Source organism: Lycium barbarum, chromosome 6, assembly GCF_019175385.1.
Source record: "Lycium barbarum isolate Lr01 chromosome 6, ASM1917538v2, whole genome shotgun sequence".
Taxonomy (NCBI): domain Eukaryota; kingdom Viridiplantae; phylum Streptophyta; class Magnoliopsida; order Solanales; family Solanaceae; genus Lycium; species Lycium barbarum.
The window spans coordinates 25868439-25940527 of NC_083342.1; the positions used below are offsets into that span (position 1 = coordinate 25868439).

Here is a 72089-nt window from a genome sequence, read left to right on the forward strand (position 1 = left end):
ACAAAAATCATCCCATTTCATCCACGAATCGATACTTAACTGAAGGATTTACCATTTCTCCCCTTTGGAGCTCAAAACCCCAATTTCTACAACCCAAACTTAGATAAAATCGATAACCAATGAAAGTAATCATAGGGAAACACAAAACTAAAGGTTAGATACTTACCCCATTATGAAACAAGAAGAACACCGTGAAAATCACCTCAAACTAAGCTCTATAATTCCAAATATGTTGAAAATACCAAATGGACAAAGTCTGGAATTTTGACTCAGCCGGTTTCCGCTTTCGCGGGCTGCCACGTGTCATTTCCGCTTCTGCTTTCGCAGCTTCGCTTCTACGGCCCTTTTTTCGCTTTTGTGACACGCCAGACACAACAATTTTCTCCGACACTAAAATGGGCATAACTCTCTCATACAACTTCAAAATTCGACGATTCTTGTTGCTATGGTTCTGAAATCACGATACGGATCTTCAATCGAAGCACAAATTAGAGCTCCTTTGCTCAAGTAACCTTTATGCCCAAAGAACGACGTCGAAACTTCTTCATTTTCTCGAGTTGTGACTCTGCATTCTAATTTCAGCCTTCATAGAGATTATATTAAATGTTTAAATATAATACGCAGGCAGCGTGATGTATCTCGAGTTTTTAACAGGTCATATCTGCTCCTTACCAAGCTGACAATTAGCTTTAATTACAATGAACGTCTTTATTTTTTATTCATTTATTTAGCCAAGACTCCCTTTCAATTGAATGTGTGAGATTGATTTGGGTAGTTGCTTAATTTCCTTTGCTACGAAAGCCTTTTGAGGGGACTGATTTTGTTTTGCTGTGACACATGCCCTGGATCTCATCAGCTTTCGTCCTTTTTTTTTTTTTTTTTTTGAGAAGGTAACAGACGTCTTTGTTTTGTCTTTCGTCTTTGAAGCATGATACTAAAAGACATTGTGAAAAACCCAGCCTTGCCAAAGGGGAAAAACAGCAACTCCAGTTAGCGCAAGCTATATGTTAAAGTTCGCTATTTGCAAAGAACGTCTCTTGTTCATTTGCCCACTGACACCAAACTCTCCTCATTATCTACTCAACAACCAAGAATTTTAGGTCTTCATTGGCTCTTTTAGTGAAATTATAAGTAAAGATGTGGTAACATAGACTGCTACATGACAAGCATGCGTAGAGAACAATTTTTTTTTTTTTGATTTGCAAACCAGTTCAACTCTGCCACATTGTTATGATATTATATGGGAGTAGAAATACCTCTCTGTACCTGTAGGGGTGGCTCAGTTGGTTGAGTATAGGGCTTTCATATTGAAGGTGTCAGGTTCGAAACCTCTTGCCTACGACATCAGGGGATTTGCCTTGTGAATCGAGCTCGTCGCACGGGACTTGCCTAGTGCGGTTTATCTCTCCTGTGTGATTTGCGAGCTATTGCACAAGAACTAGGTTTACCTTGTGCGCACCGAAGAGTAGCGATTGCGAGTTCCCATGTCATAAAAAAAGAAATACCTCTCTGTGAGAATTATTAGTTGACAAATATAACTCTCTATTCGAGCATGGCTTCAACTAAGTTTAGTATGAGATTTAACTTCACTTATGGATGAGTGAATTCTCTCTCTCTCTCTCTCTCTCTCAGCTTTAAATATCTGATAAAAATTGAATCAATGGCCAGTATGTACTCTTTTTGTCCTTGTTTTAAAAATATTATTTTCGAAACTCCAACTCTCTCTTCAAGTTTGACTTCAACTCTGTTCAGAATGAGATTTCATTTCCACTTCTCTTTCAGACTGATTGAAATTTGTGTCTTCTTTTCCTATCCGGTAGAAGTTGAATCGATGTCAGCATGTAGTCTTCTTATAGATGTCACTGCCTCTTTTGAATGGTAAATTTCAAGTTAGGACATAGAGTTTGAGACTACTGAAAAGGATTTTGAGGAGTTATTTTTAAGTACTGGACTTTTATCTTTAGGTGCTGATTCTGAGTGCTGTTTATATTTTGAAGAACTGAACTTTTATCTTCACTGATGTTTGCTTATTTGTACTGCTACACCAGATTTATCTTTCTACTAGCTTTGTCATCTTTAATCTTGTTAACCGATACATGGCTCTCATTTACATGAAAAAACATAGTATTAATATTAACCTCTTCCTTTTTTTTTTTTTAGGTCTACTATCTTTCTTCTCTTCTTTATTTGAGATATAAGTACTAACAATTTCTCATTACTTCTTAATCGTGCAGGTATTTTTTTTGTCAAATAACTGCTAACAAGAAGGCTACAAAGAAGACTACCAAGACGGAAAAATGCACCACTGTATCCCATATGTAAATAGTATAGGCTGTAATAGTTTTCCTCTTTGTGATGTAAATAACGCAACCTTGAATGTAAACAATGTAAAACTTGCCAACCATACAATCCATGAATGAATACTTTGATCCCAAATGTGTCTGAATAATATCTACCAACTAGCTAACATGTAATGTTGTCTAACATATACTAGCTAAAACAACCTGCTCTAATGAAAGGTTATTAGAATTTAGTCTATCAATAAATATATACATTAATTGATTGTGCATAGACTTCATCCGAGACTAATAGACCTTACTGTTCTGACAAAAAAGTATATTAATCTCCAACTTTCACATGATTAGGCCCGTGCTGGCGGGCCATTTCTGTCTAGTATAACTAATAATTGCAGGGGAGTTTCTTCACCCTTTTGAATAGCTTGCTTTGTTGTTATTATGGCAATGATTCCTTGTACAGGACTTTTTTTCTTGAGTACCTTCTTGCACCTTAGAAAGTTTAATTATGTACTTGCATGATGCACTAGGGCCTAAACTAGGTTAATTATCAAGTCCCATTAGTCATCCAAATAATAAATAATGACAGCTTAAAGTTGTTTAATAACATTGCTTTTACACTAAATCATCCAATTCATCACAATTATGATGAGTAGATTCAAAAGTAATTATACTAATCAGTGGTCATTTATTTTAAACATTTAACATACTATTGGAACGGTAATAAAATGATGAAGTTTCTTAACGAAATAACGAAGCTTTTTATTTTTTGGTGACAAGCTGAATTATTTCATAAAAATTAGACACTCTTAAAATCGACTATTATCTATAATTTCACCTCCACAATGTAAGGATGGAAAAAATGTTTCTACAAAGTGGTGGTTAGACCAACTATGTTGTATGGGCTGGGGTGATGGTCAGTCAAAAATTCTCATGTTCAGAAGAGGAAAGTTGCGGAAATGAGGATGTTGCGATGGATGTGTGGGCATACTAGGAGTGATATAATCAGCAATGAAGATATCCGGGACAAGCTGATAGTTGCTTCTGTGTAGGATAAGATGCGGGAAGCGAGGCTGAGTTGCTTCGGGCATGTGCAGAGGAGATGCACGGATGCCCCAATGCGGAGGTGTGTGAGAGAGGTTGGTTATGGACGGTTTTAGGAGTGGCATAGGTAGGTCGAAGATGTATTGGGGAGAGGTGATCACACAGAACATACACTACTAAAAAACAGGCGAAAATCGACGCAACACAGTTTTTTTTTTTAAATAAAATAATGAAATGTAGCAACTTGGAATCAAACCCGGGTATGTTCCTTGGCATTAACAGGCTCTACCACTAGAACACACATGTTCTTTGTTCAAATACTTACATTAATTTAATTTATACTGTTTTTTGGCTCTAAAAACCGACGGGACGGTTTATTTTAGAAAACAATATAAAAAATAATTATATTTTTCGCGCATTTTTACCCAAAAAATAACCGACGCAGTCTGTCGATTTTCTTAAAAAAAAAGGATTTAAAAATATTATCGGAAAACCGACAGAATCCGCCGGTTTTTCCCAGTCGGTTTTTACCAGTTTTTTAGTAGTGATAGTGCATGTCCAACTTACCGAGGACATGACTTTAAATAGGAGGTTATGGAGGACACGGATTAGGGAAGAAGGTTAGAAAATAGTTGAGTGTTGTCTTATTTGTCCTTTCATAATAGTAGTCCTAGTATTATTCTTGTAGTTCCTTGTATTTCAATTTCTGTTACTATTGTGTACTTCGATTATCTATTATTTTATGGTAGTTACGGCTTCTTTTTGTTCAGTCAGTTTTATCCTGCTTTCTATAGTATCTTTCCATGCATTTTATACAGCTTTGAATTCCTTGTTCTTGTGCCGAGGGTCTACCGGAAACAATCTCTCTACCTCCCAAGGTAAGGGTAAGGTCTGTGTACACTCTACCCTCCCAGACTCCACTTTGTGAGATTTCACTTGGTATGTTGTTATTGTTGTTTCTTGTGTTTAAGCTAAACTTGTGCAGTACGATTGTGAGGTACCCATCCCAATTCATAGTTTACTCGCGATGTCAGGCCTCTATTTTATATTGTTCATGCTTCATATGTACATTCCTAAATGTGCAAGGGGGTGTTGACTTCCCACATTGTGTGGGAATGGGAAACTGGTCTATTTATATGGCCTTGAAAAATTCTCACCTCTTGATTTAGTTTTAGGATTGAGTTAGTCCCAAGGTTCATTATCATGTTATCAAAACAGGCAAAAGGCTCTGGGTTCGAGGGTCACTACCACCCATAATAAAAAAAGGTTCCGCATGTTTAGGCTTGGAAAATGAAGCAGTTGTGCACGTGAGAAGACGTGTTAAGATATATGATATTAAGTCCGTGATGGAAAGCATGCTGATTGGGGGGGGGGGGGGGGGGTGCGGGTCTCAAGGAGAGGCTGACAGGATTCTAGGCAGGTAACTAAGTGGGCATTTGGCCATAAAAATTATTCACTTTTTTTCGGAATTTTTTTTCACTTTTTTTACTTTTAGCGTTTGGCCATAAAAATTATTCACTTTTTTCCGGAGTTGTATTCCGGAATACCAAAAATAAGAAAAACTTGTTTTTAAAAAAAAAAATCACTTTTTTCACTTTTTTACATTACATTTCACCAAAAACTACAATTTCAAAAACTATGGTCAAACACAACTCCTACTCCAACTCCAACTTCAAAAATTCCAAAAAAAGTGAAAAAGTTTTTGGTATTTATGGTCAAACAGCACCTAATTTTCGACGAAGGGTTCATATAGCACCTTAAGAAAATTCTATATTGAAGAAAGAAAAAAAAAAAGGAAAATGCTACTGTATTTAAAATATAACATTAGTTGACATGATATCCACGTTCTGACCAAGTTCAAAAGACATTTGTTAGATCAGTTGAGTTAAAGCGAATAATATATGTTATGGAAATCAAAGAATTCTTGGAAGTGTCATCCGAGGATAATACTTGAGACTTTCATGTTTCATTTTCATATAGAGAAAGGAAAAGGTGAAGGTGAAATGATGGATCTTTATTACGATTAGGGCATTCAATGATTTCACTAAGTTAGTGCCTCCAATTATACCACACCGGCTATTATACCAACATAAATAATGGATAAACCTTATCTACTATTGTAGCTATAAATTTCATTAGTGTATCCATCTTTGAGAAGGACACATGTTTGCTTCAATAAAACCTAATCTAGTAGTGTAGCTATAAATTTTTGGACCTTCTAGCTTTTATATGATACATAGAGCATAGTCCAAAGCTCCCCCGCCTGTCAGTGTCAACAGCAATGGCAACTAGCAAGTAGAAAATTATTGCACATTAAACTTTGATTTAAAAGCAACTGAATTGAAGAAAATGGTACTATGTTTATTCTTTTAGATTTTTCTTTCTTTTAAGATAAAATTGAAAGCTAAACGTTTCCATGAAAGGATTTTTATTTTTGGTATAGGGTTATAGACGAAACAGGAAAATTCATTAAGGATTAATTGAAAACTCAGTTTACTAATGCTTGAACTAGGGCAACTCATAATCTAAGAACGCTGCAAAGTATGTATGATGATTAAGATAGACTAATTATTTGTAACATATACTCCTTCCAATTTATGTGATGCATTTTGACTTATCATGAAATTTAAGAAAAAATTGTAAAGAAATACTTTTGAAACTTGGGGTCTAAATTAAGTTATATATAATTGTGTGGTTATAAATTATTTCATTAAAGGTAAAATGTGAAATAAAATCAAATTATTTTTAAATATAAAAAAGTATTATTCCTTTTTAAACATATTAACGAGGAAAGTGAATCACGTAAATTGAAATAGAATTAGTAATTCTTAACTTCGTTCTTCGAGAAGTTAAAATGATTTTTTTTAAACAACCAAAAGATACTAAATTGACAAATATTCATTAAAAAAAAATAGGCTGCTCGAAAGTAAAATAAAAAACAAACTTTTCTTTCTAGACGTAAACCATCCGAAATCAAATTCAAATATTACAAGCTCATTAAATATAATTGATTAATGTTTTCGATAATGGGCTTCCGTGGTGAACAAGATGAGGGAGGCGGGGCTGAGATGGTTCAGGCATGTGAAGAGGAGATGTGCAGATGTCCTAGTGCGGAGGATTGAGTGGTTGGCTATGATGATTATGAGAAGAGGTAGCCTGAAGAAATATTTGGGAAAGGTGATTTGACTGGACATGACAGCTGCAACTTACCGATGACACGACCCTAGATATATATGAAGATATGAAGGTCGAGGATTATGACATAAAAGGTTAGTAGGTAGTCGAGCGTTATCTAGTTTCTCTTATCAATAATGTTATTACTCTCCTACTATCTTACTCTTAGATTTTATTATTACTTGTTGTTTCTTTTACTTTGGTTATTGTATTATTTGTTGGTGCTATTGTTCTCTTCTTCATTATTTTCAGCATAACTTCTTCACTACTGTATTTCCTTTCCATATTTGATTTTGATATGTTTTACTTGAGCCGAGGGTCTGTCGGAAACAAACTCTCTACCATCACAAGGTACGGGTAAGGCTACATACACACCACCCTCCATAAATCCTATTTGTGGGATTATACTTAATATATTATTATTGTTGTTATAGTTGTCGTCGTTTCCGATAATGAGGCTAATTATAATTTAATCACATATATAAAAACACACTAAACATAAACTTCAGATTTCTGTTTCATAATTACTCCCTCCGTCTCATAATAAGTGTCACCTTAGGCAAAAAAATTTGTCCTATAATAAGTGTCACCTTAGGAAACCAAGACATAATTTGGCTAGTTTTTTTCAATTCTATCCTTAGACAAAAAATGACAAGTTAAAGTAACATCTAAATGATAATTGGAAAAGTCACATAGTAACTTGGTATTGTTGGATTTTCAATGTCAAAAGGATTGCTACTTGTGCATTCTCTAATCAAGAAGAAAAAGTAATTTATATTATTATATAGGAGTAATTTACTAAATTTTATATTATATTATTAATTTTTTAATATACGTATTTTTTATTAAGATGACATTTATTATGAGACTCACAGAGTAGTTTATTACTTTGTGAAGGGATGTGAATATATCTGATTCATGAGAAGGGAAGTAATAAGTAAAATCCAACTATGATTGGGCCCAACTGGAATTATGCCATGAAATCATGGCAAATGGATCCAATGGACCATGCTTAATAATGATATCCCTCTGAATTTAGCACATTGTAGTGCTATCAAGTTGTGATTAAACAAAGCAGTTGTACATAATTAATTACTTAGGAAGAATATATAGATAATAATCATCATTCATGAATACACCCCATACTGATAAAGTTCCCCTCTCTTCTCAAATCCCCATACATTTTGGATGGATACAACAGAAACTGGCTGATGTGTAAGGGCAATAGTCAATGGTCGGTGATTATTTATTTATAGTAGTAACTAGTAAGTAAAAGAACACAAAGACTAATGCAAAATTCTGTACCCATGTGACAGACATATCTAACTTTTTGTCCCTCAAATGCTCAACTATTCCTTTGCATGGTTAAGAATCAAGATTCGTTTCTAACTCTCCCCACTAAAAAATGTTCAAATTTTCACTTATTTCTGGTTTTTTTGCAGATCAATTTGAGTGGATTTTGAGTATTTTATCAAACATTCATCACCTATCAGCATCAATAACAAACCGGCCACTGTAATTTCGCTGGTGGATTCTGAAGATGATAGAGTATACGTAGATTTTATTCATGTCTCGTAGAGATAAGAAGACTGTTTCTGATAGATTCTAGACTTACGTAAAGCATTTCAAAACAGTTTACATAAATGAAAGAACTAACAACAAAATAATGCAAAATGAATGCAAATATTCATTCCTATCACAAGTATAAATATCAAATTACCATCCATAAAAACTTAAGTAGGTAAGAATTTACTTAACATTTTTTATTTTAGATGAAATAAGCCCTCTATTTTATTATTTTCATCAATTTTATAGATTGTTTAGTCACATCAATCGGTTTCACTATTTCACTTCTTATCAAGACAGAGTTTGTTTTAACGAAAAGGGAGAATTCTTTTATTAGAACAACCATCCTTTGCTTTTCGAAACAGTGATTAATCTGATAATGTACAGATAAATACAAGTTAGAAAAAGAAGCCCTCATTAGTCAATTAAATCGACAACCAAATCATAGAACAAATACATGTAGAGATCCTTTCCTTCGTATTTGTCACCGCTAGATAGATACAAACAAATGAAAAAGAGGTAATAGTCAGACATGTTTGGCTAATTCTAAAATTACTTTGATTAAACTATTTACCTGTTGACAAAGTGAAGATAATCTATCAAAGACACAATAAGAAAAAGTAGAAAAATGTAATAAAAGGGATATTGGTGTGATAAGAGTTTAGTTCAGGGACCCTAGTGAAATTCACTGTAAATTGAAAGAGTTAAGAGTTAAGTTGACGCCTCTAAAAATTTCCTAATAGAATTTAAAATTTAACATAATTGGTACTCTATAATCTTCCCTACCATTTAACAAATCATGGATATCGAGTTTAAGACATGTCTTAATTGTTATATTACACATGCATTGGGCAAAATTCACACGATACAGCTAGACCAATGCCATAAAGACACGTGGCATAAGAGATAATTCACAAGTGAGTCAGCGTGGTTACCACCGGTTGTAATACAATTGTACCGGAGGTAGCCAGGCCCGGTAGGTCGTTAGAACAGCTCCGGAGGAGTGCCTAGCGGTCTACCGTTACGGACTGAATCAGGCGTTACTTATACGGTGTAAATGGGCTTAATGATCTAATTTATTGCTCATTATTGCTATGGATTTAAGGCTCATTATGGGTAGGGGCACGATTCATATAATGTTTTATGTGTAAATAGGGATTGTCATTCCCATTATAAAGGACATCATATACAAGATAATATACACTGCTCTTACATTTATTTCTTGCTTGATTTTTATACTATTGTCATCTTCATATTAGTTCCGGAGCACTGGTCTGACTGGAACGACGAAGTCTAAGTCAGGGAATTGGCATCTGAAGCCCAGGCTACTTCTTGTTATTTGCTTTATTCACATATATTTACATAAGCTTAATTCAAGTTTCCTAATCTTATTAGACACTTTGATCTACGTGTCCTTGACCACGTCTATAAATTCAACTGAACCATTTTATGGGTAAACAGTTTAGCCCCCACCGTGGGGCCAGGACAGTTGCGGTTGTCACTGTGACCATTGTTTGTCTTACTAATCTTTCTTAAGTTCCGTGCTTGCCTAAGTGTCCATTCCAGGTATGACAGGAGCAAACGACAACACGAACATTGCAAGCCAGTCAAGCCATGTCTCGTTGGGACCGGACGGTCAGCCCCTCCAAGTACCTATAACAGGTTTGCAACCACCAAACGCGGGAAATGAAACAACAGAAGAGAGACATAACCTCAACACCGATGCAGACGGCGTCCCCACCGATGAACCTACTACGGAGTCGGTGCAGATCTTGAGGGAGCAAAATCACTCAATGATAGCTGAAGTGGAGTGGTTAAAGCAGATATTTCCAGCTACCTGACGATTCAGATGCTACCAAATCCACAGCTGAGGAGCTTGAGCAGATTGCACTGCATCCGGATCTGCCGGAACGAAAGGTATACCTGGGCACGGGGTTAACCTCGGAGTTCAGGGAAATAATCTTAACTATTTAAGGGATAACAATGACTGCTTTGCTTGGTCCCATAAGGATATGATAGGTATTCCCTCGGATGTGGCAACCCACAAGCTCGGGCTAGACCTCAGCATCCTACCGGTGCGCCAGAAGAAGCGGCCCATAGCTGAAGTCTGAAATAGGTTTGTCAAGGAAGAGGTAACTCGTTTGTTAAATATCGGATCCATACGAGAAGTCAGATATCCGGAATGGCTCACAAACATAGTTGTAGTGCCCAAAAAGGGAAATAAATTTAGGATGTGCAGAGTGATAAATAGCTGAATAAAGCGTGTTCGGAGGATTCATTTCCGCTTCCGAGCATCGATCATCACGGTCGGTCATGAGGTAATGAGTTTTCTAAATGCTTACTCTGGGTATAACCATATAAGGATGCACCCGGAGGATTAAGAGAAAACTTCCTTCATAACTAATTTTGGTACGTATTATTATAACGTAATGCCTTTCGGTTTAAACAATGTTGGAGCCACTTATCAAAGGCTCGAAAATAAAAAGTTTGAACAACAAATAGGAAAAATCATGGAAGTCTATATAGATGACATGTTAGTTAAGAGTCTCCGTACTGGGGACCATATAAGTCATTTGCAGGAAATATTTGTAATCCTGAGACAGTACAACATGAAGCTAAACCCAGAGAAATGTGCATTCGGAGTCGGATCCTGAAAGTTCTTGGGTTCCTATTCTCTCAAAGGGGTATTGAAATAAACCCAGAGAAGATAAAAGGCTATCGAGGATATTCCAGATATGCCTGAGGATGTAAAAGCGGTACAGTGGTTAACTGGTCCCATAGCAGGTTTATATCCAGGTCTTCGAAGAAGTTCCACAAATTCTTTTCTTTGCTCAAAAAGAAGAATGATTTCAAGTGGACTCAAAGCATAATTGTCCTCCCCTACGCTCATGTCCAAGCCAAAAGACAGAGAGCTTTTGTTGGTTTATCTGGCTGTCTCAGAGGTAGCGGTAAGTGTTGTTCTTATACGAGAAGATCAAGGTACGCAATTTTCTATTTATTATGTAAGTCGAGTTATGTCTGGGGCCAAAAATCAGTACCCTCTCTTGGAAAGGCTGGCTTTCGCCTTAGTAATGGCATCCCGAAAGCTCCGGCCTTATTTTCAATGCCACCCGATTGCAGTTATAACCATATTCCCTTTAATGAACGTGCTCCGTAAGCCTGAATTGTCAGGGGGATTGGCAAAATGGGTGGTTGAATTAAGTGATTTGATATTAAATACAGGCCCCGTACTGTTATCAAATCCCAGGTCCCAGCAGACTTTTTGGCAGATTTCAGCCCGGATGTGGCCCCCCAAGCTCAGAAAGAAGCTTTATTAGTTCAAGGGGTTGCATCCGTAGTTTGGATGCTTTGCAGGGATAAGGCATCCAACGTGAAAGGAACGGGGTTGAGGGTGGTGCTCCATACCCCGACAAGAGATATCTTGAGGTAAGCAATCAATAGCGTGCCTCTAACTAACAATGAAGCGGAGTATGAAGCTTTGATTGCAGGTCTCGAGCTAGCCCGAGGACTAGGTGCGGAAGTCATCGAGGCGAAGTGTGACTCCCTAATGGTGGTAAATCAAGTGCACAGAGTGTTTGAGGCCAAAGAGGAGCGCATGTTGAAATACCTGGCGAAACTGTTAAAATTGCTTGCCCGATTTTAGGAATGGAAGGTGGTGCACATACCCAGAGAAGAAGATGTAGAAGTCGATGCATTAATCAACTTAGGCTCTTCCACGGAGTCAACGAGACCGAACTCAAGAGTCGTTGGTCCAGCTCCTACACTCGGAGTTAGATCAGTCTGGTTATGACGAAATCAATTCCACAAGCCTGATTTGGGACTGGCGGAACGAATTCCTGGACTTCCACAATTAAGGGAAATTACCAGAAGATTCAAAGGTTTCTCGGGCTTTATGAAATAAAGCGACTCGATACTGTGTTGTTGATGGCCTACTTAACCGTAAGTGTTTCTTCGGCCCGATTTAAAGTTGTATAGGGCATGAAGAGTCAGACTATGTCATGCGAGAGCCACCAAACAGGTGAAGAGCTACATTCGATTATCTCGCCTTGGCCATTCATGAAATGGGGGATGGACATAGTTGGACCATTTCCGGCAGGACCTGGTCAGGTATGGTTCATGCTAATGATAACAGACTATTTTTCTAAATGGGTCGAGCAAGCAGCGTATAAGAAGGTCCGAGAAAAGGAAGTGATCGACTTCATTTGGCATCATATAATCTGCTGGTTCAGGATCCCAAGAGAGATCACTTGTGACAATGGCCCTCAGTTTTTTGGATCCGAGGTCATGAAGTTCCTCGAGGATTTGAACATTAATATAATCACCTCATCTCCATATCATCCTAGTGGCAATGGTCAGGCGGAATCAACGAACAAGACGGTTATCCAAAATTTGAAGAAGAAACTGGAGGATGCCAAAGGAGCATGGCCATCAAAATTATCGGAGGTGCTGTGGGCTTATAGAACCACAGTGAAACTCCTTTATCTTTCGTAGACGGGTAGAGGCGTTGATCCCGGTTGAAGTCAGAGCTCCCAGTTCAAGGTACGATCGGGCGCAAGAAAAATCGAACACCGAAGCAATGCTGGTACAATTGGATTTATTAGAGGAACATAGAGACCTCGCGTATGTTCGGATGGTCGCACAAAAGCAACGGATGAAGCGTTACTACAATAGTCGCGCCGACCTCCGGCATTTTAAATTCGGGGACTTGGTAATGCAGAAGGTGACGCAAAGTTCTAGAGACGCAAATATCGGTAAGCTAGGACCGAATTGGCAAGGCCCGTACAAAGTAATTGGCATTGCCGGTAAATGGTCTTACCAACTGGAGGACAAGGATGGTAATCAGGTCCCGAGTAACTAGAATGTTAGCTTCCTCAAAAGGTATTATGCTTAGCTAGGAAACTATGGCCGGTGGCACTGCACTCTTTTTCCCTTCGATCGATTTTTGTCCCAATTGGGTTTTTCCGGCAAGGTGTTCAACTAGGCAGCGCTGCTCGGTTGTTACAAGGGGGTATTACACAGTGTTTAGAACTTAATTGTTTACTTCCTAACACTGGCGGCTATACATATATATATGTGCTTAAGAAAGTATGTCGTGGCTATGGCCAGAAAGGCCAAAAAGGCAGAAAGCAATCACATACATGTAACCGGACTATCACGACCCAACCGGAGGGCCATGATGGGCACTCGGTGCTAGCCTACCGAGTACCTCAAAACGTACATCTCATAGTCATATCTGAGTGGCCTATGAAATTAACTCATAAATATCATAACTGAAAGGGGCACATGCCCAAAAGATACATATATACATATACATCATCAACTATGCCCATACATAAGCCGACAAGGCTATCAAATGATATATCAAAATATAGTCTGCAGAGGTCATAAGACATCTAACTGTACACATCTGTCCATGAGCCTCTACATGGAGTACATAACATGATAAGGACCGGACAGGACCCCGCCATACCCATGTATACACAAAAGGATCATACCAATTGAACTGCAGCTCCAGGACAAGTGGAGTACTCTTGTACAACGATGAGAAAGCAGCCTAAAGGTCTGATCCGTCTCCCTGTCTACCTGCGGACATGAACGCAGCATCCACAATAAAAGGACGTCAGTACGAATAATGTACTGAGTATGTGAGGCATAAGTAACCATATAATAAGGATATGAAAGTAACAAAATATAAGAGAGGTAACCTGTACACCTAAATGCCTCTTAAGGCAGAAGTCATGCATGCTTAGCTTTTTAAAAAAAAAAAAAAATCATACATACATATACATAATACCGTACCCAGCCATATAGGCTCGGTGTTATCCGTACCCAACAGCAGTGGTGTGCACAATAGGTGTTGTACCCGGCCGACTATAGCGCGGCTCGGTGTGAGAAAATATATACATATATACAGAGCATGCATGAGAGCCCAAATAAAAGCTATAAATCTATCGGAGTGATGTAAGGTCGGTAAGCCTCCGATTTTCATTATGGGACTATCATCATCACCATATCTCACCTTGAAGGAACAATAACCATGAGATGAGATCAACATCAATGAATAAAATCAATATCCATATGATAAATATCAATAATCATGAGACAAATATTAATAATATCATAAGAACAATCAAGAACCATGAGCTTTTAGTATTTTCTAGGAATAGGGACATTATGGATAGCATTTGCGTGGATTTGTATCAATAAGATCATGCCATAAGAAATAAAGGGACAGCCTTAACATACCTTGTCGTCTCCTTAACTACTTAATGCCTATTCTATCGAGCTCTCAAATCTACATTCAAAATCATTCATACAAAGATTAAGCCGTTGAAACGCTTATAAGATCAAACTAATCTATTAGGTAAGCTAACGAAATTTGGGCAGTATTTCCCCTGTATCACCTACTTCCATCAAACTCCAAAACAACTTCTAAGCATCATTAACAACATCCATAATACCATAGCCAAGAGATTATGTTCAAACTAGACCCAAATTCATCCAAAACTTCTTTACAAATTCAACCCATAGCCAATAATTTCAACATAACATCTTATAACCTTTCTACCATGATTCTTTTCATCTTTAGGGTTTGCTAAATCCTCAAATCAACTCAACATAAGAAACAAGATGAAGAACATACCTTAAATTTAAAGAACTTCAACTTTCACAACTTGTTTTAAGACCAAATTCTCCACAACTCCATGTAGAGCCAAGAACAATCACTTTCTAGGAATTAGTTAAGGACTTTTATGGCTTGATTTCTTCTTGATTTGATTTGAGATGTTTATGGGTGCTTTGAGACGTTTGAGAGAGATTAGAAGGCCACTAGGGTTTTGTTTTTATGAAAAAACATGACCCTAAGTCGTGGGAAAATCATTTTACAGGCCCAAACAAAAATGTCCATCGACTTAAAAGTTTCTAGAATTTTCGGGCAAAGTAGGAGCAAAAAGAGCGGGCCGTACTTTCAGCCCATACTTGGGAGGGTCAAAATCCACATTTTGGAAATTTTGGGTGAAGTAGGGGACGCACTTCAAAGAACGGCCTGTACTTTTCAAAATCACGATTTTTCAGTTGCATTGGAAAGAAGACTCGTTGAACTTGAATTTACATAGGTTATGGATTCCATAACTCATATTCTAGGAAATATGCCTCTCTCAAGTTGGATAAAAAATCTTGTCCAAAATTCTGCCAAGTTTTCCCAAATTTTCGACATACTTAATTTCTTTGATTCACTTGATCTTGAAACCTTTAGACACTTGTTTAGCACTTGTTAGAAGTCCTCCTTAACCTTATAAGGGTTCCATGACCTCTCCGGTCTTATGTTAGTTTACTTACGACGTAACAACGCGAAAATATTTGAGGTGTAACACGGACTGACCACACTAGATAGCAGTCGTATTCCTATAACTCAAGTCAAAGTTAAGGGGATCAGTAAAGTTTTCCCCTATTTTGTAACTCAAATGAAAGTTAAGGGAATAAATGAAAGTTTCCTTTCATGAATAATCTTTCCAATGGTAAGCAAATACATTAACCGGATGTGCTTTACAACATATCAAATAATCTTGTGCCAAAGCGAACCGGAGACATCCTTTTCTAAGCACCGAGAAATAAGGGCCCTCTTTTATAACAATAAAAATTCTTTTAAAGAAGATTAAGTTCAAAAATCGTAGCAACCGAACGAGAACTATTCTAGCATGGTAATTGGAATTGTTAAAGTCTATGACTTATAGGGGACTAAAGTTAAAAAGTCAAGTGATTTACAACCTAAAGACTCGAGGGAAAAACAACATGTGAGCCTGGTCTTCAAGGTTTTGGAATTACGAATATACACTTCTAATATAACTAAAAGAGTGAAAAATTTAAAGCAAAAGGTAAGCTTATATAAGGTCTCCGTCCACAGGACCCGGAGGCTAAAGTTAGTGACGAGACTCACGAAGGAAGTTGTAAAAGCGAGACTTCACAGAGGTCTGGTACAACATAAAAACATTCAAAATAGTTGTTCATAAGAAAAATTAAAGCAAGGGCATGCAAGCCTAAAGATAAATAGAGCATGGGCGCGCAGGCCCGCCAAGATACTGGAACTAATAGCTAAGGAGAAGACGTACCACCCTCGATAGGAGAGGGTGCCCCCGGGTCTTCGCCTTTAGAGCTGCAGTCCTTGGACGATCGAAAGTTCGCCATAGCAGACTTGGCGGCCATAAAATCTACGTCGGCATATAGAAGGGCTTCGGACAGATCTAGTTTCTTATCCAAAGCTTCCTGGAAGGCATCCCGCCAGGACTTCAAAATGGCAAGATCGCATGATAGGCTAGCCTTATGCTCTTGGGCAGCTCTGGTCACTGTAAACCTTCCCACCGTGCCCAGAGATGGGCCCGGGAGGTCTTCAAACACCTTAATTGACCCCGAGCGGCATCCAGTTCGCTTGTCAAGCGGCGGACTCACGCTTGTAGGTTTTAGAGATCGGAGCTCTTGGCTTGAAGGGACTCTTCTCTTTCATCTAGCTGTTGTTTTGCTTCATCATATCTTAGCCGTAGCGAGTGCTTCAAGGATTTTGATTTACGACACTATAGTCGGAGCGTTTCAACCTCCCAGCATAGTTGGAGGTTTTCACTGCCCACCGAATCCGCCTTCGGTATTTTCCCTGCCTCGGCTATGGCGGTGGTGGTAGAGGCATGACATGCAAGGATTTGATTGCAAGTAGGTACAACTTGAACTTCAAGTTCTGACCAAGGGGCCCGGGCTAAGAAGAATTCCTACCGATTTCGTTGGTCCTGAAGTGCAACGGTAAGGGACCAGGGTTGGCTTGCTCTGAAGGGTCCGCCGGTCCTACCTACTCAGGGATAGGAGGTTTTCCTCCCTACTGTCAAGGTTTATTAAGCCATGGCTATTCTGTACCTCTTTTCACACATCAAAAAGGCGGTGTCGGGATTGTATTCGAGATTCTATCCAATCAGTGGAGGTTCTGGCAAGTTGTAAGGGACTCCTAACCCTGTGTTTCCGACCGCCCGAGTGTTGACTAGTGGCGAACATGATGTTGGAAAGGGAGATAGCGCTTGAAGGGATTCTCCGGGCCGACGATCTTTTGGAAGGGATTCTTGCATGCAATCGAAAGTTTTCATCAGGAAAAATGGAGAAGAGCGGGGGGGGGGGGGTATTTCTAGCAATAGGTTCATAGTCTCACCGTGGTTCATTCCTCTCCACCATTCCGCAGTCAAACTTTTTCGAGTTTTGGTCACTCCCGTAGTGGCTCTCAGCATGTCTAGTACCCAGTCAAACATCCCCAGCACGAAGTCTGGAGCCGTGGGGGTGGCTGTAGAATATAATTAGTTTATGCAGTCGTGCTCGTAAAAAAGGAAAAAAGGAGTTTGGACTTACGCGTGTCATTCCACATCTCCGGAAAAGGCTTCAGGGAGGCATGATGGAGAAGATCTGTTCGTGTCATTATGAATCGTCCACACCAGCCCCGATCAAAATCATCTTCAACACTGGTAATCAGTCCAAGAGAGTAGCGGGGGAATAGGTGGACCATTCCACCCCAAAACAGGCGCGGGGAGTAAAGTTGCATCAAGTGATCAATAGAGAAGGTGAGCCCAGCGCGGTCAGCAAGTCCTGGATTCAGTGAGCAGTTTTCCAAAGTTGTGGAACAAGTTGGCCTAGGCAGACTCAGTACCGTAGGCAGAAGGTCTCGATCGAACAAGGGACCGGCAGTGAGAACCCGATGGTGAAGGGGTAAGTGTGGATCATAGAATACCCCTCGACATGGAGAGTCATCCTGACTTTGGGACTAACGGCAAGGGCCGTGACCTGAGGACCCCAGTTGCAGTCCACATATACTTAGGGTAGGTCTTCATCAGTTATCAGTGAATTGATCTCTCCCAATGATTCACGGCGGGTATCTATGCAGAAGTCTCCTCGTTATACACAGTTAAGGGGCAGAATTTCTGTGGCAAGAGACCCAAGGTTGATTTCATTGGTGATGGATGCTTCAGGGGCTTTCCCTTGCCCTAAAGTTGGAGAGCTTTCAGAGGAACGATGGGGAAGAAGGGACTGAACTCGCAGGGCTTTGTGGAGTTAAGGCCATGGTGGAAATTGAGGTTGATTTTCTCGAAAGAAAGGTCTGAGTCCTTTATAAAAGAAATCTAAATTTCATGCAAGGAAAGGAATTTTAGCTTGAGTGAAGGAAAATTGGGGAAAGATTTTCAATTTATATAAGGGAGAAAAATCTTTGAAATCCCATGAATTGAGGCGTCAGCGGGTATGGCGAAGTGTCAATCGTCACCCCCTTCATTGCTTTATGGAGTTTCGGGTGATTGGCGCGTCGATTGAGGTGTTTTAACGCTCCATTATCCCGTATAATTGGACCAAATTTGAATCTCTTTCACTTCCCGGGAAACTGTTCAAGTCCCGAGAAGTGGAGGGACTATCTGTATTGGGCTAAATTCATATGATACACCTGGACCAATGCCATAAAGATATGTGGCATAAGAGATAATTCATAAATTAGTCAGCGTGGTTACCACCGTTTGTAATACAATTGTACCGGAGGTAGCGCCAGGCCCGGTAGGTCGTTAGAACAGCTCCGGAGGTGAGCCTAACAGTCTACCGTTACGGACTAAATCAGGCGTTACTTATACGGTGTAAATGGGCTTAATGATACTCTTTATTGATCATTATTGCTATGGATTTAAGGCTCATTATGGGTAGGGGTAAGATTCATGAAACGTGTACCCTCCCTTTTATGTATAAATAGGTATTGGCATTCCCATTGTAAAGGACACCATATACAAAATAATATACACAGCTCTTACATTTATTTCTTGCTTGATTTTTATACTATTGTCATCTTCATATTAGTTCTGGAGCACCGGTCTGACCGGAACGATGAAGTCTAAGTCAGGGAATCGGCATCTAAAGCCCAGGTTACTTCTTGTTATTTGCTTATTCACATATATTTACAAAGCTTAATACAAGTTTCCTAATCTTATTGGTCACTTTGATCCGCATGTCCTTGACCACGTCTATAAATTCAGCTGAACTCTTTTACGGGTAAATAACACTAATAATATTGCTTTTTTTTTTTGTAAAAAGTAATATTGATAGAAAAACTTCAAACCAAAATTTAAACTTTAGACAAATTTTTTTATCCTCTCCCAAGAGCTCCCCTTTTTTGCTCCATTGGTAACTTGAACCCACAACCTTCTAGTTAGTGGGGGAGGATGCTTATCATCTAAGCAACCCTCTACTGTCAAATTTAGACAATTGAATGAATTAAATATTTGGATAAGGCGTAAATACGTTCTGAACTAAGACTGTATTTCAGTCACACGCTCTATTTTTATAAAGGGCCTATTACCTCTTTGAACTTTTTTGAAGTGAAATAAATTTACGGATATAATGGTAATTAAGAAAGGCCTTGTCTGTCCTATGAGCAAAAGCTTATGCTTGTTCAGACTATTACTAATCAGGATATTGTTACTTCCATAAAATAAATGCCCCATAAGATAGCTCCAGGTGTGGATGGTTTCCCTATTGAATTCTTCTCTCAACACTGGGATATAGTGAAGGTGGATGTCCTCAAAGCTGTGAAGAGTTCTTCTCTACTGGTAAGCTACTTAAATCTTATAGTTGCACTGTTGTTACACAGGTGCCAAAGACTAATTCTCCTACTATGGTAAAGACTATAGGCCTGTAGCCTTTTGTACTTCAATCTACAAGATCATCACAAAGGTCCTAACTCATAGGATCAAGAGTGTAATCAGCACCATAGTCAGCCATTCCCAGACAGCATTCATAGAGGGAAGAAGTATTATTGACAACATTTTATTCAGTCATGAGTTGCTAAAATGGTATACTAGGAAAGGATTATCCCCTCGGTGTGTTATAAAGGTTGACTTGAGGAAGGCATATGACTCAATTGAGTGGTGCTTCCTAAGAAGTATGTTGGCTGATCTTGGTTTCCCCTACAAGTTCATACAATGGGTCATAGAATGTGTCATTTTTGTTTCATACTCTTTGGAGATGAATGGGGGGGGGGGGGGGGGGTTAACAGAGCCTTTCTAAGGAAAGAGGGAGATTAGGCAGGGTGAAACCAACGTCACCTTACCTATTTGTTATTGCTATGTAATATCTAAAAAGGGAACTCAACCTACTATCTACAAACAAAGGTTTTCAGTTTCACCCCAGATGCAAGAAATTGGGTGTGATGCATATCTATTTTGCTGATGATCTATTAATGTTCTGTAAGGCTGATGTTCCCTTTATTAAACTACTCCAAGAGGCCTTCCAAAGATTTTCAGCTGCTTCAGGCCTTCAGGCTAACATCAACAAGAGCTCCATTTACATGACTGAAGTCAAGCCTGAACTTTAGCAGGAAATATTGACTAGATTGGGTTTCTGTGAAGGCTCACTGCCTTTCAAGTACCTTAGAGTACCCCTTTCATCAAAAAATTGACAATTGCACAATGTATTCCACTAGTGGAAAAAGTCACAGCAAGGATTAAATGTTGGTCTTCAAAACTGCTCTCTTATGCTGGGAGACTGCAGCTTATCAAGTCTGTAATTTTTGGAGTTCAAACATATTGGGCTCAAATTTTTATCCTTCCTAAAAGAATCATGAAGCTTATTGACAGTGTATGTAGATTCTTTTTATGGACATGTGAAACAACTATCTCCAACAAAGCTCTGGTCTCTTGGGCTAAGATTGTCTACCTAAAGCTGTTGGAGGACAAAATGTAATTGACATATGTCTATGGAATAGAGCTGCAGTACTTAAGCAACTGTGGACAGTAGCTAAAAAGAAAGACTGCCTATGGATAAAATGGATCCACATATACTATATGAAGAACTGCTATGTGGATACTTACACAATTCCAAGTTCAGCCACATAGGTGGTAAGAAAGATTCTGGAAGCTAGGAAATATATCATGCAAGCACTATCACTTCAAGGGGACATACAAACTAGATTTGCTTCAGTGGTGAAACATTCAAAGTTCTCAATCAAGAGAATGTATGTGTCCATGATCCCTACCCATCCTAAGGTCCCCTGGAAAGGCATCATATTACACTATAGAGTCCATCCCAGATATAGATTTGTTATATGGTTGGCACTGATGAGAAGGCTTGCTACTGTGGATAGGCTGCTGAAGATTGATATTAGTGTACCACCAACTTGTGTAATTTGTTCTGCTGCTAATAAAACTCTCACCCAAATGTTCTTTGACTGTGTCATTATTAAAACTTTGTGGCAAAGGCTGCTACTTTGGGTAGGGATTCAAAGAACAGTGGGCACATGATCAGAAGAGGTGCAATGAATCTCAAATTGGGCTAAGAGAAGATCTGGGCAAGGGGAAATCATAACCTGCATCTTTGCTATGTTGGTTTACACTATTTGGAGGGAAAGAAACCTGATGAGATTTCAATTTGGACACTTTCAAGTTGATAGGATTTGCAAAGAGATAGCAATATACATCCACTCAAGAGGCAGGAACATGAAGAATTGGCAACCTTGGCTGAATCAGATCAACTCCTACCCCTAAACATGATTCCCCTGTCTGCTGGTTTTCTGTTAATACTAAAGTTGCTTCATCTAAAGTTTTAAGGCTGTTATTTCTGCAGTAGCTGATAGTCTATATTTGCTTTTACTGCTTATGATTGTAGTATGTAGTTTGGCTCCTTGTAAGTTGAGTCAAGCTTTTATTTGCTGAGAAACAGGAGGTCAGGCCTGTTTGGCTTTGTATTTGACACTTTGGTTTAAATAAAATCATTTATTTACAAAACAAAAAAAAAAAAAGGAAAATTGTCATATTTTTTTCTCTACTATGGAAAATATGCTATATTAGCCTTCCGTTATACTTTTTCTTACGCGTCACTCATTAAAACTAGCTATATTTACCTCCCACCCGTTAAGATTTCTGTTACACCTCGGAAAAGTCCCCGTACATGTACAATGAATAGACCAACAAAGGGTATGAGTGTGCGATGTTTCACTAAGTAGGGAATGACGATTCATGAATTTTTGGAAACAAGAAAGTTGTAGAATTTCAATTCATCCAGTGGTCGTAAAACAGAATACGGCCCGTAAAGTGATTTACGGACCGTATACTACCATCGTCCTCAAACGTTCCAAAAATTTCGACTTTCTGTCCAAAGTTTAAATGGTATAATATGACCCAGTTTACGGACCGTAAACTGAAATATGGCCCGTAAACTGTGGTCGTAAACCATCATGACCTCCAGCAAACCTTTATGTTTTTGATATGCTTAAATACGACCACGTTATACGGCCCGTAAACTGGTATACGGTCCGTAAATTGTGGTTTACGACCACTGTACACCCCGACGACTGTTCATTAAAAATCATATTTTGTGATTATTATAAGTGACCTTCTCAGTCATTTCCATTCATATTTCATCCACAACCTTCAAGAACTCTCTAGAAAAGTCTTCAAACACCTCCACCACAAAATACCAAGGAAATCAATGATCAACAACACCAAATTTGTGAAACAAAGTGTATGAAACCTAATTGAAAGTCATCTTCTTCAAGAAATTTCAAAAGAAGAGAGATAGGGTTTTGGTGAAAGAGGAAGAACTCCACTCTAGACTTGTTCCACCATCATCTAAGGTAAGTATTCATGACTTCATCATGTTGTTTAAGGCATTAGAAGACTAAGAAGCTTGAATTGTAGAATGACATGGAAAATAGGTCTTGAATGAGTGAGTAGTGGCACCATTGAATGGGATCATGAAAGTTGATATGTTATGATTATGAATACGTTATAAATGACGTATTGAACATGGAATAGGTGTGAAGTAAGCAAAATTATGACGATGAGCTAAAACCATTAAATGTGGAAAAATTGGAGAAAAATGATGAATTTTGCTAAGTGTAAATAAGTGAGAAATGTTGATACTATATTGTGAGTGTTGTTGTAAATGTTTGGGAGTTGAAATAGAACACGGGAAAAGTAGCAGGAACAAAAGAGATGCTGCCCAATTTTCCCTAGAAATAACGATGCGTTCTTATGGTCGATTGACTAACTATAATGCGTATTCTCTCGTGAAGGTAGCAACGTGATACTGAAGGATAACGAGTGAACGATAGCTTAACTAAGCGACAAAGGTATGTGAGGCTAGTCCCTTTTTCTTTCTATGGCATGAATCCCTGATATGATTCTTTTCCCTTTCCATGATTCTCCTATATCCCGGAAAGCCAAGAGCCTAAGATCATGAATAGCTATATGAGTCAAGAGATATGATATGACGTTCTTATAAAGTAAATGATGTTGTACCTTGTACACACTCACCTTATATACTAATCCCTTGAAGGTGAGGCAGAATGTTCATATATGTTCATAATGGAATCGAGGGTTCACGACCTTATGTCACCTCGATAGAATGCAGTTGTTCTAGAGTCTTTATGCATGTACGATGACAAGTATATTTTGATAAGCATATTATTATAAGTATTTTATGATAAGAATGTCATGATTGCATCACACCGGTCCTAGTTGGTCGGGCAGTCACCGCGAAAGCGGGCAGCTATACGATACACCATGGTCAGTTGGCATGGGCAGACACCACTAGTGGGCGGCATGAGATGGTACCCCGGACGCGGAAGGCCTGGACGCGGGCTAATGTTACTGATTATCACACCGCACCTACATGGTCGGGCAGTTTATATGTATATACTTATGGTATGCATACATGAGATGATGATAAGCATAAAAGTAAGTCAGCATGCATTACTTTTCATATGATTCCCAGTCAGGTACAGTTGCTCCATACTTGATGCCTCCTTTACTTTCTTGATGTATTGTTATCATTCATGCCTCTCATACTCAGTACAACATTCGTACTGACGTCCATTTTCTTTGGACGCTGTGTTCATGCCCTCAGGTAGACAGGGAGGCGAGCTCGACCCGGATTCTTAGGAGCTGTCAGCTGATTGAAAGCACTCCATTGTCTGGAGGTGCTTATGATTATCCTTTTGGTACATATGTATATTTTGGGCATGACGGAGTCTTGTTCCGTCTACATGTATAGTATGTCAGTAGAGGCTCGTAGATGCGTAGTGTGGGTTAGATGGTCTCACAAGTTTATTACAGCATGCATGTACACATTACATATATTATTTGATGGCCTAATGAGGCATATGTATATATATATATAGACTAATTGTGTTTTTCCACCGAAAAATGATTTTTATGTAATTATGAGTCTGTAAATGACTATGACAAGTGAGGAAATAAGGGGGTGCTCGGTGTTTAGCCTCGGGTACCCGTCGCGGCCCCTAGCTGGGTCGTGACAATTTCATTTTCAGCTTTAAAAAAGTCACGTATGGTGCTCTTATTGAGCGGAAAAAATTACTTGTCATAGCTATCTCTAAGAGATATTTATTGATAATAACTACTATTTAATTTATTTATATTTCGTAGCTACAACGATTTTCTAATTTACATATCGTAGCGAGAACAAATACATAGAGTTATTCCACTGTATCAGGCTTCTCCCTCACCCCCCCCCCCCCCTCTCTCTTCTCCCTCACCTCTGTCTCGCTCTCTCTTCTCCTTTACCTCTCTCTTTAATTTCCCTCTCTCTTTATCCCCATACTCCTCTTTATCCTTTCTCTCCATCGAAACCATAGCCACCAAATCAGAAAACCCTAATTTCCACTCTCTTTTCTGTATCTCAATATTCACCATGGCTAAGAAGCGAAAAATCAGAGCTTCCAAATCCACACTATAAGTTGAAGACCCGCAAGACATTAAAAAAGAACCTGATGTTAAGCAAATCTATGAGGGATTGGATCTGAGGCTTGTATTCATTTTTTAGGAGTGGATCCAGTCTCTAATTGAGCAAATACACATGCTCATCATTCTTCTTCTTATATCTCATATCTGAGTATATTTAAGTGTATTCCATGGCTTCTTCTCCTTCTTGTATCTCAGATCTGAGTGTATTTGAGTGTATTCATCATTGTTTTAGTGTATATATAAATTTAACGTATTTGGTTGATTGTATTTTTGGGCAAACTAGATGTATTTGACTGTATGTGTATCTGAAATTTTCTATCTGAATTTTTCTTGTTTGTATACAAATTTACCCTTCATTGTTTGTGATACAAGCTCTGCATCCACCAAACACAATATGAAGAGACATGGTTGAGTACCAGTTCCCTTATGCAATACAGTAAGTACAGAAGGAAATTTTATCGTGGAAAACTCCTTGCTCAAGGGATTAAAAACCATGACTTACACCAGTAGGATTTCAATTCCTCTACACGAGCAACTTCAGGTTACAACTCTATCGTAAGCTAGGAATGAACTCCCATAATCCCTCACTCTTACAATAACTCTTATGCAACCTAGGAACTAACTCCCATAGTCCCTCAACCTTTGTAATACTCTGATTGCAAGAACCTCTACTTGACTAACTCTAGTCAAGGAAACTAATACACCTAGACTCACTATAGACTGGTGTACCACTCAAAGGCACCCTTTGAGAATTCAACCCGTGACTAGCTCTATCCACCCACATACTAATACACTTGGAGTAAATCTAGCCTAGTGTACCACTCAAGAGCTTGTGGAAGCAACCTTGAGACTTTAAGACACCTACACACAGCTTCCTTTAAAGAGAAGAGTACGTTTACAGTTTTAGCACAAATGACAAAGCTCAACAGCTTGAGAACTTGAAGTATCTTCCTTTGTAACGAGCGAGCCCTTCAATCTGTTGTAGCTTTGTCTGGGATGGTACTTGAATAACCTTGTGACAGCTAAGCTTTTGTTGTGAATTTAGGTTTTTCAAGACACCCTAATATAACCTTGTAACATATTGCTTTTATACTAGACTGTTGTGCAGTGAACAGTTGCTGTTTTACAGCTGTGGATGTTGACTGTACGGAGAGAGCAACTGAAGGACCGCTGACTGTACGAAAAGAGCAACTGGAGGATCGGGTCTCATTCTAGTTCTTCATAGTTTGACAATCATCAAAACATGGACTATGACATTACCTATCAGTTTGATACACCCAAATACACTATATATAACAGTGAATACTAGCCGATGACAGCTCAAATACATTAATATACCGTCAAATACATTCAACTTTTGCGACGTCCAGCGACGACCTTGCTGATCGGAACTCGAATACATTCAAATACAGCCAAAACAAAAGGATACATCAATAAATAAACACACTGGAATACACTGCTCCTTCGTGTATATAAATAAACTGGAATACAATTATTTTGATACACCTGTTTTCAAAGAAATTAAGGATGCTTGTATTCAAATATACGTGACATCAAATAAGGTTTGATACAACTGAACAGTGTATTCAAATAAACTTAAATATAGCGAATTTCCCTAAACTAGCTACGAAATGTAAATACATAAAATGTAGCAACAAATTGTTAAATTTTAACCCTAAACCGGCCCGACCCATTTTTTTACCCACACCCAAATCACTCTCATTTCTCTATCTATCCAGAAGATGTCGTTGAGCCTGCAAAATCAATTGTTGTTCCAAAGCTCCTTAATCTTTCTTCTCCCCAGTTCCTTCATCTTTTCCTTATGCAACAAAATCAATTTTTATTAGGTACAGTTTACTAAATAATACAAGGTATAATTTATTAAATTACTACTATTTATTAAAAAAAACGAACTGAACAATATTAAAAAGAACTACTTCTTTAACGTTAAGGGCATGGTTGATAACAATTGTCAACTTTAATCTTGAATTCCTAAAGTGACAATTATTTTGAGCTAAAACGATAGCTGAAATGGATGGAGGGTGCATTTATATTTGTTAGGAGGTGGTGGATATCTAAGTTGAGCTTTATATTTTATTGAAAAGTTGAACAAGGAAGATGTTACATGAAAAGAGTGAAATTAAATCTCACATAATATTCAGTTATATAATTACCACTGTTACGGTTCGCTTTTACGCGGGTTTAAGGCATAAAAGTTACTACCAGGTTGTTGGTGCTCTAACTGGATTTTAGTATTTTAGAGTTGCCACCTGACTTATTTAAAGGAAAATTAGAAACACCGGGTTAAAAGTGTTTTTGAAATACAAGAAAAAGTCTTTCAGACCATAGTTCGAGGTAAGGGTTCTGGTGATCCCCTAGGAAAGGTTTTAAGCACTCTAGTATTAAGAATCCGTAGAATATGGTTGACCTACGAGCTTCAATGTGTGATTTATGTAATTATTTGCTTAAAGTGTTCAAATATTCCGCAAAATATCATTCTTATTCATATCATCATTTTCGAAAAAAATTGGCAAAAAAAGTCCCCTTATAAATAGGGGTTTTGGTTTAGAAAATCCGTGTAAGTGTTCAACTCACTTTGTTGCCGGACTAGGATAGACTCGAGATTTCTCCCGAATAGATTCACTATTATTCTAGTCCTAACAAAATGGGTTTAGTACCTACGGGTTTTATTATACGTATATATACAAAATATGGAGTATATCTCTGTTTTATACATACATACATACATATATATATATATATATATATATATATATATATATATATATATATATATATATATATATACATATGAAATACAAGTTCATTGAATTAGGTCCATTTTAGTTATTGAAGCCCATAAGTCAATAATATTTCCAGGTCCAAGTTAATTTCACCATCATAACCCAATCCAAGTAATTTCGGTCCAAATGCAGTCCAAAACAATTTTATTTCAGTCCAAGTTTAATGTGGGTTTCCAAGCACAATACAGTGTCTTTTTCAGAAAATGTTTAAGTCCAAGTCTAACATAACATCGTCCATTTTGTTTTTTAAGTCCATTTCCCAGTTAAAACAGTTTCACAACGCAGTCTGTCACTTAGCGTTTTAAAAAAAATGTTCTTTTCATTTCAACTCAAACAAAAGCTTACTTAGCTTAATCGAAATCCATTTTTTGTTCTTATACTTTAACACGATCAGTTAGAACAAATCGAATCCTTTTTGAAAAGTTGTGATTTAGACTTAGAAATGGCTTAGCCGAGTTTTAGAAATCCATTTTTTAGGGCGACTTTCCTAAATCAGCTAATTATCTCCTAAATTCTAACATTCATTAGGGTTTCAATAATTATGAGTGTTTTTTACAAATACAAGTTTACACATATGAATAAAAATAAAGAAGAGTTTAGGCTAGTGGGCCTACCTAAGCCCACCAGTTACTATTTTTACCCATAATTGGGCCTTCATCATTTTCACCCATGATTGGACCTTCAATAATATTAGCTTCCCTTTCATAATTACATCGGACTCGATCAAATGAAGGGAAACTGGGCCTTAGGCCCAGCTGGTTTCTTGCAGCAAGAATGGCCCAAAAGGCCCGAGGATGATTTCACATAAACACATAAAATGATAAAAGAAACCAAAAACACATAAGACTTATAATTGAGTAAGAGTAAATGAGTAAATCAGGCAAGTGTGCAAACAAATAAGATGAAATAATCAAGCAACTCACAAGTCCAAACAAAACCATTCAAAGAAAATGGGCCAATTGAACCAAACACAAACTGGATTTATTAGACAAAACAGAGGCCCAGTAAAGGTTTAAACCCAGCATATAGCAAAGGCCCAATAAGAAAACAAAGGAGAAAGCAGGTCTAAAGATTAGCAGAAATTCACATATCAATCAACCAAGTAGGAGGTAATATGCCATGTACATACACTGATATACCAATCTCTTATACTAAAGCATAAGTGACTAAATCTAGTTTGTTTACACAAGTGTACTCACTCAATTTCATACAACAAATAGCTAAGCAAAGACAGATCTTAAAGGAGAACATACTTAAGGTTGTACACATTTCCTATTCTAGGTTAAATACAGCAACAAGTTTTGAACAGAGGAATAATACACCAGGCAAGTTTCTGAGCATATATGCATACACAGATCCATTTAAGCAAGCACATCATAGTTATTTTAAGATATGAGCATGCATTAAGTAGATAGATCATACAACAAGTTCATTAAACATACTTATTAGTCCAAAGTGAAGGATCACATAGCACTACATGGGATTCACAGTACCATTAAGTGTACAAACAGGTTCGAACTAATGTAAAATGACCATAGTCCATGCTGCTATCAATGTTATGAATACAAGATCATAGACAGCCACCATAGACAGAGGCATTAAAGAATACTACCACATGCTTGGATCACATAGGATAAATGAACACATTTTGAATTGGAAACTGGACACAAGCAACCACATGATAGCTTATATTAACATGTTGCGCATTTCTAAGTCATGTAAATAATAGGCCAATAGCATGGTCAAATAAACCAAAACTCCCAATCTCAGACAAGACACAAGGGTTACTCAGACATTCTATACAATGATTTAGCTTAAATAAAGACCAAACATGATGCTTCCGAATGCCAAATAAAAACAGAAGCTATTACAAGGTAGGGTAACAGTTTTGGCTATGGGACAACTTAACAGGGTCAAACACATGATTCAAACATGATTTCACATACTTAGTCTTTCCCTACAGTGTCATCTACCTAGCATGAGGATATTTGTCATGGTGACAGATTAATAAAACCAACAACAAGATCATCCATTAAGCAAATGACATACAAGAACTTAAACTAATCCCTCATTTAGCAGCCAGATTTGAAACCACACCTAGAAGTTATTGTAAAATGACAATTCAACTGTCTCTTAACAGGGCAAGCATACATTCATGGTCACAACACATATTTGACATAAATTTAAAATGACACAGGCTTAAAAGAACATGCTTAACCACACAAGTTGAGTCAACAGTAAAGTCATGCTTATCTAAGACAGCTTAAGCTATAAATAGCACATAAAACATGATCAACTGGTCCACATTTAGTTAATAAGCAGCATATAATATCACTCTTGATAACACAGAATCAACATATAAGGATCATACTTTATTATTTGAATAGGGTGGAATCAAACTGGTTCATAAAGCATGCTTAACTAGAACTAATCATGCCATTAAGGCCAAGGTTTAACCTACACAGCATATTTAAACCATATTGAACCAAACTAATTTAACATATTAAAAAGGCTTAGTTATCAAACATAAGAGCATTATTGATCTGATTAGCATGCTTAATTACCAGTTAAATTAGTTCACATAATCCTATTCCTTTTAACTAAATCAAACTGAGCACAAATATAACTCACACACAGAACCAGACTATTCTAACACGTATAGAGATATTAAACTACATAATCAACACAAAAATCATATAAAAGCAGTAAACAAAACTAACACAAAATAAATAAACTTAAAAATGCAGAAAAAACAAAAGGGAAAGGAGAATTACCTCTTTTTTGTGCAGCCTTTGAAGAGATTTGGACTTGGAAGAGCTTTGTTGCCTCCTTAAATCCAACACTCAGCCACAATAAACAAAGAACAATGATTAAAAATCTTAAAATTTTAACTTAATCCGAAAAATTAAAGGTCTTAAGTAAATTGCTAGAAACCCTAGGTATTTCAGATTTTTAGTATGCAAGTGATATTTTCAATTCCCCGGTGTCTGTTCAATAATGAAAATTAGGACCCTATTTATAGAATCCCCAAACCCTAGCTTCGAATCGATGTGGGACAAGCTCAGATTTGTGAGATTCAAGTCTCACCTTGAGCATCAACGGTCTAGATTCGAGTATAGGAATGGATAAAGGGTCAGATTTAAGCTAAAGCAAGTCAATCCTCTTGGTTCCTCATGAATCAATAACAATCAAGGATTGAAATTCACAAACAACCAAAAACAATTAAGGATTTGCAGAGTATTACCGTTTGAGACATAGAAAATACAGAAAAAATGGCGAAAAAGGCGATATAGTACCTTGTTTGGGGAGGCGTTAGGTGAGAGAAGGTGGAAACATTTATTGTTTCCCCTTCTCGGCCTTGCAAATTGCTGAAAAGGGATCGTACACTTGCCATATTTCATTTTTTAGGCGTGATGACGGGGAGAGAGATGAAGAATGTCATGGCGGCTAGAGTTTTCAAAGGAAAGGGGGAAGGATGAGAGATGGGGTGTGTTTGTGTGAGAAAAATGAATTGAAGAGGGGGTATTACCTCTGATATGTGCTGAAGTGGGCCGGGTCAAGTCCAAATTGGACTAGGCCTCGGTCCCATTTTAAAATATAAGGGCTTGACCGATATATATGTGTATATATGTATATCCGTGTATACATGGGTATATATGCTAGATTTTGACACTTGTTTTAATTATTAACCGAAATTAAGAAAAGACTAATTACCTTAGACACTTAATCATGCTTAAATAATATTAATTAAACAAACGAAAGTTAATTTTGCAAATATGTCCTTTAATTGAGTTAGTCTTAAGACCAGACTATTTCAATTATAGCCTCATTTGGTCCAAATTAGCCATTTTAAAGTGACTTTGCAAAAATGACCTTGATTAGTCAGACCAATGAGTTTGGCCTTCTCATGCAAGGTCACACTTAAATTAAACAACAATTTAAAAAGGATAATTTTGCAATAATGACCTCAATTATGGAAATTGACTTTCAATTGGTCCATGATTGGGCTATTAATTGATATTTCAATTACAGCCATTTAATAGGCAATTTTCAGAATTGATCACAATTAAATACTTAATTAATGATTACAAAATTCTAATAAATTGATTAAACAAGAATTGAGGGGTAAAAATGGTTAATTTATTTAATTAACCAGAAACCTTGCATTAAACAAAGTAAAATACTTTGTAAATTGATATTTTAACAATTTAGACAATTAAGTGAATAATTGTATAAAAACGTGTGAATTAATTTATAAATTATTTATAATATTTATATAAATTATTTCACCAATTAAAATGGTAAAATATATCTGAATAATTTTTTATAAAATCATTTTGGCTTCTAAAAATACATACTTCACTCTGTTTGGTATCCAAGGCCTCTGAATGACTAAAATAAATTACAGGAGGTAAAAAATTAGGTGTCAACAACCACTTTTGCACGATTTAAAAAAGAATGTAGTGAAGTGTCTTAGTTTTAATTCTGGATTATCCAAAAATCGTGTTATTTTCTCAAAAAGAAAATTAATTTCTGGTAACAATTCATTCTGTTTTGAACGTTCTATAATAAAAGTGAACTCTATTTACACTTTAGAGAGAGATAAATATGTCATGGATTTTTTTTATAGTGAACTCTATAAAAATGAGGCTAGCTTTTTTGTTCAATAAGAGCACTACACGTGACTTTTTAAAGCTGAAAATGAAGTTTTAATAGGTGAAGGGTAAATATAGCTCTAAAGTATGACTGCACGGATATATTTGTTTAAAAAGTATAACCGAGGGCAAACATAGATTATTTTCGATAGTTAAGGAGCAAATATGACCCTTTAATGATAAATTTATCCTTGAGTGATGACGTGGCACATAAAATATGTTCACTCTCTTGAAAGCATGTGAGAGGCAAGACAATAGCTATTATTAACATGTAAGAGCTAAATATAGCTCTAAAGTATGATTGTATACTTGTTTAAAAAGTATACCTTAGGACAAACATAGCCCATTTTTCATAGTAAAAGAGCAGCCAGGTTTTTTCTTATTATAGATAACGTACGCACGCCCCTTGTTTCAGTCAGAATGAACCCTTTACGAATAAATTTATCCTTGAATTATGATGTGACACATAGAATATGTTTGAGTTAATTCTTTGGATAGTCATTCAAGTTTAAGGAATTTCTTACAAAAATTATTTTTGTTTCATTTAGGACAATAAAATCACTCATGTATCACTATTTTCCTCAAAAAGTACCTAAACACCTCAAATCCTCCTTCTCTCCTAGTTGACTTGTCATGTCACTAAAGCTCATTTTTATTTTTAATAATAGACATATTTAACTCATCAAATTCATTTAACCTAATTCATATTTTATACCCAATTAAATATGATCTGGTTAAAAAGCGACAAAAGAATCAAATCATACTTTTTATTATGCCACTTTTTCAAATCTATTTTTTTTTAATGTCGATTCAAATATATTATCTTTCAATTTGAATTACAATTCAAGTTATTTAATTTTTCTATTCAAATTCAAGTTTTTTAAAGTAGCATATTTTTTCCACACTAAACAACATTTTCTTTCCACATTAAAAGAATCACACAGATAACACAAAGCTTACATTCATATCAGTTTAAATTTTTAAAAATCCAATTAAATTGTATATTTTAAAAAATAAATTTAATGTAAATTTTTCCTCTTTATTTTTAGTTATTTATTCTTATATATGTAGTGTATAATTTTTGACATTTCCATACCATGGAAGTCTTTTTATCTCTCATGCAAAAGGTATAGAAGTTTTCATTACTATAATCCTTGTTTTAAAATATTCTATTATTATTCTTATTTTTTATTTTGAAATATTATATTATTAGTCTTATATGAAATATAAAATATTCTTAATTTATTTCATGTTATGCTATAGATATTCCAACTTGTCATGTTAATATCTAGCATTATATTAAACTAAAGCTCTAAAGTAACTCAAATTCATTTTTTTTTATATTTTAATTCTAATTTTAAAACTTATTTGTAGATTTTAAAAAATTATCTTTTAATTCTAATTCATCCAGATTACATGCTAGTTTGTTCCTTTGTCGCTTTTTAACCGGGTCATATTTGATTGGATATAAAATATGAATTTGATTAAATAAGTTTGATGAGTTAAATAAGTCTATTATTTCAAAAATATGGGGCTCTAACGGTGTGGCATGCCAATTAGGAGAGGATGAGACTTTTGAGTGTTTAGATACTTTTTGAGGAAAATAGTGATACATGAGTGATCTTATTGTTCTAAATGAAACAAAAATGACTTTTGTAGGAAATTTTCTAAACTTGGATGACCATCTGAGAATTAACTCGAATATGTTCACTCTCTTAAAAGCATATGAGAGCCAAGGCAATAAGTTTAAAAACTTATTAATATATATACAAATGTCAATTGTTAGACTCAGCCTATATTTAATTATACTTAATTAATTTTATATTCACTTAAACTGGCACCTTTTTCTTCTAGCTAGAAAAATCAAAAGAAGCACCATCTTTGCAGGGAAAGTCTTTTCCGGTGCCGGAAGAACTTCTCAATAACCAAAAGTATTCGTTATTGTATATACATAACCTTCTCTTATTTTATCCACCTCAAAAAAAAAATTCTCTCAAATGGGATGGAGGGAGTACTTGTTATTTTATAAAATCAAGATGAAATTAATTATTATTATTTTATTTCAACTTTAATAATAAGTATTTTTAAAAATAACCAATATTAATTACATATCATAGAAATTATAAATTTGAAAAGCTCAAAATAGTGATTATTCAAATAGCGATAAGACTAGCAAGCCTTGATCTTAAATAATGTATTCAATTTATTAAAGAAATAAGGGCAAAATAGTAAATAATACTTCCTCGTTTGGAAAAGAACGTCACTTTTATGTTTAGTAACTTTTTTACATCTATTTAAGATTATAAGATTTAAAAGACATTTTGGTATATTACATCGGAGGAGCCAGTATGCTAAGGGGTGTCAATTGACACCCTTCTCCGGAATATTACACTATGTAGCTAGGTCAAAATTTTAGTTTTATGTACATATACCATATGTTGACTCTTCTTATTTTTTACGCGTGCCTACTTTTTTATAGTTTGACGCCCCTTGATTAAATTTCTGGTTCTATCACTACATTACACACTTCTTTAGTTTAAGATCACAAAATAAAAAAAAATAAAAAAAAATCTTAAATTTCATGTCAAATCAAATTAGACAAACAAATTAAAATGGATGTTTCATAATGTGCAATAGAGAAACATAAGAACTAATTGCAGACGAAAAGAGTATCACTCCATCTGGTTAAAAGGAGTGTCTATTTATATTAGCACACTCTTAAAAAATATTAAATTCTAGATGAAAATAAGTAATTTGATTAAATTACTTCTAATTAAATAAGTATTGAGATTTAATCAATTAATTTTAAATAAGAATAAATTTAAAAAAATAAAATTAATTTCTACTTAATTCGATAGGTAAATATATTTTTTAAATGAAAATATAAAGACTAAGTAAATATTTTTTTTTAACCGACGGTGTAATACGCAACCATTTCACGTATTACCATTCACTAGGCAACAAATATCGTTATCAACGCGAGCACGTGAAGGAACGACTCTAAATCTACGTTACTAAAGGAGAAATGAAAAGTTAAAGCAAAACAAGATTAAAGTAAACATACATAAAATAAAATAAACTTACACGGGGCTCAAGAAAATAAAAGGTAAGGGTAGGGGTCTGTTTCCAGAAAGAGAAAGTGAGAGACAACTGAACATAAATTCACGGAAAGAGGGAAGCGTGATGCCGTACACTTCCTAAAGTTATATGGGACCCTTCAATTCATCTGTCTTATCTCTTCGCCTTTTCTCACTTCTCTCAATGCTCTATATTTACCTTCATTTAGTCTTAATCAGCGTTTAAGACTAGAAATTTTTCAGTAGATGCTGACAAGTTAAAAAAGAGGGTTTGTAAACATTGATAATAGCCTCCTGTTATGATGCTAAATTAAAAGAAGGGTAAAGAGTCAAATTTATATCTGAACTATGCGAAATAAAATAGGGTGCTCTTTGGACATAATTTAAAATCATGTTTAAAGATGTAATTTAAATTTTTTAAATTACATTTTTTTTAGACATAAACCCCCCTTCCTTCAAGTTGTGAAAATTATCAAAACATTCTCAATTCTTATACAATCTTCAAGTTGTGAAAATTATCAAAACATTCTCAATTCTTATACAATCTTATCAAATGAGCAAGTCATAGTTCATAACAAAATTAATACGCTACTAGAAAAACTTTCTAAAAAATACAACATCAATTGATCAAACTTTAATTTAATAAAAAATAAAATTTAATATGAATAGTAATGTAACTATGACTTGGTAGAAGTTAGAATATAAATAAAGGTTGGTAGAAGTTAAGAACATAAATAAAGGTTGGTAGAAGTTAATGAGATAGATAAATGGTTGGTGGGAATAATTGTTAAAAATATCTACCAACTTATGGGTTTTTTTTACAAAATATAAACTTATGGGTCAAATTTAACATTTAAATTTTTGAAACCATGGTTTGAAATCTCAAATCATGCCTTTTTGGATGATTTGGGATTTCATCTCATGACATGAAACCATAAGATGAAATCGCATTTCCAAATGCTGATTTCATCTCATGACATGAAACCATGGGTTGAAATCGCATGTCCAAACGCCTACTAGATTTGTCTTCCGTCAATAGTTAGGATCAATTATACCCCCATTGTTACTAGTTGCTGTTAAAGTTTTCCCTGACTACCCAGAATGGAACAATTTTTTCGTTATTTTTAAATAGTCAAAGCTTAGCACCCAACGGTGCCAAGTGTCGCATAATTAAGGATTATTTTTTGTTAAACACATGGTAAATTTGAACCTTTCCCATAGTCCGGGGGGAATTTGACCCTTTCGCATAATTCAAGAGGAAAATTGACTCTTACCCTTAATTTTGAGTTTTAATTTTTTTTTTTTGTTTTTTTTTTGTTATCCTTTCTCTCTTCTCGCCACTATCTCTATCACCAATCACCCTTTCCTCCTCCTTGTCTCTTGCCACCACGTGGCATCACCGGATGCTAAGCTTCTACCATTTAAAATAAAGGGAAACTTATTCCATTTCGCTTAGTTTCAGAGAAAAGTTTGACCTCAACTATTAACGAAAGACAAATTTATTCCATTTCGCTTAGTTCGGGGAAAAATTTGACCCTTTACCCTTAAAAAATGCTTGATTTTGTTTAATATTTGAATTTGTTCATAGGTCCCTATAAGGTTTTAAAACTTGAGGTGATGGTTCGGGTCAGGACGCGGAGGGTTCAAGTGAATTTTAGGCAAGAAATAATATTTCAACTGTTGCCAATTTTTATTTTTCTGTTGGTCCGATGCATTTGCTGAAGCAGGTCGCATTTGCAATCTACTAGTCGCTTTTGTGACAGCTTAGGGTCTGTTGAAGGCTCTTTTTTTATCACGATTGTGATTGATTCGTATAATACTAGACATTTGATTTGCAGATAAAGTATGCACAACTTCCCGAACACAATACGTAAATTGCTTCAAACTGTTAGAAGAAAGTCAGTGCCAGATTATTTGACCTTTTTTAGGATGCTCACAAGAAAGAAAACCTATATGGCTTCTTCAAAATATAATGAGGGTCTTTAATAAGCATTGGGCATCTCCAAAATTGTAGAAGAAGGCTGAGCAGACAAAGAAAGCCTAGAATTGGGAGAACAATGGCTTTTTACACCGTGGGGATGCTGTCAGCGCGGGGACAATTAACAAGAGACTGTAATTATTTTGTTAAGTCTTATAATATTATTTCTTAACTATATTCCATTCAATTTAATTAACTTTTTTTTTTCTTTTTTTAAGAAAAAATATGGACGTCAGCTCACTCGTGATGAGCTATTCAAGGAGGCCCGCATAAGGAAAATGAAAAACAAACATGATTCAGATAAATAGGTCGAGCCACCAGTTGAGACTGCCATGCCCCAATCTGGGTGAGGCGCACTGACACCCAGCGCCTTAACCTGACCGAGCGAATCATCCATATGTTTGAACTATGCAAGTACTTATGAACCTGGAACAAATGATACAACTTGCTTTATGAACAAATAAATGATGTCACTAACGTATTTATATATGTGTGGGCCATCGGCCTTAAAACATGTGACTAATATACAAAATGTACACTAGTGTCAATTAAAGGTGTCAACCGGTTCATTGTAACCGGTAACCGGACCGGTTAAATTGGAACCGAAACCGGAACCGGTATAACCGGTTCCGGTTAATCGGATATTAGTTTACCGGTCCGGTTCCAAAAAAATTTTAACCGAAACCGGACCGGTTAAAATTAAAAAAAAAAAAAAGGAAAGAGCCGTTGGGCCTCGGTAATAGACCGTTGGCAACGGTCCATTTGCAAACATGGGCGTTGCCAAACGGTCATTTTCTTAATTTTTGGCCCCCAATTTTTTTTTTAACACTTTAACCCCTCCCCCACCCCTATATAAACCCTTCTTCATTTTCATTTCAATTCACTCTTCTTCATCTTTCTCTCAAATCTCAATCTCTCAATTATAGTTACTTTGCAATAATTAGCCACAAAGTCTTATTATAGTTTCAACTTTCAATTATTAATTTTGCAATTATAATATTGTTGGTGGAGTTGGTGATTTTGCAACAATCCGAAGTAGCTTTGGTGGATTTGCAATTCTAGCCGCCTTCGCTTTGTTGGAAATTAATCCGGCAATTTGGTACCTTCGTTCCAACTCTATCTTTAATTTTCGCAATTTAATTCTAGCAATTTATTTTTCGAAATTTAATTTACGCAATTTAATTCTAGCAAATTTAATTTGTTGTAATTTATTTTCTTGTGATTTATTTGATTGTGATTTAAATTATTTCTATTTAATAATGTCAAAGAGATTAGGACGTGGTGCCGGTAGTAGTAGTCGTACTGTTAGGGGTGTGCTTAATGAGGAAACATTTGTGGAAGAAACACCTAATTTAGGTATTGATGTTGGTGGAAATAATCCACTTTTAGGTCATGAGGCAATGCAACAACATTTTACCGACACTTTTAATGAAGACTTAGATGATGATGATGATGATGAAACACAACCCCCCGAAAATCCCATAGGAGATACAGGTCCTGCACAATCACATACACAAGACAAACCACCTAGAACTCGTAAGCCAACAGCTAAAGTTTGGAAATTTATGACTAAGGATAGGGAAAACCAATCAGTTGCATGTACCCTATGTGGACAAGTATTTAGTTTTAAGTAAGGAACTGGTAAGGATGGTGGAACGGGTACACTAAATGCTCATATGAGAACCAAACATATGGATATTTGGGGAGAACAAACGGGTTCAAATGTGGGGGGGGGGGGGGGGGGGGGGGGGGATTCAAATGACGATAGACCCACGAACCGGTAGAAATTTTAAGTATGACAAGAAAAAAGAACGCGTAGAAATAGCTAAAATGGTAGCTTATGATTGTTTACCATTTTCCTTTCCCTCGGGTTTGGGGTTTGTTACTTACATTCAACGTTGTTATAACCCGTTATTTGAGGGTATTCCTAGAAGTACTTGTAGAGCCGATGTTATAGATTTGTTTAAAAAATATAGATTTTATTTGCGCCATGTATTTAATTCTTTAAATTGTAATGTTTGTCTTACCGCTGATTTGGGTCTTAGTATTAACCATTTAGATTTTTTTGCTATTACATGTCATTGGGTTGATGATAACTGGGTTATGCAAAAAAGAATTATAGCTTTTTTATACGACGAAGGAAAAGGTCGTCACGATGGAAAATTTTTAGCCGATTCAATGTCTACTATAATGAGATTTTTTAACATTTATAGAAAAACACTTTGTATTGCTTTAGATAATGCTTCTAATAATACAAAGGCAATTGGTCTTTTAAAAAGAGAAATAAACCCTCCTCTAAGAAATATTTTTCATGTAAGATGTAGTTGTCACATTTTAAATTTAATTGTTAAAGATGGTCTTATGCATTTTGATGATTCTGTTCAAAAAGTTAGAAATGCTGTTGCGTTTCTTTTTTGTAATGCTAATAGGGGAAGAATTAGAGATTTTAAGAATGCTTGTGTGGAAAATAACCTTAGACCTAGGAAAATTTAAGTAGAAATTGAGACTAGGTGGAACTACACTTACATTATGCTACAACAAGCATATGAGTATAGGATTCTCATACAACAAGTTCACAACAAGTATAATATTGATAGTGAGGATTGGTTAACTTTTAGGCATTGGGAAGATGTTAAAGAATGTATTGAACTCTTAGAAAAATTTTATAATGCAACTCTTGCTTTTTCTAGACAATTCTATCCCACGGTAACCGGAATTTTAGCCTACTTAGCGGAAATAGCTAGAGTTTTACAAGAGTATAAATATAAACCCGATTATCAAGTGGCTATTTTTGAAATGATAATCAAATTTAAGAAGTATTTTTTTCCCATCCCAACTTTATTTATATTGGGTTCCCTTTTAAATCCTTGTTTAAAAGTGTTTTATACTAAAAATTTGGTTAGTCAAATTTATACATTTTTAGAAATTGAAGAGGGAGTTCAACCATCTTTAGCTGAAGCCGATCTCGCTATTGATGATGAGTTTAGAAGAGTTTTTACTCATTATTCTAGTTTGGAAGAACGTGCTACACCCGTTGCTCCACGCCCTACTACTTCTCAGAGTAGCAAAAAGGGTTTGTCGGGTTTAAAAGTTTTACATTCACAGCCAACTTCTTCTTCTACTGCAAACTTTGATGAATTTAACTTTTATTTGATGCAGCCAAATGTGGATATCAAGGATGACTTGGACATCTTAGCATGGTGGAAGAAGTACAAGGCAAGCTATCCGGTACTTTCAAGAATGGCTCGAGATATCCTTACGGTTCAAGTATCAACCGTGGCTTCGGAGAGCGCATTTAGCCAAGGAAGACAACAAATTGGAGACCATAGACATTCATTATCCGGCTTTAGCTTGCAAGTACTAGTGTGCATTCGAGATTGGATTAGATCGGAGCGACGCAACCAAAACTCAGAAGCGGAGCAAGGCGAAGAGGAAGAAATTGAAGATTTGATAGCTAGTGGACCGGACCAAATGGAAGACTTTGAAGATATTTCCATGACCGAATATGATGTGGGGGAAATTAACGAAATGGTTCAAAATTGGTGATTTTATTATTCTACTATTTTTGTATAACTCATGTATTATTTGCAAGTTAAAAAAAATACAACTTGCAAATAAATGTTATCCAAGAATGAATAAAATATATGGCTCATTGAGCTTTCTTCTATTTACTTGTGTTCATATTTTTACTTTTATTAAGTTAGGAATATAAGTATATATAGTATATAAGTAAGTATATATAGTATATAGTACATATATACAAGTATATATAAGTAAGTATATATACTATATATATTAAGTTATACACATATATAAGTATATATAGTATATAAGTATATATAGTATATATAGTATATAAGTAAGTATATATACTATATATATTTATATAAGTATATATAGTATATATACTATATATATTAAGTTATACACATATATAAGTATATATAGTATATAAGTATATATATTATATAAATATATATAGTGTATATATTGTATATATAGTAGATATGTATATATAGTATATATATATTAAGTTATACATATATATAAGTATATATAGTATATATATTAAGTTATACATATATTTAGTATATATATTAAGTTATACATATATATAAGTATATATAGTATATATATTAAGTTATACATATATTTAGTATATATATTAAGTTATACATATATATAGTATATATATTAAGTTATACATATATATAAGTATATATATTAAGTTATACATATATATAAGTATATATATATATTAAGTTATACATATATATAAGTATATATATAGAGTATAGTATGTAAGTTATACATATATATGTGTACGAAAAGCACTATTCTGTATTGCTGACTTGCTGTTAGGCTGTTAGTCAGTAAATATTTAAACTTTAATTATAAAGTTGTATAACATATGTAAATATACCTACAATATACAAATAAATACTATAATATATATATAATACAAAAAATAAAAAATAAAATATTTTAACCAATCCAAACCGGACCGGTTCCGGTTTGGACTTTAAAACCGGTTAATCGGAACCGGTTAGGCGGTTTCGGTTTTGGAACCGGAACCGGCCGGTTTCCTAACCGGTTCCCGGTCCGGTTCCGGTTGGAACCGGTTGACAGGTCTAGTGTCAATCAATGCATGTCTATGAAGCCTCCATAATGACTAGAACTATAAGACTTTCATACTGTCAGGACAGACTAGAACTATAAGACTTTCTTTTAGGGGTTGTATGGTAGCTGGTTAGAGTTATGCAGGTATTAGTAATATAGAAATTAGTTAAGAGGGAATCTATACAGATCATAGTAGGAAACGACTGTATCTAGGATCAGTTTTAATTTTAGTAAAAAAACGTAAAAGAACTAGAAAAGGCCTATTTTGTTCAGGAAAACTAGCGACTCACCGTATCCTTTTTGATGCTCATCTATGATACAATTTTTTCACTTACATCTATTATCCGATTTTGCATTACTTGCTTTAGCAGTTTGATACTCAAAAAAAAAAAAAATGTTAAGCTGCTCAATCAGCTATCTGTTCAGATATGAACCTTTTGAGTTTTTGCGTAAACTGAATTTCATGGTTGTTGAAGGAAATTTCAATTGGTGTTAAAACTTACAAGTTCAGGTATACTCCTCTTAAATTTTTGCCTGAATCTTCTGTTTCTTTTTCCCTATCATCTTCTGTTCTTTTTTTTTTTTTTGCTTTTCAATTTCTGTTTAGGTTTTTCATTTTTGTGGCTGAATATCATGGCTTTTGAAGGAAAGACTAAACTTTTAGGTGAAACTGATTATTGTTGTAATCCTATCTGACATATGAAGAAACAAAAGGGGTTATCAAGATGTTTTAGAGAGTATTTTCAGATATAATTCTGAGTTTTTGTTGTGGATCAGTATTTAAAATCTCCTTATGATTTGTGATTCAGTTTAGCTCATAATTATTGTGTGTGTTTTTTCTTTCATTTCCTCCATAACTCTTCATCTCTGGAGAAGCTGGAATTGAGCAATACATAACTTTGCAGGAGGAAAGTACTTGACTATGTTGAAGTTTCAACTTTGGGCAAGGTAAAACAATTATGCGTTCTTCTAAAACATTCTTCTTCTCTTAACTTCTCTTAGCTGATCTTAATCGTTTTGTTATTTTAGTTTTTTGGGATGTTTGATCAAAGAATTGTCAATTTTAGTGTATTATATTGCTGTTCAAGGATCTTTTTTTCCCTATTGTTTTCGTTTTTTAGTGCATGATGCATCTGAATTGTAGAGTCGAACGAAACTACCAACGTAGCATATGTATTTCACCGTACACGTGATTTGGTGCATTATATTCTATCAATAAACAGCCTCTCTACCCGCAAAGATAGAGGTAAGATCTGCGTACATCCTACCCTCGCCAGATCCCACTTGTGGAATTAAACTGGGTATGTTCTGTTGTTGTATATTCTATAAATAATGCATCTTTCTGGATACTCCGAAAAATAAATATATGTGGGAACTCTGGGGATACTCAATAGATAATATGGTACTTTTCTCTAAAAGAAAATTGAAATTTCATACAATCTACAGTTCATGTAATAAGCTTTTTTATTGATTTCCTTGCTTAGGTTGATTAGTGGTGAGTATTCTTGATATAAAATGTTGTTATTTGAACCTTGTGGTCTTAGTTAGACTTCATTTCTTGCTTTTCTATATCATCAAGTGGTTGCTCCGAAGACCCAATTTAGAATAGTCTGTCCTAAATATTTTAGGTTTCTAACAATTGGCCTATAGTTCTACAAGATTCTATGCCCTTCAGTAATCAACATCATCTTTGTTTTTTAACATGACCTTGATATGATACAACTTCAAGCTTATATTCCTTACTAAAAGCAAGCTCAGATAATCCATGGATTGATTCCTATCTTTCTTTACATGGTTGTTGTAGTCCTAAAATAGAAGAAAAGAGCAATATTGAGAAGGTACCATCAAGAGAAGCTCTTCTGTTACTTGCCACTTATAGACAGTTGATAAATGAAAAAAGAGAAACTTTTGGAGGGAGATGATATTGATCTAACAGCAGAGTTAAATTTCTCCGGTATGATGAATAATTCAATGCGAGCTCGCATTAGTCCCAAGTGTTGTACAGAGAGCTTATAAGTATATCATAATTCAATTAATCAAACGGGCGCTTAATTTGATAAATTATGTTTAAATCTTTTTCATGTCCTTTTGTATTATAACATCTTTGTGTCGTTGGATTTAACAACAAAACTCCTATCCAGTGACTTGTGCTTGAATAACCAAATAGCTACATTTGTGTTTTTGGTTCATTGGTTCTGCATTTTTTTGTAATGACATGACATCTATAGATAGCATGTTCACTCAATTAAAATATATTAAGAGAATACTTCTATATTGCTAATCAACAAAACCCAAACTAATTTATAGCTGTATCTTGAAAGTATGTGGCTTGCTTAGAAGTATGTGGTTTGCTTTAGTTTATATATATGAACTTTTGCTTAAGCCTGAATTATAAGGAAATAATAAACATACAGTAGCACATTCAATGTTGCTGATTTTATTATAATGTAGCCAATGAATCTTAAGGAAATATAACAAATAAAATTACATATAGCAATCAATCTGGTCAACCTGGGATCTGTTGCCATTTGAGACCATTTATATATATTGTTTTGGGTATCTTTCTTCTTTTACAGTGTCAAGCTGGAGTAGTGATATCAACACGGACGGAGAGTGAGGCTAGCAACGAATACCAACTCTTTGGAGCTTGTCTTAAGTGCTGGATTGGAGATTGATGCATTTAGTAATTGTATTTTGTAGGTTAAAATGACCATAACATAATGTAAGGCGTTGGGTGCTTTGTTTCTATTATTAGTATACATTTCCTTAGAAGGAAATTTCCACTTCGTTAAAGCTATACTCTGGAATTATATTGCTTAGTCATCTTTGAAGACCAAAACAATTCAATGACTCACCATGATTTTAATGAATTATTTGGTTACGTAGAATCAATATATTTAATGATTCATTATGTTGGGCCCGTGCTGCAGTTTAAGAATATAAGTTCCAATTCCCCCCCTCCCCTCTCCCCACCCTTAAATTTCGTATCCAATAAGATAGGTTCACATAAAGTACCGTATGCAGTTCAGAGTTTTACTTCGGAAGTGATCCATTTGTCTTTCTACCAAATTTTACTGTGTATTCGTGAGCTCACTCTCACCCTAAAAAGATTCTAAAATGTGTAATAGTATTGCAGACTTTTAACCTTGTGCGATTCTCTATGTAACTCAAAAAAAATTCTCTAAGATCTAGATTAACTACTCTATTTATAATTTTTTTATTTTCGGCTAAACGGAATTTTACATGATCACTGAGAGGAACAAAGAATTATATAAAATTCATACTTTAGTCTTTACTAAACTAATTCTCCCTCATGTTTTGATCACTTATAAATTATCTTTTTTAATAATCACAAAATAATTAAGTATCCCAAACATTATTTCTTAATGAAAGTGTAAGTTGAATATTCAAGCACATGTATCAGTTTGGCCATGTCTAGGATTTTAGAGTATTTAAAATAATACTATGATAATTATTTCAAATAAGTGTTTGCTTATTAAACTGACCCATTATTTTTACTTTAAACATAAAATATTTTGAAGTTGGAAAAATATGTTAAGGAAAATTTTAATTATTTTCAAGTTTTCTTTCACAAACTTCTAACATTGTTTTTATGTCCAAACACAATTTCTTCAATTTCAAAATATCTTTTTCAATTAACTTAAATACTATTTTTTTTTAAAAAAAATTAACCAAATCATATCCAAATAATTATAGTAATTCACCATCAACTTCACTCGTTTTTAAAATAAAAAATTATGGACAAGTTGTAATTAAACTAATTAATTTACAATTAGATAATATGACACCACGAAAGGGATACGAAAATACGAAAAAGAAAAAGCGTGGTGTGATTCTTCTCTCTTTTTCGTCCAAAGTGTTCTTTGGATTATTTCAGCGGTTTCTTTAGACTTTAAAAAGTTAAGAAAAGATATAAGAAAGATCCCAATATCCCATGCATGGTTGAAAAAGGCCCAAGCTCTCTACACTCTCACATGCCCTACCTTCTAATTTTTCTTCCAATGCTTCCTAGTTCCTCCACATCTTCCCTTTATTTGTCTCACTGCAACAGGCAAGAACAGTAGATATTCTTTTGGCTAATTTTGTGGTCGGAAATTAACAAAGAGTACATAATTTAAACGTTTTTTTTTTGTGAACGAAAAAAATTTATTATTGTATACGGTAAAAACCGGATGCGAGCCAAACCGGTGAAGCGAGGGGACCGACTGATCTACCTTCTTCGTCATTGGAACGACCAAGCCCGGTGACCCGAGCATTCGTGGCCGTTGGTCCGTACGGCTGTTGGTCCGAGTAGCCGTTGGTCCGTGTGGCCGTTGGTCCGAGTAGCCGTTGGTCCGGGTGGCCGTTGCACGCGGGTCACGCGCCAGTAACGTCCTGTCCTGGTCAACTACCCACCATGCGTGTGTCAGACGGCGCCGTCAGTCTAATCCCACCAAATCCGTGCAGAGCTGTCCTTGTTGCTATTATTTTATTAGTTCACATCATATGAGACCCATGGAAGTCACACTATAAATAGAGCACATCCCCCTCCTTTGTAAGGGTTGACTTCTTCATCCTCCAAGAACACTTGTAATAGAAAAATATATATGCAATCTCTCTCTCAATATCTGATCCGGCCAAGGCCGTTTGTTTCCATTTACGTTGTGTTTCTTCCATTAAGTATTCAACATGGCTTCTAAACGTTCATGTCCGTAGCAAATTAAGCAAATCACCGTTACTAGCCGTTTTATCGCCAAATACTCACACGCTTATTTTCCGCTATCAAATATACATCAAGATCCAAGCACATATCCTATACCCGCGTACAAATTCAATTCGTTTCTCAATTTCGGGGTAAACAGTTTGGCGCCCACCGTGGGGCTAGGATAATAGTGGTCTTTGATCTTGATCTCTATCTTACCCATCAAAATCGGAAACATCTGTTGTCCGTCTCGGAAGAAACAGACCAAATGGCTAACAGTGGGCAATCTAGTCACGTCAACAACAACGAGATCGTGGCCGAAAATGAAGGCAACGGGCCACGAGGATTGCCAAACCCCACTGACCCTTTAAATACTAACAATTCAATTACTTTGTCCGGGACACAAGTCCGGAAAGAACCGGATACCCCGAATGATAATATTGACTTGCGTTTAATTTTTGAAATGTTGCAGGAATAGAGAGCGGCGATTGCCGAACAGGGAATCGCAATAGCCCAGCTGCAAAACGGAAGAGGCAAAACGATCCCGGAAAAGGCGAAGAGTGTTGCTGAACCCAGAAGAGATGAGGCACGGATGGTTGAAAGTAATGGCTCCGGAGCTGGTCCATCCACCGAAGTTCTGAGAATGCTCGAAACGTTGGCGAAGCGGGTGGACTCGACCGAAAAAAGGGTGGAGACATACAACTCCCGGTTGGATCAAATCCCGGGGGCTCCGCCTATTTTGAAAGGGCCGGATTCAAAGAGGTACATCCAAAGGCCTTTTCCTCCGAGTGCCGCTCCGAAATTGATCCCGAAGAGGTTCAAAATGCCGGATATCCAAAAATATGACGGCACAACGGACCCTCACGAACACGTGACCTCATACGCCTGTGCTATAAAAGGCAATGATATGGAAGATGATGAAATCGAATCCGTGTTGCTGAAAAAGTTCGGGGAAACTCTGTCAAAAGGAGCATTGGCTTGGTACGATCATCTGCCCGAGCATTCAATCACTTCTTTCAAAATGCTCGCCGATGCCTTCATAAAAGCACACACCGGAGCCAAAAAGGTGCAGGCTCGAAAGACGGATATTTTCCGTATAGTCCAAAGAGACAAGGAGCTATTGCGTGAATTTGTCAACCGGTTCCAAAGGGAACGAATGGAGCTCCCCCCGATTCCGGAGGAATGGGCCGCACAAGCTTTCACAAAGGGGCTCAATGTTCAGAGCTCGACGACTTCGTTCAAATTAAAGGAAAGCTTGCTGGAATACGAGGCTGTGACCTGGGCGGATGTCCATAACCGATACGAGTCAAAAATTCGGATAGAGGATGACCAACTCGATCTTCCCCCGGGGCCCGAAAAAATGGACAAAAGCTCGGAGAGATCACGAAAGAATTACGAACCGGAGGTCGGACCATCGAGGGAAAGGTATCGGCCATACTCTCGAAAACCAAGCTTCAGGTCGGAAAAATCAAGGGATGGTCCGAGTCATTTCTCCGGGCGGGGGTGATAAACGGGCCGAGTCCCCGGTTCAGGTATACCACCGAGGAGTCAAACGAGGAGGCCACGGCTGTGAAACTCGATCTCACAGATGAACTTCGCGAAAACGCGTTGGTCCGTATTGCAACCCAGAAGCAGAGAATGGAAAGGTACTACAATCGGAGAACCAATTTTTGACATTTCTAAGTTGGGGACTTGGTGCTTCGGAAAGATACCTTGAGCACTAAGAATCCCAACGGAGGAAAACTGGGTCCGAACTGGGAAAGACCGTACAAGATAACCAAGGTAACGAGCAAAGGTTCGTGTCAGCTGGAATCCGTGGACGGGCAGCGATTGTGCAACAACCGGAACGTGGCTCATTTGAAGGGATATTACTGCTAAGGTATGGACACCTCATGTTTAACCTTTTTCTTTTTTGCAGGAAGTCAAGTACCGGATAAAGTTAGGATCTAGGTCTGAAAACGCGTGTTGCACTCTTTTCCTTAGTACGGTTTTGTCCCAAAATGGGTTTTTCGACAATGTTTTTAATGAGGCAACAAGTACAACGTGTTACTTAACAAAATAAGGACAAACGGCCGGGAACTCAGGGTCACGGCCTACGAGTGGGGGCTTGATAGCGCTCACCTGATCTTGCAGCTCGGATAAGCACTAGGGGACTTATACCCACATCGAGGTTTATCCCGGTTAATGGAAAACGGAGGAGCTTAACAAATCAAGACCGGACCTTCTGCATTAGGTTCCGATGTAAGGACCAAACGATCATAATGAATCGTGTCCCATTCAATATTTGCTACGGCAAAACTAAGGCCCGGCCACCGGCCACAGCCTCCGATGTAAGGACCAAACGATCATAATGAATCGTGTCCCATTCAACATTTGCTACGGCAAAACTAAGGCCCGGCCACCGGCCACAGCCTCCGATGTAAGGACCAAACGATCATAATGAATCGTGTCCCATTCAACATTTGCTACGGCAAAACTAAGGCCCGGCCACCGGCCACAGCCCCCGATGTAAGGACCAAACGATCATAATGAATCGTGTCCCATTCAACATTTGCTACGGCAAAACTAAGGCCCGGCCACCGGCAATAGCCTCCGATGTAAGGACCAAACGATCATAATGAATCGTGTCCCATTTTTCATTTACTACAACAAGGCAGAAGGAATTAAAATTCTCATATGTACAAACATTTTACAAACGCAAAGTCATCAAAAGCTGGTATAACAAAATCTTGGGTGTCTTTCTGTTAAAAGGACTTCGCCCCGATGGTAACCGCCGTATTCCGGCACTGCCCCACTCACATACTCTATATCGAGAATTGTGCCCGAAATTCGACAAAGGCGACAAGGTCACAATGACCCAAGGCAAAGCTCGGCGAATTCCCCCAAAACGGGGACTGCTACATCAAAAACTTTGCCAAGGTTGAAAAAATACCGACCCTGAAGAAAATGCCTATCGTAATTCGGAGACATCTGAACTTATGAAGCATCGGATAAGTCCCACGGGCACGGTGAATTAACGACTATGAGTCGACCTGTCCTAAAACGGACCAACGATCATGACCAAAATAAATGGCAAACATTCAAAACGAAGAAATACGAAGGTAACGACGAGCTGACAGGGCCACCGGTTTCGGAAGTTATCCACTCCCCGTTACTCCGATAGATCAGAGATCCGGGAAGTGTGAGGATATCTGTATACGGTAAAAACTGGATGCGAGGCAAACCGGTGGAGCGAGGGGGCCGACTGATCTGCCTTCTTCGTCATTGGAACGACCAACCCCGGTGACCCGAGCATTCATGGCCGTTGGTCCGTATAGTCGTCGGTCCGTACGGCTGTTGGTACGAGTAGCCGTGTGGGGTTGGTCTGAGTAGCCGTTGGTCCGGGTGGCCGTTGCACGCGGGTCACGCGCCAGTAACGTCCTGTCCTGGTCAACTACCCACCATGCGTGTGTCAGACGGCGCCGTCAGTCTAATCCCACCAAATCCGTGCAGAGCTGTCCTTGTTGCTATTATTTTATTAGTTCACATCATATGAGACCCATGGAAGTCACAGTATAAATAGAGCACATCCCCCTCCTTTGTAAGGGTTGGCTTCTTTATCCTCCAAGAACACTTGTAATAGAAAAATATATATGCAATCTCTCTCTCAATATCTGATCCGGCCAAGGCCGTTTGTTTCCATTTACGTTGTGTTTCTTCCATTAAGTATTCAACATGGCTTCTAAACGTTCATGTCCGTAGCAAATTAAGCAAATCGCCGTTACTAGCCGTTTTATCGCCAAATACTCACACGCTTATTTTCCGCTATCAAATATACATCAAGATCCAAGCACATATCCTATACCCGCGTACAAATTCAATTCGTTTCCCAATTTCGGGGTAAACAATTATCACCTGAACAAAACAGCACAGTCTACTTTGTACAACTAAATAAAGCAAATGCCAAGAGCAAGTGGCATCCCATTGCTCAGGCCAGACTTCCTATTCCACAATTGCCATCTATGTATGTGTTATATTGTATAGTCCCTGTATCCAGTTCCCCCGGTGCTATTTATGTTCCTATCAATGTGGTTATATACTTTGATTCTGCATTTCTCCTTGATTTGTTCTCTAGCTCTTCTTGGTTGTGGCACTGCTTGTTTCCACAAAGCTTTATTTCTTGCTTTCTAGATGTTGTATACCAAAGCTCTCAAGACTGCTTGTACAAATGCTCTGCACTTCCTCTCAGTGATGTTCCTTGTTATCCTTCTCCATAGGCCACGAAGGTTCAGATTTTGCACTCCAAGGCCCAACCATTGCAATATAAGCTTTAAGCACTCCTGTGAGCTATGATACTGAAAAAAGAGATGTTCAACTGTTTCCTCCTGCGCGTCACATATAATTACAGGCTTGCCCCGTTCTCGACGTAAATATGATTCTATATGGGTGATTGTGGATAGACTCACGAAGTCAGCTCATTTCTTACCAGTCAGAACTACATATGTGGCGAAAGATTATGCAAAGCTTTACGTTAAAGAGATAGTGCGGCTTCACGGTGTTCCGATATCTATTATCTCCGATAGAGGGACTCAGTTTACAGCTAATTTTTGGAAGTCCTTCCAAGAGGGTTTGGGGACTCATGTGAGCCTTAGCACGACATTTCATCCGCAGACTGATGGACAAGCTGAACGTACCATTCAGACTCTTAAGGATATGTTACGAGCATGTATGTTGGATTTCGGAGGAAATTGGGATGACCACTTATCCCTTATTGAGTTTGCTTATAACAATAGTTATCATTCTAGCATCCAAATGGCACCGTATGAGGCTTTATATGGGCGAAAGTATAGATCCCCAATTGGGTGGTTCGAGGTAGGAGAGACTAAATTGATAGGGCCAGACTTGGTCCAGCAAGCCATAGAGAAAGTTAAGCTCATACAAGATCGGTTATTAGCAGCCCAAAGTCATCAAAAGTCCTATGCGGATAATCGTCGAAGGGACTTAGAGTTCCAAGTGAAAGATTGGGTATTCTTAAAGGTGTCGCCAATGAAGGGCGTTATGAGATTTGGCAAAAAGGGGAAGCTTAGTCCCCGATACATTGGGCCTTATGAGATTGTGTGCAAGGTAGGCAAAGTGGCTTACGAATTAGATCTACCTCCTGATTTGGAGTCAGTTCACCCAGTTTTCCATGTCTCGATGCATCGTAAATGTGTTGGAGATCCTACTAGGATCATGCTAGTAAATAATGTTCAAGTGACAGAAAAGTTGACTTATGAAGAGGTACCCATTGCCATATTAGATAGGCAAGTACGGAGGCTTAGAAACAAAGAAGTGGCCTCAGTTAAGGTTTTATGAGGAAACAATAACCGAGAAGAAATGACCTGGGAAGCGGAAGAATTTATGAAATCCAAGTACCCGCACTTATTTCAGCCCCCGGAAGAGATCCAAGATGAGACATCAAGATCATGAGGTATGTATGTTTTCCCTTTTATGCATTTGGGTCGTGTGTGGCAAAACTCTATTGCTATTATATTGTGGCCCTGTGAGGCATTATTATTATGGGCTATTGTGACAGGATGGTAGTGCCATATTACTGGGGAAACTCTGGCGGAATTTTTATAGAATCCCCGAGAACCTAACATTCGAGGACGAATGTTCTTAAGGGGGAAAAAATGTTACACCTCGGAAAAGTTTCCGTTGATGCACAGTGAATAGACTAACGAAGGGCACGAAGTATACAGTATTGCAATAAGTGGGAAATGACATTTGATGACCCTAATTGAGATTTGTAAACACATTCGGAGTAAGAGGAGAAAGTTTGCCAAGAGAGGGCAAGGCATACGATGTGTATCGGAAAAGATTTACGAGTAACAAGTTAATGATGATTTAATAGTGTCTTGGAGAAGAATTATAACGTCCCTTAGATCGTTAATGAGGTGTTAAACAAGTATCAAGAAGGTTCCATAAGGATTAGAGATCGAACGAAATGACGAGAACAAGATCAGAGAAAAGATGGGTTACACGGCCGATTATACGGTCCGTATAATGTTATATGGTCCGTATAATGGTCTGCAGAATCGTCACAGTGAAGGTCCCTCACTGATGGGATTATACGGTAATTTATATGGACCGTATAAAATTATACGGACCGTATAATATGCCGTATAATGGTCACAGAAGCGAGATGTTGAAGGGGTGATTTTACGGTCACTTATACGGACTGTGTAAGTTTATACGAACCGTATAAGTGTCCGTATATTTTCCCGACGGGTCAGATTTTTAAGTTATTAAAAAGGGGACCAAGTTCATTATTTCATTTCAGTTTTACCCAACACTTCAAGAACTCTCTAGAAACCTCTCCACTCTTCATCCATAAGAACTCAAGAGAAATTTATGATCAACTTCATCAAACTAAGAAAACCAAGTGTAAGAAACTCATTAGAGATCATCCAAGTCAAGAAATTTCATTGGAGGTGAACTAGGGTTTGGCTCAAGTGAAGTATTTCCACCCAAGGCTTATTCTTACACCATCTAAGGTAAGTTTTATGGTCTTTCCATGTTATTTAAGGTATTGAGAAGTTAAAACACTTGGATTGTAGAAGAATATAGAAAATGGGTCTTGAATGTGAGAATAGTGATGTTTGTGAGTAGTAGCTTGGGTTGAGTAATGATTCTTGATATGTTATGATTATAATCATGTTATAAATGATATTGAGAACATGAGATAAACATTGTATATTAGTGAATATAATAGTGTGCTATGACTAGGGCTGGGCGTTCGGTATTCGGTTCGGTATATTTAAAGTTCGAGTTCGGTAATTGAAAGTATATACCAAATACCGAACTTTCAAACTTCGGTTCAGTAATTTAGGAATCGGTAAATTAAATTTCGGTACGGTATTCGGTAATACCATTTTTTTGCTAGCAGCTACATTCTTTAACAGGTTATCTATGTAAATTGACTTCTTTAATCAATGAGTTTGGTTGAGCTAAAGCGACTACTAAGGCACCAATGACAAGTCTTTGGAATCCCAGAGCTAGCTGTTGCATCACATGCATGAATAGATCAATAGCATGACACTCAGATACATTGGAATCATTGTAGGAGACTAGTATACAACAAAACAATTACTAATATCCTCTAGGCTAAAAGAAATGATTTCTTTATCAGATTAATAATCAAAGCATTCAAATCAAAGACATTCCAAAGAGCAGTAGGTCTTGTTAAACAAATCCGAATACTGGACTGGACTTCCGGAGTCGCTGGACACTCAGATAATCAAAGCATTATCAGATGGAGTCGCTGGACCACTGGACTTAATTTCGGTATTCGGTATTTACCGAATTACCGAACTGTATAATTGTAAATACCGAATACCGAAATACTAAATTTTATATTTCCGTACCGAATACCGAACTGAAAATTGAATTACCGAATACCGAAATAGCCGGTTCGGTTCGGTAATTCGATTTTCGGTATTTTATGCCCAGCCCTTGCTATGACCATGGATATGGATGACTCGAAGTGAATTGAGGAATATGGATAATGCAGGTGAATAAAGACCATTGTTATGATGTTGTGAATGTTATTATTGATGTTTGGGAGTCGATATATGATATGAAGGAAGTCGTGTAAATAAAGGAGATGATGTCCAATTTCCTCTAGCTTTAGTCATGTATGCTAAGCTATCGATTTTCTAATGATAGTATAACTCTAATGAAGGTAGAAACATGAGCATTGAAGGAGAACGTGCAAGTGATAGAATATTTGAACGGAAAGGTATGTAAGGCTAACCCTTCTTTCATAAGGCATGGTTCCTTGGCCAAATATCTAATCTTCTATAAGCCTATGATGTCCTCCAAATGATTCTATCTTTAAGAGCCACTAAGCTCATGATTCTCGATATGTTACGATTGTATTAAATTCCTCCTATGATGAGTAATCCTCTAGGGATAGATGTAATGAACGACGATAGTAATGATGCTAAAGATGCTTATGGGCTTTTATGTATATGTGCCTATGTATGGCTATTATGAAACCCCGAGCTTATATGGCCGGGTAGAATATATATATATATATATATATATATATATATATATATATATATATATATATATATATATTGCGCGCGCACCACTGCAGTTGGGTACAGACAACCCTGAGCCTTGGTAGGGCCAGGTATGTGAAACACCGAACCTTCATGGTCGGGTATGCTATGTAAATGATATGTATATGAATATGAATATGAATATGTATATGAATATGAAAATGGATACAAAATGAAAATGAGTGCGGAAACGGATACAGATGTATGTACACAATCACGCATTAGAAATGGAAAGTCCCTATGAAAAGCAAGTAAGTGTTTATGACGATGATATTACCATCTCCCATCCTATGCTATTTCTTATGTTGTCTATTATGCTTTCATAATGATGCTGATTATGCTTTACATACTCAGTACATTCTTCGTACTGACGTCCTTTTGTTTGTGGACGCTGCGTCATGCCCGCAGGTGGCTAGGGAGACAGGCTTGATCCATAGCTTTATTACTCAGGGACTACATAGCGGAGCTCCATTTCATTTGGAGCAACAACTTTTGGTATTTATTCTTTTCTGTACATATTTATGGGCATAGCGGGATCCTGTCCCGCCTATATGATATGACATACTCTCCTTAGAGGCTCGTAGACATGTATAATGGTTAGATGTGTTTGGCCTTGTCGGCCTATATTTTGGATATCATTTTGTTAGCCTCGTCGGTTTATGTAAATCTATATGGGCATTGTTATTGATGATGATATATATGTATTGTTGCCTAATGAAATTAGTATGAATAATGGATGGAGAGTATGATTTAGCTATGTGGCTCACCTAGATGTAAATGTGAAAGTATGATAAGAGGTGCCCGGGTGAGTTAGCACCGGGTGCCCGTCGCGGCCCTCCGGTTGGGTCGTGACAATTATCCTGCCCATTTCTTATAGAAAAGATTCTATTAGTGTTCCTTCTTGCTTTCATCATACTGTGGAAAAACTTAGTATTCATATCTGATAAGAAATGATATGTTTTGATGACATGACAAACCCTAAGGAAAAAAATACAATTAGGTTCACCTGTCTGAACTTGGTTAACCTTATGATATCAAATATGCTGCTATTCTAACATGCTCCTTGAAGGATCAGATACCTACAGGATTTGCTCATATATGAGAGGCCAGATATGTTGATTTAGAAGGACCAGATGGGTTCAGATCTCCAGCCTGCTCAGCTAACGGCGTAGTTGTAGAGCTACTGACACTGTAGCCAGTACTTATAACTTGTTCGAAGAACAGATGAGGGACTAGGTTTCTCCATATAAAGTTCCTGGTCACTGCAGCGTTGAAAGTCCAAATCCACAAGATGTAAAGTATGCTGCTAAAAAGTACAATGCAAATATACAGCAGCACCTCAACAAGGCCGATTCATTAACGGTCCAGATTTCATAAGTGGTCACCTCTACTCTCTCTCTCTCTCTCTCTCTTCTTGCATATAAAGACTCCAAGAGAATAGTCATTCTTGCAAAATTTGAAAATTGCTCTATCCTAAGTGCAAGTCTCCACCTTTCAAAGTGTTCCTCGAGAACAGAGCCTCACCAACCCGAAAGACCAGATCCAGAACTGTTATGTCCCGCGTTTTCGCATAATTGGAAATCGAGAAATAACTACGACTTGGGTGTTAGAAGGACATAATTTGATTTTTTTTGTAAATATGACTGTGTTGGTTGTGAAATCTTTAATGCTAAGACCTCGGGGAAGGCCGAGGATAAATTTGGAATTTCGGAAATTAGTTTCGGGAATTACAAAACGGGACTTTTCTCGAATTGGGCCAAGAAAATTCAATACAAAATAAGCCCAAGAGTTGTAGGGTGGCCGGCCCCTTGTCATTGGCCCAAACCCATTTTAAAAGGGTCATGTGCTATGCACATGACCCCTAAGTGGATATATATGAGAATACACTTAGTAATATTCAAGAACAAATCATAAATCAAGAACACCCCAAAGAAGGGCTTCGGCCGAACTTAAAGAGGAAGAGAAAGAAAAATTCCAAGCTTGTGTGGTTATTCAAAAATCCTAGTTTCTACATATTTGTGAAGTACTCAAGACGCTCTCCGACGTGGTATAATTAGTTTGGCACGAGGACGACGTTTTCGACAAGTCGGGTTTTCAAGAAAAGGTGAGAATTCTTACCCTTTTATGTTATAGAATTGATGTGAATGTGTTAAGCATTGGAAGTAGATGGAGATCCCGTAATTTTTAACGTAAATAGAAAGTCGTGGGTGTGTGTGTGTAGTGTGTTTGGCCGTGAGCCATAGAGAGGAAAATGGGTGTGAAGTGATCTTGTTTAAGTCGGCATAATGTGTTGTTGTGATCCTTATATCGTAAATGATTGATTATTGAACTAAATTGGCGTTGAAAAAATGATTTTGAATATTATCGGAAAGCGTATACTTTCGGTATCACTATGTATATCAATGTATATTTTGGGTGCTAGAGACTTAGATATGACTTTACAATGATATTGATGAATTCGGAATGGAACGACGTTAGTTAGAGTGTTCGTCGTGAATTTTAATGTTTTGAAGAATTATGGAAACTAATGGATTTTGGTGCAATTTTGTGTATGGCTTGGATTGAATTTGGAATGTGTTTAACTAGTGTTGGATGGGTAAATGAATACAATTATGTGAATATAGAATTGGGATTTTGAAAGTTTGAATGGAAGTTGCCAACTTAAGAAATCATGTAGAACCTTGAAGCTAGGGTGACTTGATTGTTGTGTATATTGTTTGGTTGATGTGTGGGCTGTTGTGGTTGGTTAATTTAAGCCGAGCTACGCCTCGGGGATGTTAGATTTATAGGGGAAATGCTGCCGAAATTTCGGTAGGCAAATATGGAGTTAAAGGCATTTTTGAGCCTAAGAATCTCAATTGGTAACTTTGACCATTTGCAGATTTTTGACGAAACGGGACGGGACATTTGGAAGAGCTTACGACATCTGTGAGGTATGTAAAGCTTCCCAATTCTTCATTTGGCATATCTTAGTGTGTTAGTTGAATATGAGACCTTCCGGAGCATTTCTGCTCCTCGAAACCCGATCCACAGAAAAGTTACTATTCATTCAATTCAATTGAAGCCTAAAGGCTCCATTTTGGTTAGAATGCCACTACTCGTCCGAAACCTATCGAAATATGGTCGGGTAACCTAGAAATGATTATGTATGACCCTTGGCATATAACTGCTCGTAAAAATATGTTCGCCACCTCACTTCGACTCGAGGTGGGTCCGCTACCCCAAAATGCCCGATTTGCCCTTCGGGCCATCTTTGAGAATACAGTTGTAAGTACCACTTCTGATCTTTGGAACATCCTCCTACGGGGTATGTTTGGACTATTCAATGCGCTAATCTATGTTTGGGACTATATGGGCCATTGTGGAAACGTTTTGCAAAATGAAACTTTATGTCGGCTAAGTATTCGACTATTTTGTATTCTAATATGACTTATGAGTTCACTTCGCTTTGAAAGACTATTTTGAAATACGATTTGCATTTGTTTGCCCACGACTCCGCTCGTGCCTCATTATGACTTCGTTCACCGGTTCCCGGGCCGGTTTTGATTCGTGCGTTTTATGATAATTCGGCCGTATGCTGTGTTACGGTTCCCGAGGCTTCGCCATAGGGCCGGGTTCCGTTTGGAGTTATGCTGTGATATGGCTCGGGATGCGATACGCTCACCGATGATTATGATTATGTTCGGGGATGTACGGAGATTTGAAACCTTCTGGTGTTATGCTGTGTGTGGCGCCAGCGTCGGAGTGGCGACCACGTTCTTAAGCGTTTGCATGATTTTGTTTGCATAAAATATATGTATATGATTTCGATACAAATTCTGACATACCAGGTTGTACCCCAATTTGATATCTGATTTGCTTTCGGTTTTGATCCATATTTCTGTACTCCGTGCTTTACATACTCAGTACATATTTCGTACTGACCCTCTCTCTGGGGGCTGCGTTTTATGCCCGCAGGTGCAGATATCGGTGATCCTCCGCAGTAGGCTTCACTTCTTGCTTTCCGGAGTACTCTTACTTGGTCCGGAGTCCACTCTTGGTACAGACTCCTCTACTCTGTATATACTTTGTATATTTGACAGTTTGGGTACGGCGGGGCCCTGTCTCGCCATATGTTTTTGTTTTGAATTCATAAAGGTCTGTAGTCATCTTTGTGGGGCGAGGGTCCTATGTGTATGTTGTCTGATTTTGCTTTCGGGTCTTAAAGCGGTCTGTTTGATATGATGGCCCCAAATGGCCCTTCTGTATATATATTTGTATTTTGACCGGCGATGCCTATTCCGCCGCTCTGTTTGAGTTTGATTTGATATGACCGCTTAAGACATATTTTCGATATAAATTATGTTGATATAACTTTTGAAAGACTTTGAACTAAGTTTGGATTTGGAAATGAATATGCGATTTGGTCTGGGTACCCAGGTAGGGTGCCAGTCGCGGCCCACGGGGCTGGGTCGTGACAAGAACTGAAGATGCTTTAGGTTATTAGGTTGATTGAGTCTTTGTTCTTTTGTGCTTAAAATGTAAACCTACTCTTCTATAAAAAGAAGTTGATTTGTAGGTGTTTTGAAGTCTCAAAGGTTGTTTGCTGGAAGTGTGTTTCCTCAAGCCTTTGAGTGGTACACTAGGCTAGAGTTAGCTTGGTTATATTAGTGTATGAGTGACTAGTGTTAGTCACTGTGGTGAATTCTCAAAGGGTGCTTTGGAGTGGTACGCTAGGCTAGAGTTAGTCTAGGCGTATTAGTTGAATTCTCAAAGGTTGCTTGTTGGAAGAGTGTCTTCGTAAGAACTTTGAGTGATACACTAGGCTCGAGTTAGTCTAGATGTATTAGTGTGCTTAGCTAGGGGTAGTCAAGTGTGAGGGTTGCATAAGCGTTATTGTAAGGGTAAGGAGTTATGGGAATTAACTTCTAGCTTGCAATAGAGTTGTAACTTGTGTTTGCTCGATTAGTGGAGTTGAAATCCTACTAGGGTAGGTCGTGGATTTTAATCCTTTGAGCAAGGAGTTTTCCACGTAAAAATCTTGTATTGATTCTCGTACTGCACTGCATAAAGGAACTGGTACTCAACCAGGTCCCTCCATACACTATGTTTGGGGGACGCATAGCCTTCATCAATTGGTATCGGAGCAGGTTCTTTCTAAAAGGTTAAAACCTAGAAAGGATCTCTATCACGACTAGCTCACCAAATATGGAGAAAAGAGAATCTATCACAAGACCACTAAGATCCAATAGAAAATATCATGGATGGTGGAAGGAGAGAAGGCATAACTTTTCATGGCTGAGGATCTAAGCTGTGGGACATCATTTGTGATGGACCTTATGTTCCTATGAAAAGTTGCGGGGCTGGATTTGGGATTGGTCAAAAGATTAAGAAGAAGCCAAGAGTTGACCGACCCAGTTTCCAGAAAAGAAAGAAAGTGCTGCCTGCATGCACAAAAAGATTAAACTCACTTTTTCTATCATTGTATGAGACCATAGATACCTTGGGTTCCAAGATCAAATGAGTGAATATGGTTGCAGGCTTGAGCGAGAAGAGGCAGTCAGCAAGTTACATGAAAGGAGACTACTCGAAGCATATAACTGAGAGAATGGATGAGTCCCCTCATTCAAGGACCTTCAAGTGGGAGTGTGTTCCTTTGAAATGATGCTGAATAGGAAGTACTTTGGAAGAAATCGATAGGAGATGGATTTGATCGAGCTCAATTTGTTGCCTTTCCTTAAATTTCCTCATGCTTGACTATGTTAAGAGGAAAGGTACAATGTTAAAAGGTGTTTTTCGGTGACATCTAACTCACTCTTGTACCGTTACAGGTACGCACACATGGCAAGGTCAGGACAGCACAAGCATAAGTGACATTGCAAATCTCTGAGCTCTTGCCTCGTCTTCGAAATTGTCAAAGGACCTGGTCCCTATGTGTCACGACCCAGCTAGGGGCCGCGACGGGTACCCGGGGCTAACCACCGAACACCACTCTTCCTACTACTCACCTTACTCATTTACTGCTCTTTCATCAATTTATATTCAAATCGTCGGAAAAATCATCTTTCATTCAAGAGCATAAAAATACTTTTATATTCATAAGCCTCTCGGCTATCAAAATAATATGTACGTACATAGAAATAAATCGTGAAAACATCTAACCCACACTGCGCATCTACGAGCCTCTACTGGAGTGCTATACATAGGGACGGGACAAGAACCCGTCATGCCCAAAAATACATATACATGAATATACACAAAAGAATCGCCATAAGCACCTCCGAACAAAGGAGTGCTTTCAATCAGCTGACAGCTACTGGTGGTCTGGGTCGAGCTTTCCTCCCTGTCTACCTGTGGGCATGATCATAGCGTCAAAAGAAAACGGACGTTAGTACGAACATTGTACTAAGTATGAGAGGCATAAACAAAGAAATAGAACAATGGCATAATGGAAATATCAATATGGAACATCTATATCTGACTGTCATGTATACAAGAATTAAGTCATGCTGTCTTACTCATACTCGTCATCATATCATGTATGCACAATGTATAAGCTGTCCGCCCATATAGGCGCGGTGTAGTAATGTATAAGCTTCCCGTCCATATTGGATCGGTGTGATAATCATAACATTAGCCTGCGTCAAGGCCTCCCGCGTCCGGGGTATCATCTCATGCCGCCCACTAGTGGTGTCTGCCAATGCCATTTTGCCATGGTGTATCGTATAGCTGCCCGCCTTGGCGGTGACTGCCCGACCAACTAGGCGCGGTGTTATATCATCTTCATATATGCTCATCATAATATGCTTATCGTAACATACTTATCATAATACATGCATAAGGCTTATGAACAACTTTAGTTTATCGGGGTGGCGTAAGGTCGTGATCCCCCGATTTCATTATGGAGAAATTATTGACATTTTGCCTCACCTTGAAGGAACTAACATATAAGGTGAGTATGAGCAATAAATAACATCATGCCATTTTAGGATCATCATATCATATCTCTTATCTTATATTACCATTCATAGATATAGGCTTTTAGCTTTCCGGAATATAGAAACTCATAAAGAGGAAGAAAAATTATGCTATGAGATTCATGCCATTAGAAAGAAAGGACTAGCCTCACATACCTTTGACATTTAACTAAGCTATCGTTCGCTTGTTCTCCTTCAATATCACGTTTCTACCTTCAAAAGAGAATTCGCATTTACGTTAGTTAATCGACTATAAGAACGCGCTACTATTTCTAGGGAAAATTGGGCGATACTTCCTTTGGTTATACTACTTTTCCCATGTTTCATTTCCACTACCAAACATTCACAACAACACTCACAATATCGTATCAACAATCGTCATTTATCCACGTTTACCACATTACATTCCACCATTTTTCTCCAATTTCCCCACATTTATGGGTTTTAGCTCATCATCACATTTTCTCATACATCACACCTATTTCACGGTCTACACGTCATTTATAACATATTTATACTCCCAACACATCAACATTCATAATCCAATCCAACTATCATTCAACTATGACACTATTTACATTTTATGACTCATTTACTACACTCTTCTATAATCCAAGTGTTTCAACGTATAAATACTTCAATCATCATGAGAAAGTCATAAAACTTACCTTAGATATGGTAGGAACGAGCCTTGAGTAGCAATACTCTTCTATACCAAAAACCCTACTTCACTTCCTTTGCAATTTCTTGGTGTAGATGAACTTTGATGAGTTTCACACTCTTGATTTCATGGATTTGGTGTTGTTGATCTTGATTTTCCTTTGATTCTCTTGTGGATGAATATTAAAGAGTATTCTAGATGTTTCTTGAAGTGTGGAGTGAAAATGAAATGAATCGAATGAAAAAGGGTCCCTTATACTTAACTTAAAATCTGATTTTTATGAACAGTAGTCGAAGTGCACAATGGTCGTAAACCTAGTTTACCGGCTGTATTCTGGTTTACGGTCCGTCTTTCACGACCGTATTTAAGCATAACAGAACCAGAAAGGTTTGCTGGAGTCATGGTGGTTTACGGTCACAGTTTACGGGTCGTATTTCGATTTACGGTCCGTATTCTGAGTCGTATTTAACCATTTAGACGTTTGGCAAAAAGTTGAAGTTTTTGCGAGTTGAAGGACGATAGCAGTTTACGGTCCGTAAACTACTTTACTATTCTATTTTACGACCAACTAGGCTGAAGTGCAAATCTGCAACTTTCGCATTTTCAAAACTCATAAGTAGTCATCCCCTTCTTAGTAAAACATCGTACACTCATACTCTTCGTTGGTCTATTCATTGTACGTTCACGGAGAAACTTTCGAGATGTAACACTATGACTCAGGTTAGTAGTCTTTTCAATGCTTAATATGTCTCAAACTATCTAGAATGCTACATCATTAAGAGTCTTCCACTTCCTATTCCAAATTAAGCCATTTAAATGCCTGTCCATCCTGAACCTCTTCTTACTTCAAAAGAAAACCTTTCCTTCTTCAGATCTTGCCAAAAAAAATCACCATATCTTAAATCTGAATCATCCTTCCTCATTCGCCAGAATCTAAATCCCACCATATCACTACCAGGTACCAAAAATAGTCTAACTCTGGTAAGCCCCACTTTCATCGATCATTCTAGAACAGATAAAAGACTCTATAAGCCCTGTGTAGACCTCCTTGATGACTCTAAATGAGGGGGAGAGAAACAGATCTAATATCATGGAAAGTGGAACTGAAATTGTTAAGGGGTTGTAGAGGCCTTGAAGGTAAAAGAAAGTAGTGAAGGAACTCAGAAGGATCTGATGACTAAATTGATGAAGGGGGAGGAACCTATTAGGGAAGAAATGGATGCAATCCGCAAGGCATGCAATCCATTGGAAGAAGGGTATCTATCACGAGTAACCCTTATGGTGGTGCAGAAGAGACATCATACAGATCTGCTCCCTGCAAATCACAATGATCCTAACATGACAGACAAGGAAGGAAACACCTTGCCAGGTACTGTGATAGATACCAAGATATGCCACCTTATGGAGCCTGATGTTTACTGGTATAGCCTCGTTAAAATCCAAGGTACTAGCTGTCCAACTCATTACCATGTACTGGTTGAGGAGAACGGATCCGGCGCAGCTACAAACTGGCTATGCTACATATGCAAGGTACACACGTTCAGTCTCCATGGTTCAACCAACTTATTATGCACATTTGGTTGCCTGTTGTGCACGATATTACATTGAGGATGATGTGGTAATCATGGAGAAATGAAAATGCTCAGGCAGGCAAGGGGACCAGGTCTCAGTGGTGCTGTAAAGGAAGCCAACTCTTAGCTAAAGACTGAAAATGATAAGAGATTGCAGAATCTTTTGTCTATCCCCACCCTTCTTTAGTTCTTGAGCCCCTCCTAGTCTCCTTGAATATCTGTCCCTTTGTATTCCATCGCTTAATGACTATGGAACTCATGGCAGTTTAAGCATCATATTCTGTACTAACTAAGACTACTATGTTTTTAATATGCTTAATCTAATCTGGGAAATTACTCTGATTTGTGCAATGATCTTAAAACTTGTTATTACTGGTGTTGCTTATGTTGTGTTGCCCTAGTGGCCATGAGTTAATGCTACTAAACTTTTTTTGGCTTGTGCTACTTTTATTACTCTTTTCAATGATGCCAAACGGGGAAAGAAAACAAAGGGGTGGGAAAGGGAGACTACATAAAGGGAGGAGAATGAGGGAGAGCAGTATATAAATAGAGTCTCTAAGTTTGTCATCATCAAAAAAGGGAAAAATGACTATATGTTTTGATGCTTGTCAAACTTGGTGAAATCAGAGAGAGAAACCCGGTCCTCAATATAGCCTCTCCATACATCTCACAGTCTCAAGAAACTAATTGATATATGTGGAAGAAAAATGTGCGGAAGATAGGGGGAAAGGTGAAAAAGGGAAAGAAGACTGCAAGCTGGGCAAGTGAAGGTCTGATCCGCAGGGTAAATAGATGTGAATCTGGTTCTGAGGGGGAACTTTGTCTATGAGTTTATCATCATCAAAAAAGGGAGAAATTGATATGTCATGACAAGTTTTGATGATTTGACAAACCTTCTTACTACTATGTATCTCGAGGTCTGAGTCTCATGGGGAACAAATGAGGTATCTGGGTAAGGGGGAGTTTGATAAGAAATGATTTGTTTTGATAAGAAATGATTTGTTTTGATGACATGACAAACCCTAAGGAACTAGATACAATTAGGTTCACCTGTCTGAACTTGGTTAGCCTTATGATATCTCATATGCTGCTATTCTAACATGCTTGGTTAACCTTATGATATCTCATATGCTGCTATTCTAACATGCTCCTTGAATGATCAGATGCCTGCAGGATTTGCTCATATATGAGAGACCATATATGTTGATTCAGAAGGACCAGATGGGCTTAGCCAACGGTGCAGCTGTAGAGCTACTGACAGTGTAGCCAGTACTTACAACTTGTTCAAAGAACAGATGAGGGACCAGGTTTCTCCAGATAAAGGTCCTGGTCATTGAAGCGTTGAAAGTCGAAATCCACAAGCTGTAAAGTGTGCTGCTAAAAAGTGCAATGCAGCTGTACAATAGCACCTCAGCAAACCCGATTGATTAACGGTCCAGATTTCATGAGTGGTCACCTTTAATCTCTCTCTCTCTTCTTGCATATAAAGACATCATCTTCCAAGAGAAGACTCATTCTTGCACAATCCAAAAATTGCTCTATCATAAGTGTAAGTCTCCACATTTCAAGGTGTTCCTGAAGAACAGAGCCTCAGCAACCTGAAGGACCAGATCCAGAACTAAAGATGCTATAGGTTCTTAGGTTGATTGAGTCTTTGTTCTTTTGTGCTTAAATTGTAAACCTACCCTTCCATAAAAAGAAGTTGATTATAGGTGTTTTGAAGTCTTAAAGATTGCTTGCTGGAAGTGCATTTCCTCAAGCCCTTGAGTGGTACACTAGGCTAGAGTTAACTTAGTTGTATTAGTGTATGAGTGGCTAGTGTTAGTTACTGTGGTGAATTCTCAGAGGGTGCCTTTGAGTGGTACGCTAGGATAGAGTTAGTCTAGGCGTATTAGTTGAATTCTCAAAGGTTGCTTGTTGGAAGAGTGTCTTCATAAGAACTTTGAGTGGTACACTAGGCTAGAGTTAGTCTAGGTGTATTAGTGTGCTTGGCTAGGGGTAGTCGAGTGTGAGGGTTGCATAAGCATTATTGTAAGGGTGAGGGGTTATGGGAGTTAACTTCTAGTTTACAATAGAGTTGTAACCTGAGTTTGCTCGGTTAGTGGAGTTGAAATCCTATTGGGGTAGGTAGTGGTTTTTAATCCCTTGAGTAAGGAGTTTTTCATGTAAAAATCTTGTATTGATTATCGTACTACACTGCATAATGGAACTGGTACTCAACCATGTCCCTCCATACATTGTGTTTTGTGGACGCATAGCCTTCATCAGTATCCCTTTTATTGATCCATTCTATCTTGCTTTTTTGTCTGAGAAACTATTCTTAGGCCTTGCTCCGTTTTACACATTCTTTATGCAACTGAGTTTCCTTTTCTATAAGTGCAACATTGGTTGGGTCTAGTTGTACTTGGCCTTGGCATTGCATAAGTTCCTCCATAGCCCTGTTTGCCCTCTGCTCCACCTCTGTAAACTTCTCTTTATGTAACAACCTTAGTGTACCTTTGAGATTATTCAGCTTCCCTACCAGTTCATACATCTGTGTTCCTTTCTTGTCTGTTATCCATCCAATTCCCACTCTTTCTTTAAAGTCTGGTGCCATACTCCACATGTTAAAGTATCTGAACATCTTTGTGTGACTTTTGGTGTTATCTTCCAATTAATTACTCCTGGACAATGATTATATACCTCCTTAGTTCTAAAATGAACCTTAGAATCTAGGAGTTGAGTGATCCAATCAGTGTTAAACCCTGTCTATTCTATTATAGACTCTAGCTGTGCCACTTTGCTTGTTGCATCATGTTTAGAATGCCCCAGAGGACTTTATCTGCTCCATACCACATGCTTACATAGATTGCTTAAAGTCTCTTATCTCTGCCATTGTCACTGTACTCCTAATTCTGTCCTCTCTATTTAATACACAATTGAAATCTCCCATGATTGCCCATGGTCCTGAATTTCTACTGCGTATGTCCACTATTTCTTGCCATAACCCTCTTTTCAGAGCAACATCATTGAAAGCATAAACCATGGTAACTTGAAACTGCCTCCCTGTTCCCCTATGCTTCACTTCACAGTGAATAAATTGTGCAGTACATTCCATTATATTGACATTATATACCACAAGCTTCCATAGTAACCATATTCGACCTCCTGGATGTTATGACAAATTTGTGCTATATGACCACCCATTACAAAGGATAAGAGAAGCTGCTTGAGCTTTGTGTCTCTTAACCTTTGTCTCTAAGAGACCAAACAATACTACTTTAGCAGTATGCATAAACAGGTGCATTTCCTGCTGTTTTACAGATTTGTTTAGTCCCCTAGTATTCCAGAATCCCAGTCTATCCATTAGGAAGGGGGTTGCCCCCACCCTTCTATATTTTAGTACCCCCCTCACTTTGTCCATTCTTATGGCTATCATGATTAGATATGTTTACCACCCCCATTACTTCTTCAGTCAAAGGTTCATGTTGTGCAAGACCCAAAAGGGGTAAAACTGTTACCAGTTTTAACAGGATTTGATTGTTCCTCACTAGATTTCTTCACATAATTTCCAGTTTTATTTTCCTTAGGAGCTACAGTTTTTGGTTCATCAGTCTGTTGTTCTTGTTTCTCCTGCTCCCATGATGAGTTCTCCTGTGCCACTCTTTCTAAAAGGGGTTTGAATTTCCCCTTCCTTAGAGCCTCTTCTTTAAGAAATTTCCTACATACTGACATTTCATGACCATAATTCTTGCAACTAGTACATAATACAGTTTTCCATTCATACTGAACCTCCTGACTTACAATACATCCATATTCATTTTCAAACATAACAGATGTAGGGTATTGTTGATTAAACGTTGTAGATACTGAATTGTGAGTGTTAAAGATATAACTAAATCGATAAAAATATATGTTCTGTCCTAATTTATGTGATACTTTTCGCTTTTCGAAATTCAAACTGTATTAATTTTGACCAACATTTTAAGATGTATTTTTTCACCAAATTGATATGAGAAAAATTGCAACTTATAGTAAATTTTAATCTTAAAATATTGAGTGAATCTAATCCAGATTAGCTTCAAAATTTAGTCAAATTAACTCTCAAAAAGTAAAAAATATCACATAAATTAAGATGGAGGGAGTAATATTTTAGATAGAATAGTTACTTCATCATATCAAAATAGAGAAGACAAATGTTCTATTCATGAATCTCATCACTAGTAGGGGTTGCTTGGTGCACAAAACATCCTGCGTTAGCTAAGTCCAGAGAAGGTCGCACCCAAAGGAGTGTGACGTAGAGAACCTACCCTAATGCAAGCATTAGTGACTGCTTCCACTGCTCGAACCTGTGACTATAGGTCATACAGAGATAACTTTACCGTTGCTCCAAGACTCCCCTTCAAATCTCAATACTAGTCATTATTAAAAATAAGTTTTCACGTGTTTGATCCATAAAAAGTATTAGGCCACACGTAAGCTATTATTAAAGGTATAATTAAATAAATAAAAATATATTTTATCTAATAAGCTTTTTAGATGATATGATCCGACATTAATTAAAAATAAATCACCCTAAAATATATTTAATTATATTTATATAAAAAAGTTGATCAACTAAAAAAAATACTGAATTGTGCCGAACTACAGTGGATGAATTCAATAGAGTTACATGTGCTACAAATTATAGGTTTGGGGGTGGTAACATGCATTCAACATAGGAAAAAGAATTAGTGCAGTGCCAAGGGTGCACGAAAGAAAAGAAAAGAAAGCTAGTCATGTGACTTTTTAGAACTTTGGAGATAATGATGCAATTACTACAATACAGAATGCTCCCTCTCCACTCCTTTAACCCCCCCCCCCCGGGTTCTCTCTCACCCACCCCCCAACTACTCTCTCTCTCTATCTCCAATAATAATACTATCGGTTTATTTCCCCTAGTCTTTTTTATAAGAAGAAAGAAAGAACCCTGGGGATAATCAGAGAGGATAAAAAAGAAGCTCAGAGCAAGTGGAGCAGAAAAAAAGAAAAAGAAACTGTCTGATGAAGTATAACAACAAGAAAGAGGAAAACTACACAAGAAAAAATATACTCAGCATAGTGCAACAAGTGAAGAAGAAGAAGTAAGTGCCCAACTGAGGAAAGGTCGTTATTGAAGCTGCCTTTTTAGCTTACAAGTCCCTCTCCTTCAAGAAAAAAAAAACTTTTCATTTTTTCACAAGAAAAAAAGAACTAAATGTGGCAGACTGTAGTCGAAGAAGTATTAGTATAGCATCAGCAGAAGCACAGAAGGCAGCAGCAGCAAGAACTGTTTCACCAGTCAGTAATTAGAGCAATATATAGACCTAAGTACAGTCACAATTTTTCTATAGATCTTTCGTCTGAAATTTCAGAATTTCAGACAAGACCCCACTTCTTTATTTTTTTCTCTCATTAAAGTCACAATTTATTCAAGATTTGCACCTTTGCTTCTTCTTGTTCTAACTCTACTCTTGTTAAAGGACAAAAAAAAGATTGCAACTTATTAAATCTGTTAAAAGTCTGCAGCTGTGGCTACTGCGAGGAGATTGTTGCAGGCTTCAGATTCTGGGGCTTTTGCAGATTGGGTTGCTAATTCTTCTAATTCATCTGCTGCTGCAGCTATCGGCGACCTCTCTTTAGGTTTCAACGCTGGCACCACCATTGGCGGTGGTGGGTCTGGACCCACCAGCGCCCCCGGTGGTGCTGGAGGTCATAGTGGTATGTGGTCTGCATCGTCATCTCGACAGATGCAGATCAACTATGGCCTCCACCAACCAGAAATGGGTATGTTTGTTGTACATCCCGCATCACTTCACCACCACCATCACCACCACCAAAATGAAAACACAATCAATTTTGACCCTCATCATCATCATAATCATCAGTCCATAAATACATCTGGCACAAACACATCTCTTGGTGTTGGTGTAATCCCACTCCTCACAGCCACTCCTTTAACAAACAATATGGTTAGCTTTGATGATCAAGATTTGGTTAGCAGAAATAGAGGAGGAAATAATGATGGTAGTGGATTTCAGTTCTTTTCATCAAACCAAGTACAACAACAAAATTCTACTAATTATACTAAAAACAGTAGTAACATTCTTGGTGGTGGTAACAACATTGGTAGTGGAAACAATATTGGTGGGTCAGTATCATCAACAAGTTCAACAACAACATGTCAAGATTGTGGAAACCAAGCAAAGAAAGATTGTACACATAGGAGATGTAGAACTTGCTGTAAGAGTAGAGGTTTTGATTGTACAACACATTTAAAGAGTACTTGGGTACCAGCTGCAAGGAGGAGAGAGAGACAACTAATGAGTGGTGCAACAAATGTTAATGTAGCTGCTGGATCTTCATCTCAGTCTACTTCAAGTGCCAAGAAACCTAGACTTTCTCAAACGACTACAACAGCTTCACATACTTCTACTTCAAATAATAATACTCCTCCTAGAAGTTTCGACACTAGCTCTAGTCATCAAGGTATGTATTTTAATTTCACATCAAGAAATGTTGTTACTTAATTACAACTAGTTCTAGATAGCAAGATGTTAAAATTCTCAAGAATGCCAGTTTTGGCGTACCTGTCATATACGCAGCTTTTTGTCCAAGCAGTCTTAAGTCTATTGTCAAAATCAGCGGTAAAGTCAAGATTTTTGTTCAGAGAATCTAAAACATAAAGAAGTAATCATACAACAAGCTAAGGAATTTAACATGTACTATATATATATATATATTTAAAACATAATTTTAAGCTTGTATATATAGTAATTATATAATTTTTTGATAAACCCCTTCCGATAATGCAACTTTGTGAATTCTGGATTTTAAATCACTTCTTCAAGTGTGAATAACTGGGTTCTAAATTTATTATTTGTACATGGTTAAATAACTTTTTAACACAAATACACTATTTGACCAAAAATTACTGGGTTCAGTCGAATCCGGACCCGGCTTCTTGCTCCAGCCTTGGTCATGATCCCATCTCGTAAGAGGATTGGGTTTGGGAAGTGTGGTGGTTTTAATGTATTACTTAATGTCCCAGTTATGGTTATTATTTTCAGGATTTTATAAAGATATTAGTTATACGCATTATTGTTTACGTATGGAATGCCATCTCTTAGTAAATGGTGTCATGTATGATCTTCACCCCCAGGCCTAGGCCTAGCCCCAGCTAGCAACCTAAACTTTCAAGAAGTAAGTTTTTTAGTACATGTACAGTAGTAACTATAACATATGATCATCTTCATCCCCTCAGGCCCCAGATCAACCAACAATCTTGAACTTTCAAGCAATTTTGGCATGACTTTTACTTATATGCACTCAATTTTTTTCACACTATGATTGTAAAAAACATGTGCTTGCTTTACTTTTGGATTTAACAGTGTAAGAGTTAACAGTGCAAGAGATTTTGTATACTGTCACGTCAACTTGACATGCCATATATCACTCTATTTTCATGGTGCCATATCAGACTTAATATGAAAGAACACTAGTTGTCTATCAGCTTAATCTGATACTGTAGATAATCTATACACTATCAATGCACAAAATTTAAAATCCTCGCTGTTTCATGTAACTGGTTATCATGAACAAGGATTTTTTAATGTTGTCTTTTAGGTGGCATGTTGTTCGCTTTTAGATTAATTGGCTGATAGTGTAAAATTTTCTTTAATTTTAAACCGTCAAAACATATAAAACTTGTTTGGTATTATTTCTTGGGATGAAGACTAGTCAACCATGATGTTTTTGATTCCCCCCTACTCCAACAATCTACCAAAGATTATTCATTTTCTTGACTTTTTTCCATGTAAATATATATGTTTATTATTGTAGATGCAAGTTTTAAAGCCTCATTGCCAGGACAAGTGAGGGCACCAGCTGTATTCAAGTGTGTAAGAGTGACTTCAGTGGATGAGGGAGATGATGAATTTGCATATCAAGCTGTTGTGAGAATTGGAGGCCATGTTTTCAAAGGTTTCCTCTATGATCAAGGACTTGATGAAGGCAAAGATAATAATAATAATAATAATAATTTTCCCAATTTATCTGACTTACATTTAGGTGGTGGTAATGCTAATGAAACTTCTGTTCTTTATGCTGCTTCTACTGGTGGCGGAGGATTACTTGGAGGATCAAA

The 72089-nt window shown here is 37.2% G+C and overlaps 1 protein-coding gene and 1 long non-coding RNA gene across 4 annotated transcripts in view; one reads left to right on the forward strand and one right to left on the reverse strand.

Moving 5' to 3' along the window:
* Positions 1-26344: 26344 nt before the first annotated feature.
* On the reverse strand, positions 26345-31125 carry LOC132643654 (uncharacterized). Its single transcript, XR_009583696.1, has 2 exons — positions 30936-31125; positions 26345-30468 (listed from the first exon to the last, which is right to left on the reverse strand). It is a non-coding gene; the product is annotated as an uncharacterized LOC132643654 (long non-coding RNA).
* Positions 31126-68810: 37685 nt separating this feature from the next.
* The window catches only part of LOC132643655 (protein LATERAL ROOT PRIMORDIUM 1), a 3507-nt gene continuing 228 nt past the window's right edge, over positions 68811-72089 (forward strand). Inside the window, exons 1-3 of one of the 3 annotated variants that reach the window (XM_060360143.1) lie at positions 68811-69048; positions 69466-70432; positions 71786-72089. The exon at positions 71786-72089 is cut by the window's right edge and continues 228 nt beyond it. In XM_060360143.1, the coding sequence (XP_060216126.1) occupies positions 69667-70432; positions 71786-72089 (1070 nt within the window). In that variant the 5' untranslated portion in view covers positions 68811-69048; positions 69466-69666. Of the gene's footprint in view, positions 70433-71785 lie in introns of all 3 variants that reach the window. The other 2 variants (XM_060360144.1, XM_060360142.1) reach the window with 2 other exon arrangements.